Source organism: Pelodiscus sinensis, chromosome 8 (assembly GCF_052426305.1).
Source record: "Pelodiscus sinensis isolate ZL-2025 chromosome 8, ASM5242630v1, whole genome shotgun sequence".
NCBI classification, from domain to species: Eukaryota; Metazoa; Chordata; order Testudines; family Trionychidae; genus Pelodiscus; species Pelodiscus sinensis.
In genome coordinates, this window is record NC_143059.1 from 3,723,235 (window position 1) to 3,777,204 (window position 53,970).

The 53,970-nt window shown below is 47.4% G+C and overlaps 3 protein-coding genes across 7 annotated transcripts; all 3 read right to left on the bottom strand.

The window, feature by feature from the left end:
- Window positions 1–4,346: 4,346 nt before the first annotated feature.
- LOC102462034 (cytochrome P450 2H2-like) lies at window positions 4,347–16,958 on the bottom strand. The gene is made up of 9 exons (XM_006128741.5): window positions 16,735–16,958; window positions 15,840–16,002; window positions 15,449–15,598; window positions 13,792–13,952; window positions 12,762–12,938; window positions 12,242–12,383; window positions 10,372–10,559; window positions 8,401–8,542; window positions 4,347–5,126 (listed from the first exon to the last, which is right to left on the bottom strand). Exons 1-9 carry the CDS (start codon window positions 16,912–16,914, stop codon window positions 4,945–4,947), a joined length of 1,485 nt encoding a protein of 494 aa, XP_006128803.3. The 5' UTR covers window positions 16,915–16,958; the 3' UTR covers window positions 4,347–4,944.
- A 4,366-nt stretch (window positions 16,959–21,324) lies between these two features.
- LOC102462446 (cytochrome P450 2H2-like) lies at window positions 21,325–34,536 on the bottom strand. Of its 3 annotated transcripts, none has more exons than XM_006128743.4 (9): window positions 34,197–34,536; window positions 33,105–33,267; window positions 32,721–32,870; window positions 31,255–31,415; window positions 30,203–30,379; window positions 29,680–29,821; window positions 27,985–28,172; window positions 25,603–25,744; window positions 21,325–23,994 (listed from the first exon to the last, which is right to left on the bottom strand). In XM_006128743.4, exons 1-9 carry the CDS (start codon window positions 34,374–34,376, stop codon window positions 23,813–23,815), a joined length of 1,485 nt encoding a protein of 494 aa, XP_006128805.3. In that variant the 5' UTR covers window positions 34,377–34,536; the 3' UTR covers window positions 21,325–23,812. The 3 variants fall into 3 exon arrangements, 2 of the variants coding, with proteins under 2 accessions (XP_006128805.3, XP_089636153.1); XR_012905751.2 differs by having other exon boundaries at window positions 23,857–23,994; window positions 25,154–25,744; XM_089780027.1 differs by having other exon boundaries at window positions 23,854–25,744.
- Window positions 34,537–34,662: 126 nt separating this feature from the next.
- Window positions 34,663–52,605, bottom strand: LOC149523964 (cytochrome P450 2H2-like). 3 transcript variants are annotated; one of them, XM_089780029.1, is made up of 10 exons: window positions 52,449–52,605; window positions 50,246–50,358; window positions 49,039–49,201; window positions 47,499–47,648; window positions 47,007–47,167; window positions 46,072–46,248; window positions 44,296–44,437; window positions 43,247–43,434; window positions 42,268–42,409; window positions 34,663–34,791 (listed from the first exon to the last, which is right to left on the bottom strand). In XM_089780029.1, exons 1-10 carry the CDS (start codon window positions 52,588–52,590, stop codon window positions 34,787–34,789), a joined length of 1,383 nt encoding a protein of 460 aa, XP_089636155.1. In that variant the 5' UTR covers window positions 52,591–52,605; the 3' UTR covers window positions 34,663–34,786. The 3 variants fall into 3 exon arrangements, with proteins under 3 accessions (XP_089636155.1, XP_089636154.1, XP_006128808.3); XM_089780028.1 differs by lacking the exon at window positions 34,663–34,791 and adding an exon at window positions 40,499–41,409; XM_006128746.5 differs by lacking the exons at window positions 34,663–34,791; window positions 52,449–52,605 and adding an exon at window positions 40,528–41,409 and having other exon boundaries at window positions 50,246–50,480.
- Window positions 52,606–53,970: the final 1,365 nt, after the last annotated feature.

The following is a 53,970-nucleotide window of genomic DNA, read 5'->3' on the forward strand; positions in this document are numbered from 1 at the left end:
GTGATCTCTGCTGCCCGGCAGGCATGTGCCCCTCCCCTTTAAAAGCTCCAGGAAGAATCTTACCACTGAGTGAGCTGCTCCCTTTGGGAAACAAACAAAGAGAAAATCATTAGCCTGCTCCTGTTCTGCTCTGCTAGGAACCCAGTGGCAGGCAGGCTGCAGGTGCAGGGGGAGTGCTGGAGATGGCTGTGCTGCTTTGATATTCCTGAAAGCTCACACAGCAACCAGGGAATCCTGAGAAGCGCAGGGATCAGCTCTGCCTTCCCACCACACTGCCCCGTGGATTGCTTCCCCACAATGCTTGGCTCGGTCTGTCCTATCTTTGCAGCAGGACAGACACGAAAGCAGACAAGGGCCCAGAGACAGAGAAACAGGATTAGCGATGGGGGAAATCGTTTCTGTAAAGAATGGATGGTCTGATAGTCTGTTGCTGCTGGCATGACAACAGGGGTAATAGAGAGAGACAGATCCCAGAGCACACGGCCTGATATGAGACCTGAGGCCTGAACCAAAGGCTGGGAAGGTGACCAGGCCTGGCCTTGCTGCAATAACCTCACACCAGACATTTCTGTGCAGTGGAACATTTCACAGGACTGTGTTGACTGTGACATCTCTGCCTCGCTCTCCGGATGGTCACCCACCCACCAGCTCCCCGCAACTGGACTGGCAAGCTGCCAGGACTCCTGGGAGCTCGACACCTTAGTAACCTGAGCGCCTGTGTCCCTGGCTCCTCAGCTGCGCACCTGACAAGGGAACAGGGAGCCAATGTTTCCAGCACCATTCAGTCTGCTAGATCCACAGCAGAAGCAAGGCTCCTCACTCTCTGGCTTTTCCGGAGACAGGATCGTGCATCCCTGGGACACAGGAGCACATGGCGGAGCAGATGGGCCCACAGGCGGGTTCTGGGTTCCCCCATCATGGGATGCTCTTCTGGGAACACGCTCTGCTGGGAGGAGATTGTGTCCTGACCCAGAAGGGGGGTAGGAATCTCTGCCACCGACTCGCTAACCCAGTGAGAGGGGCTCTGAACTAGGCACAAAGGGGGCAGGTGACAACGCCCACAGGGAGGTATGAAAATGGCGACCCTGCCAGGGAGCTGCATGCTGGGGGAGACTTACAACAGGGTAGTAGAGTAACAAGAGGGAACGTAGTGGGAGAGGGAGCTCCACATCTCAGGTGTCTGCGCCCAAGTGGCAGGAGAAGTGGGAGGGAAGGGCAGAACTGGGGGAGTTGGTACAAAATGGAGTAACGCCTTCGCTGGCGTCCCAGAGACGTGGTGGGTACATCTCGTGGGTGGAGCACTGGCGTAGCGAGTCGCGAGTTGTGCTGGAAGGACGGGCAGGGAACAAAGGGGGAAGCGGTTGCATTCTACATCCAGAGTATTCACATTCGTTGTGGGGTCCAGCAGGAGGTGAGAGGCAGCAGAAAATGCCCATGCAAGGAGAAACATTTCACCAAAATCTGTTGATTTCCTGGTGAGCTGCCAGAAAACAGGCTTTTTGGAGTTCAAGTCAATGAACCTACATCTGTGACCTCAGCCCCGCATGTCACAGAAAATGCAGCACTTCACAGGAAGGCGCTGATTCCAGCGCAACTGTCTGGTGATGGGCTGAGCAGCGGGTGTTCCTAGGCTCCCAGATCCCTGAGACGTTGTTGGCGCCCGTGTCTCGTGTCAGAGAGCAGCACTGATGCAGCTCCACTGCTGTAGCACTTGTGACGAAGACCCACTAGGCCATGAGGGGAGAGATCTCACATCAGCCTCACACGTGGGCAGTGGGGGAAGCTGCCACCTGTGGAGCCTGGCTAAAGCCGCTGCAGGTGTTTTCTGCATATGGCCGCACCCAGGCTCCACGCTTGCTCTGCCCAGGCCATCTCCTTCCCTACTGTCTCTCTCCTCTCTTCCCCTGTCCTGCCTTCCCACCCTGCTGCAGACAAATCTCTGACCCAGAGCAAATCACATTTGATAAACACCCCCGCCACTTGTGCAATTCCCTTGTAAAGGAAATGGAGCAGGTTTTCCATTGGTGCCAGATGGATTTGAGAACACTGGACATGCACCAGTTAAGAGCGCTATAGGGGTTTGCTTTCTTGGGGTTCTCTCCGGTCTCCTCTTCTTTTCCTCCTGACCCACCGGAACATTTGGGCCCCGGCTTCCTGCCTCCCAGATGAAATCCCTACACTGCTCCATACTGTTCCTTAGTCACAGTTGGGTAGGGATGCTTACTACCACTTGTGTTAGGGCCCCCGATATAAGGGGTCCCTTTTTAATTGCTATTTTCTTAGTGGTCCTTGGCCCTAGGTGACACCAGTTAAGCACTGGAATTAGCTCTCGCCCTGCGTGGCGCTGCTTTCTGCCAGCGGCTCACGGCCTGTCCCCATCGCTCTGCCCCAGAAGGCTCCCACCTCGAGACTGGGCCGTGTTCCAGCCCAGCTCTCTGTGACTAGCAAGCTCCAGTTTTTGTTTCCTTGCGCTCGTTCCTAACCCATTGCTCCTTCTGTGGCTTCAGCACCAGAGCTTCCTTTAGGTCCTCTAGCTGCCTCAACCCCTATGGCCGCTTGCCAGACTCCTAAGCAAGGGCAGAAGTCAGAGATTCCTCTCCCCTGGATTTCCTTCTTGGCCCTGATTTCCAGCCTCTTCATGTTCTCACTGCTCCACCTGCTCTCTCAGGCCCTGAGTCACCTCCACATGCACCATGTAAAATTAATAGGCCCCTCCTGCACTCAGAGCTAGTGTGGGAAGCCACCCCATGACACCAGATGGAACGGGTTGGAAATTCTCCAATAGAAAACACCGATTGCTCAGCAGTGAAACGTTTCACGAAAATGTGTCAATTGTGACATCTCTGCCTCGCTCCCTGCCTCCTCACCCACACACCCAGCTGCTAGCATCTGGACCGGCAAGCGACCAGGACTCCTGGGAGCTCGACTCCTTAGTAACCTGAGCGCCTGTCGCTGGCTCCTCAGCTGCGCACCTGGCAAGGGAACAGGGAGCCAGTGTTTCCAGCACCGTTCAGTCTGCTACGAGAACTGTAGGAGCAGGAACGCTCCTCGCTCTCTGGCTTTTCCGGAGACAGGATCGTGCATCCCTGGGACACAGGAGCACATGGCGGAACAGATGGGCCACAGGCGGGTTCTGGGTTCCCCCATCATGTGATGCTCCTCTTGGAACACGCTCTGCTAGAAAGAGATGGCGTCCTCCTGACCAAGAAGGGGAAGGGAACCTCTGCCACCGACTAGCTAACCCAGTGAGAGGGGCTCTGAACTAGGCACAAAGGGGGCAGGTGACAACGCCCACAGGGAGGTATGAAAATGGCGACCCTGCCAGGGAGCTGCATGCTGGGGGAGACTTACAACAGGGTAGTAGAGTAACAAGAGGGAACGTAGTGCGAGAGCGAGCTCCACATCTTTGGTGTCTACGCACAAGTGGGAGGGAAGGGCAGAACTGGGGGAGTTGGTACAAAATGGAGTAACGCCTTCGCTGGCGTCCCAGAGACGTGGTGGGTACATCTCGTGGGTGGAGCGAGTTGTGAGTTGTGCTGGAAGGACGGGCAGGGAACAAAGGGGGAAGCGGTTGCATTCTACATCCAGAGAATTCACATTCATTGTGGGGTCCAGCAGGAGGTGAGAAAATGCCCATTCAAGGAAAGAGAAACATTTCACCGAAATCTGTTAATTTCCTGGTGAGCTGCCAGAAAACAGGCTTTTTGGAGTTCAAGTCAATGAACCTACATCTGTGACCTCAGCCCCGCATGTCACAGAAAATGCAGCACTTCACAGGAAGGCGCTGATTCCAGCGCAACTGTCTGGGGACCTGCTGAGCAGCCAGGTGTTCCTAGGCTCCCAGATCCCCGAGACGTTGTTGGCGCCCGTGTCTCGTGTCAGAGAGCAGCACTGATGCAGCGCCACTGCTGTAGCACTTGTGACGAAGACCCACTAGGCCACGAGGGGAGAGATCTCACATCAGCCTCATGCAACACAGAAACTGTATTGAACATTCCTTCTACACTCTAGGGTAACATAGACCCACAGCTGCTTAATCGGCACCATCCTCCCTGCATGGAGCCCTCAGCCCCTGACCGGACAGGGCTAATTAATCAGCTGCATGTCTGAGCTGCCCTGCAGTTTCCAGGGAACACTGTTTGCAACCCCACCTAGGTTGGTATCCTCTGCAAACCTTCTAAGTGTACCCTCTATGCCATCATTTAATGATTGATGAAACTATAGCTCAGAACTGGTCCCAAAACAGATCCCTGCAGAACCCCACTCACTATGCCCTTCCAGTATTGATGGCAACTCACGCACAGTGGTTATCCAACCGGTTATGCACCCACCTTAAAGTAGCCCCATTGACATTATATTTCCCCGTTTTATTAATGAGATGATCATGCGAGACCGTATTACATGCTTTACTACAATCTAGACATACCAGGTCTACTGCTTCCCTCTTATCCACAAGGCTTGTTATTCAGACAATTAAGCTACCTAAGAAGCTGGAAGGGGTGCCCAGCAGCCAGGCAGGGATAGAGGATGAGTGAGGGGCCTAGCAGGGAGGGAAGGAAAGAAAATACAAAGCAAGGAGTCCAGCACCTGGGGTCTCCGGAGGGTCTAGCGTGTTCCACCATCTCCTGCTGGAAGTGACAGAACAAACTTGCGCTTTTATGTTGTATGCAGGTTCTGGGGCAGCTTAGGAGGCTATCTGCCACTCTGCCCCCCAGGTTTACTGGTATGGATACAGGAAGTACAAGACACCAGGAAGCTGAATAGCAAATAAGGCCTCCCCAGTCACCCTGGAACATGCATGAACTATAATAAAAACTTCTGCTAGCATGGAAGATAGGGAAGGGAAGAGTCATGGCTACCACAGCCCCAGCATCAGCATCAGCTGTGTGTAGATACCGCATTCCTGTGCCTACCACACGCGCTGCCCATGTACTGAGGTAACCTTTACCGGTAAAGAACACGGAGCTCAAACGGTTTTGGTACATTTCCCACAAAAGTCGTTAGTGGAGTAATATCAATATCTTTGGGTTCAACCACGGGTTTCAAGGTGAAGTTCTGTAAAATCGCTGTGAGTATCAAAAAGAGCTCCATGCGAGCCAGGCCCTCTCCCAAGCAGATCCGTTTCCCTGCAAGGAAAAGGAATTTTGAGTTTGCACGGGAGATATTACTGGGTAACACATTTTAAATACAGTTGTTATGGAAGCAACAACTCAGGATTAAGGTTAGATGCACACACAGATTGAGGATAATGGCTGACCCCTAAGAGATCAGAGAGGCATGAAAGAGGACCAGGGGAACTGTAACCTGGAAAGACATGGGAACTTACTAAATCAAATTCTAAGAACATAGATGATAATAGATTGATGAGGAGTAGCCAAGCCGGTGTGAATTTGTGAAGATCAAATCAAGCTAATTCAGACCAAAAGACTTCTACAACAGGGTTAGTGGCCTAGCAGAGAGAGGACCCTACAAACCAGGGTCATGTGGTCTAGATGAAATTACCATTAGATGGTTGAACTGTCAATTATCAAAAAAACACTTGCTCAAAGTAGCTATCTAAAGTTTAGTTCAAAGTGGAAGGGTGGCTATAGCGGAGTCCTGCAAAGGCGGTTCCGGAGACTGGCACTGGTTAATATTTTCATGAATGACTTGGATAACAGAATTCAGTGTGGCTACGTCTACACTGTAGGCTTCTTGCGCAAGAACTGTTTTACGCAAGAGTTCTTGTGCAAAAGGTCTTCCACAAGAGCACGTTCACACTGCCATGTGCTTTTGTGGAAGAGATGTGCTCTTGCGCAAGAGCGTCCATGGCAGTGTGGACCTCTCTTGCGCAAGAAAGGTCTGATGGCCATTTTAGCCATAGGGCTTTCTTGTGCAAGAAACCCTTGTTGCCTGTCTACACTGCCTTCTTGTGGGAGAGCTCTTGCACAAGAAGGCTTACTCCTCGTGGGGAGAGGAATAACTCTTGCGCAAGAAGCCCTGTTTTCCGACACTTTACTGTAAATTTACTTGCGCAAGAACGCGCGTGTAGTGTAGACACTTTGCAAGTTTATGCGGAAGAACAGGTGTTCTTGTGCAAAAAGCCTGCAGTGTAGACATAGCCTGTGAGTCTCATATTTGCACAACTATTCCATGAGAGACAGCAGTGAAGCAGTGGTCCTGCTGAAAGGGCTGGATCACACGTTAAATAGACAAAGCGTGTGATGTAGTTGCAGAAAAGGCTAACAACATTCTGGGCTGTATTAGCAGGCGTGGGTTATGCAAGGCATGGCAGGCATCTCCTGCTCTGCTCAGCACTAGTGACATCTCCACTGGAGCAGCCTGTCCCATTCTGGGCTCCTCCCTTGGAAACGTGGATAAATTGGAGAGATTTCGGAGTAACGCAACTGTAGTGGGGCGGACTGGCCGCCCACTGACCCGGAGATGGAGGAACCCCTTTGGGAGCCATTTTGGGCACAGCCTATCCCCTTCCTTGTCACCTGTCTGGACATCAGTGGGTGGAGCTAGGCCTATAAGTAGCCAGGCTGAGGACTCAGTCTGGGCCCAGCCTCTGGAGGTGCCAGAGGCCTGCAGAGAGGCCAAGACCTGGCTCAGGCCTCCAACTGCCTCAGACCCCAAGGCTGACACAGAACTCCCTGACGGGGATGCAGAGACCTGGCTGGGCCCTCCAACAGGCCTACCCTCTGACCCAAAGGAACCAGAGGCCTGCCCAGTGCTCCCTGTTGGAGAGACTGGGGCATGGCCCAAGCCTCCAAATGCGGCTAACCCACAGGACCTGCCGGAACCCCGACACCAGCCTGTACCCTGGGACCCTGAGGACCAGCAGGACCCTGAGGAGCCTCTGCCGAGCCAGCCGCAGCTGCTTGGCTGCATTTAAGGCTCTGGGCCGGGGTGCAGAGGAGTGGGCAGGCCTGCGCCCGCCCCCCACCTACCAGGTGGCAGTCTCCCCCTCCCCGCTACTGCAGGAGAACTGCCTGCCTCTCTCCTGAACAAGGAGACCCAAACCTGTGTTGTGTTTGTGGCCATGCCCTGAACCAGGGCCAGGACTCTCCTCATTAAGAGCTTATTGCCCCACCTAGAACAAGGCCTGGGCTTGGAAACCTGTAACTGTGCGTTGTTTGCTTGCTGCCCCACCCTGACCTAGCGCCAGGGCTCAAAACCTTTGGCCCGGACCTGAAGCAAAGACAGGCACCTGAACTGTTTGCCTCTTGCCCCATCCTGAGCAAGGCCGGGTTGTGGGAATACTGACTCAGGGACTATTTTAAGAGTCTGTGCAGTGGGGCAGACTGGCTGCCCACTGACCCGGAGGCGGAGGAACCCCTCCAGGACTGGCCTACAGCAACAAAATGAATCCTGCTCAAAGGTTTAGAAAAGCTGATCCCTGGACCAGTGTAGTCATCAGAAAAGATAACAGACCAGGGACACAATAACGAGACTACAGATTCCCATCCTCTTATAACAGCAATTAGGGTATCAATTGTTCTCCATGTCCCCTAGCGGTAGGACAAGTAGGAATGGGTTTACTCTGCAATCAGGGAGATTAAGATTAGAGAAGAAAATTAATAATAGAAGCTTCCAGGGGTAGCTGAGTTAAACTTAAACAACAAATAGTCTGATAGCACTTTATAGACTAATAAAACATGTCGATGGCATCACGAGCTTTTGTGGGCACCGCCCACTTCCGCAGTCCTCTTTGAAGACAAACTCCAATCATCTGCAGAAGTGGGCTGAGCCCATGAAAGCTCATGATGCCATCGACATGTCTTGTTAGCCTATGAAGTGCTACCAGACCATTTGTTGTTTTTTAAGATTATCCTGTATAGATGAACTCGGCTATTTGTTGTTTTTTAAGTTTATTAAAAATAGAGTTAGTCAAAATCTGCATCAGGCTTGCTACGAAGGCTGTGGAATTCCTGTCACAGGAGGGATTTAAGAAGAGGCGGACAATCACCATTCAGGGATGGTCAATATTTATGTGGTTCCATATCAGCACAGGGAACTGAACTTTATGAACTCTCGATGTCCCTTCCAGTCCTGCATTTCAGTGCTATTTCTGCACATGACTACGCAGATGGCTACTGTAGGTTTGGTATTCCCTTCAACGTTAGCGTTGTCTGTACCTTTGATCACGGACTCATTTACACCAGACAGACACCACACAAAGCAAGACAGGAAGTTTCCAGGGAGGATGTAGAGAATGGAGTGTGTGTCTAGTCCAAACACTCACTTCAGACCAATGAGCAGGAAGTAGCACTCTTGCAAAGACTGACAGATGCCTTCCTAGCGTGAGAGACTCTGCTTCACAGGCCACCTGAAAACACCGCACACAAACCAGTCTGAGAGCGACCAGGCAAAGCTTGGAGACAGGCCAGGATCTGAAACAAAACCAGCATCTTTTACCTGCAGAAAAAGGCATGAAGTAGTCACTCTTCTTAAAGGCTCCATTTTTGTCCAAGAAGTGTCCCGGGTTGAATTGCTCTGGATTTGGAAATTCCTTGTTGTCATACAGATCTGACTTCAGTGCAGGGAATATCGTGGTGTCCTGAATTAGCAAATGCAGAAAAAAAGTTAAAGTGGATACTCAACAAAAGAGAGAAGCCTCCTAAATTCCCTTGACTATGGGACTCATCTTTGTTTCTCAACATTTTCTTGAATTCCCTCAACTTCATGCTTTCCGCAAAACCAATAAATACTAACATTTCACAAGCAGAGTTAATCGCACTGAACTGCACCTTTAGGGCACCTTTCATTTGCCTCACTGACATAGATGGGATACATGAGGTGACTTTGGGCAAGTCATTTTCAGTCTCAGATCCCTTGTTACCGCATCTGTAAATTGGGGATATTACCTCCTCTGTGTAAAGTGCTGTGGGATACAGGAGCTAAATTTTACTATTTACTGAGTGCATCTGACCTAAGAACACAAGAACAGCCAAACTGAGTCATCTAGCCGAGTATCCGTCTTTTGATCATGGGGAATGCCTAGTGCCCCAAAGGGAAGGAACAGAGCAGGGAATGATCAAGTAATCCCTTTCCTGTCACCATTCCCAGACACGGACAGAGGCTAGGTACACCATTTCTACCCATCCAGACTAAAGCCATTGAAGGACCTAACATCCATGAATCAATCTAGTTCTTTCTTGAACTCTGTTAAAGTCCTGGTTCTCTCAACATCCTCTGGCAAGGAGTTCCACAGGCTGACTACGTGCTGTGTGAAGAAATACTTCTTTTTGGTTTTTTCCCACCTGCTACCAATTAATTTCACTTGGTGATCCCTAGTTCTTATGTCATGGGAACAAGTAAATAACGTTTCCTTATTCACTTTTCCCACACCCGCCATGATTTTATAGACCCCTATCATATTGCCCGCTTAGTCTCCTCTTTTCTAAGCTGAAAATCCCAGTCTTTTAAATCTCTCTTCACATGGGACCCATTCCAAACCCTCAACATTTTTATTGTTGTCCTTTTCTTGAACCTTTTCCAAGGCCAATATACTTTTTTGAGATGCGGCAACCACATCTGTACGCAGTATTGAAGATGTGCACGTATCATGGTTTTGTACAGAGGCAATAAGATGTTCCCTGTCTTATCCTCCATCCCTTTTTAAATGATTCCCAATATTCCATTTTCTTTTTGACTGCCACTGCACACTGACTGGATGTTTTCAGAAAACTATCCACAATGACTCCAAGATCTCTCTCTTGAGTAGTTGGTACCATGATTAGTTAAATCAGCAACACACCCCGCATGTGAGAGAGAAGCTGCATTAAAGGAATTAGTCAGAGAAAGGCCTATGAGCTGTGTTACAAAGGAAATCAAAGAAGATTATTACAGTGGACCCTTCTGGCCTTCTATCTCTGCACACTACTACTATGGAGTGTATTACGCAGAAGCTACTGAAGTTAGATATTTTGAAAGCAGCGAGTCCAGAGAAATTGCATCCAAGTGTTTTAAAAGAGTTGACCCAGTGCGCAAGCATGACTCTGTTAAAAATATCAAAACCTTGAAATGTGGGGTTATTGGTTTGCTTTGTATTTATATTGATCAGCTAGCCATCAATTCCTGAACTAAGCAAAGGTTGGGTGGGTTCACAATCTTGGTGCGCACGTTACTAAATTCATTCTCTAGTCCACATTGACATGCAGGAGCTGGGCTACGAGACCCTGCTGGAAGGAAGGCAAAGCCTGAACACTTCCAACTCCTGTTCTGCTTTACACAGAGACTGGGAGGGACTTAACAAAACTTGGAACACGACCGATAAATCAGCAAATACACCCCCCCGCACCAATCATGTTGAAGGAATAATTTGAAATTAAACAGAGAGAAGAGTGAACAAACTTGGCCTTTCACACACACATGTTCAGAACTGACCTTGGGAATCACGTACTGCTTGAGATGAACATCCTTAGTCACAGCATGTGGGATACCTAGAGGCACAATGGCAAGGAATCTCTGGATTTCATGTAACACAGCATCTGTGTAGGGCATCTGGCTTCGATCCGCCATGCTGGGGCTTCGGCTTCGGCCAATCACACGGTCAATCTCTTCGTGAACTTTCTCTGTAACCAGATGAATGAGATTTAACAATAATGGTAAATCTGAGAGTGGAATTCACTCCCAACGGCCTATTCAGCCCTTGGGCCCTTTGCTCAGATGGTCAATACAGGCACAAGACTGACTGTTGCAATGGGGCTCTTTGGATGAGATCTCCTGCCTGCAGGGGCCTGGGGCAGGAAATCCCTCTGACCCATCTTCAATTCACTTCATTGTGATGTGATCTGGTGACTGAAGGGGACACACTGTGTATCCATTTATTGCTTCATGCATTCTTCACGTCTCCCCCGGAAAGCTCAGCAGCTTTCTTTTCAGTGATTCCCTTTGACATTCCAGTTGCTCCCGATGAAAAGCTGAAGTTGTTATTTTACTGCTTCTCAACCCCAAAATAATGTGTTCTTTCATGAATAAATCTAATGACACCTGAGACTTTTCTTTCCCAATTTCCAGGTTTATGTGATTTGACCAGGTTGTTTTTCTTAGAACAGGTCTGTTTACTAGCGTCCTTAATATCTGAAGCTTTGGGAGTAGCTGAGTTAGTCTGTACAGGATAAACTTAAAAAACTCTGGTCATCTGAAGAAGTGGGCCGGGCCCATGAAAGTACATGATACCATCTATACCAGTGGTTCCCAAACTTTTTGATATCATGCCCCATTTTTCATTTTTGAGAAACCCTCATGCCCCCTTCCAAGAATATCAGCAAAACTTATTGAGCAAAAAAATAAAATAAAATAAAATTTGCCCTTTTGAGAGCAGAGCTGGCATTGCCCTTTTAAGTTGGCCAATTTGAAGTCTGTCTCAGTGGCCGAGGAGACAGAAAATCCGGTCTCTTTCTTGGGGGGGGGGAGGGAATTGACGCGGGGGGCTGGGTCACCTCGCATCCTCCTGGAATTGCTTCATGTCCCCCCAAAAGGGGTATGCCCTCCAGCTTTGGAAGCCATGATCTACACATTTTGTTAGTCTATAAAGTGCTACCAGACTATACATTATTTTTAAAGTTTATCTTAATATTTGAGAATGCCCTTGAAAGTGTTTAGAGGGCAATTTTTAACATAACGTTTAAGATTTAATTTGTCGTGTTATACTGTCTCAGTAAAGAATCATCCACTTGGTCCATTGTACAGATGTACTCATGGTTTATAAACAATAGAACAAAACAGTTCCCAGGGGCTCAAACAGGGTTTTAGATCAGTTATTGGTAAAGGCAAATTGTGCTTAATTTTTTCAGTGTTTTGAATCTTGACATCCTTAGTACCTTGAACTGACGTGTGTTTTCATTTGTTCTGGAGAAATATCAAAGGCATTGTATAAAGAGAGTACAATGGTCAAGAATTTATTTCCAATTGCTGAGTACCTTAATAGGAAAAGAAAACACAACTGGCACTGAAAAATGGTGGTAACATTTTTATCTACTGGAAATACACCTTCCAGTGTCTTTGAGCTGGTAGGAAAACCATGATAGCCAATCTATTTCCTTCTAATTATCACTTTAAAAGCTTTTTGCCTTCCATTTTTCAGCTAATGCAAACATGAAGCTCTTTTCTAGTTTGTTGGTTATTCCACCAAAATCTCAGAGTTCTCATGTGCCCAAATATCTCTTGAGATCATGGTTAAAGCTGCTCCCTCCCAAACATACCACAAATGTTCCTTAGGTCTACCACTTTGAGGGTATGTATGTGTTGTTACCTTCTATTTCTGGGAATTTCAGAAGAACCAGAAGTCCAAAGTATAGAGTGATGCTAGATGTCCCTGTTCCACCTACAAATAAATCAACCGTGCTTCCTACCAAACATTCTTCTGTAAATACCGAGTCACCATTCTTCTGCTCCTGAAAAATGATTGGAGGAAGGTGTTTCAGGTTTGACTGCAAAGCTTTAGGAAACATTTTTATCGGCCATAAAAGAGTCATCTTCCACCCAACAGGTGACTCACCTGTTCTCATAATTAAAATCCCACATAAATGGCGCATAGCAACTAAGACTACAACAACATTACTGCAGTGCATGGGCCTTTTCAGTGTAACAGGGTGATTTTTATTTTACTTCATATGAAACAGGAGAACAGAGCATAATAACGTACATTCCTTGGGTACAAACCATTTCTCCCCTTCGGCCTTTCCCACCGCCATGTCCTATGTCATTTTTGAACAAATTAATCCCGATGAGATGCACCACAGTCATTGGGAAGAGCGGCTGCCCTCACTTACCTCTTCGACTTTGATGAGGAAAGCATCGATGAAGTCCCGAGGGCAATTAGGATCCAGAGACGCTTTATGCGTGTTCACTCTCTCCCCAACAAATCTTCTAAACTCCTCATAATTTTTAAATACCCCGTGGTGAGGCCCAGGGACATATTCCATGATCGTTGGGAAAAAACTGTATAGCTATAAAGGTTGAAAGAAAAACACAGGTTGATTTATCTGGACTTAAGAGACAAGGACCATGTTCGCTTCAATGACACAACTACAGGCCTAAAATTCAAATCTTCTAGGGCGCCTTCTAATCAAAATCAAAATTCAAGAGAACGTCGCAAGCTCTAAGTCAGACAGTATAAGAGAGATAAAAACGTCTCATAAAAGACACTCTCCATTCTTTCCAACAAATCGCACATCCCTCTACTGAAGAAAAAAGCCACAGATGCGCCCAGCCTTCGTCCTACCACGGAGTTTCTTAGCTAGCAATCCACCATTATAAACTCTAAAGGGAAAATATGCATTAGACTTCCTGAGGTGGAAGTTACAGGGCTGAATTTTCTGCTATTTTAACGTCACGTCTTTTACCTGAATCACATCAGCAGAACGTTTGGCCCTTCACTGTGCAATTGGGGAGGCTTTCAGAAAACACAATCAAATGGAGGGGATGGGTATGAAATGGAAGTGAAAGGAAGTTTGCTTTGGAGGTGAGGAATGGGATTACATAGCACATTACAGAAGTCCTACGGCGCGTGAATTATCATTGGCGTTGGTATCATTGTATTGATTGGTGAGTTCCCTGATTACTGCCAATTGTGTTGATAGAGAATATACTTGAGCAAACTGAATTCTGAGCGAACAACGTGTTTTGTGATGGAATTTGAAAAGCCATTAGAAAGAAGCTGGGAGGTGATTTTGGTTGAAAAAGGGGACCATTCTAGGGAATTTGATCTAACAATTTTAAAGGAAAATTTTAAAAAGTCAGAAATCTCCATCTCCTACCCCGATTATAGTCAATAAGAACAGAACAAATCTGTCAACATACCGCTGCCCAGGGAGATTGATGGAGTTTGCCATTTTCCAAGATGAGACTAATCAAAGTAACAAAGTTCTCATCTTCGTAGTCAAACCGGTCCCCGAAGACGATGGAGCAGATGACGTTGGAGAAGACGTGGGTGAGGAAGAGCCTGGGGTCAAAGGGCCGCCCTGGAGCAAACCAAAACGAAAAGGAGTAAGTTTTACAGCAGGAACATCTCTGTGCACACTAGTCAGTGGCAGCACGGGGACATTGGGGGTCTCTCCCCACAGGGCCAGGTGGGCCCACTGCAATATGCCGTGGGGAGGGGGAGGTTAGGGCTGCCCATCACTACAGTTACCTCTCACACAATGTGTTTGCTATGTGGCTCTCTGCCTGGCCCATTCTGGCCTCACCAGGGACCATCAGTCCTTGTCTGAGTCCATGTCTGATCTGAGGCCCATTTCAAGAACGGCTCCTGCTACGTCAGGCATGAAGATAGGTGGGGGCAAAGTGGGCAGCAGGGTACAGCGATTTGGAAGAGTCCAGGGCTCACAAACACTGCTACAGTGAGAGTGGCTGATGCTGGAGTCCAGAGCCTTCAAATCAACGTCGGAGAGCGAGGCGATGTGCGCTGGGTGGTTCTGAAGACCTGCCCAGAGACCCAATCGCATGAGGCCCCATGACGTCTGGGTGCCCTGCAACTCCTTCACAACGGGGGCTGCCCAGTGGACTGTGGCTGGACCATCACTGGCGTGGTGGTACCATCATTACCAGATGGCACCAGCTGGAGCGGCTCTCACTCTACCTTGCTGACACCTGCAGAAGTGTGGAGACTCCCCCCCTCGTCTACACCCCAAGTTCTCAAACAGCTGCTGGAGACAGGTGCTCAGTGTCAGATGGATAGAGAAAACGTCACCAGGGAAGCAGCCTAGGGGAAGGGGAAGCAGTCACTGGTGGGTCGGGGACAGAAATGGAGATGGCAGGAATGCGCCTGGACCAAAGACATGGAGTAAGACAAGACAGGTGCATGAGAACAGCCCAGGACAGAGGCGAGGCAGCAGTTCAGCAGTGATGTGAAAAGGCCGGAGAGGAGCAGAATGTCTAGTGATGAGAATGGCAGCGGAAGAAGCTGAGCCGGCAGTAAGAGGCTGACAAAGGAGGAAGGCTCTGGGGAAGTCCCTGTGCTCCGCACGCCATGGAGAGGAATGAGAAACAGGGGAATGAGAGTCCTTTATGAAGCCCAGTGTATTTCCACAGGGGTTTCAAACATTCCCACGGGGCCCTTCACTCTAGAAACTTGGTGCCTAATGTGGGTCAGACATGGAGCAGGGAAGAAAATGAGAATTAGCAAACCATAGGAATAGGTGGCTTGCGAACCCAGCACACTGGAACTAACCCGCTCTAATGCAGCTCACTGTGTCAGTGTCTACACACTCTAGACAAGCATCATGCATTTGCGCTTTGGTCACACATCACAAGGGACAAATGTGACAAAGCAGCAACCACAAGGGGTCATCTCTGGCACATTTCACCCATCCTTTCCCATGACATCACTACAGGCTGCTGTCGGGGCAGCTCATGGCTTCTGTTATAAGATGTTAGACGCAAACAAATAACATCATTAAAAGCAAAGTCAAGACTTGTCTTTCTGCTCAGTGTTCAGTGGACAAGAAACAATCCCCACCGTGTGTGTTTCTGAGTCTTTCCACCATAAAACGGGTTTCCTCCTGGATCCGCTCCTCAATGCTTTTCTTCCCCATCCCAAAATCTCTCAGAGTTGTGATGGCAAATCGCCGGAGCTGTCTCCACTGCTCCCCGTTGGTGAAAGCGATACCTGGAGACGGGAAGAGAACAGGCCTGAAAGGAGGGAAAGCCGAAGCTGTCTCTCTGTTTCACAAACACCCAAACATGGCTGAGCCAAAGGTTCAACTTCAACTTCACTGATTCTGTGTCTGTGCTCTCCCATTTTTATTACTTATTAACAAAACTCTATCTCTTTCCTGTCTCTTTTCCTAGCTGTGTTCTCGCCATACAAAACGTATCAGTTCTATGTGCAGACGTTATTCCACATGTACCTGATCTTTGGGCAGCTCTCTCGAATAATGGCATGCTTCCTCTTCCACTGAACTCGTCCCCGAGACCAACCAGAGCTTCCTTCACAATGTCATATCCATGCAGCACCACAACTCGCTCAGAGCCCAAGTAGATCGTGAAAATCGGGCCGTACGTTCTACTGAGCTGTAACAATTGAACAAAAAGGCCAACATGTGTTAATTTAGAGCCACTTCTCAAAGGGTAAGAATTGGGGGGAGTAGATCAAATTATACAAGCCCTTTCCTGCCACTCAGCTAATACTAGTCAATTCTGACCACTGATCACTGCCCAGACTTGGCCATTTCAGCCAGGATCCTGTAAGCTATTTAGGAGCTTCACTTCACTGATTTCAGTGAGCGTTAGGCACCTACATGTCTTGGAGGTCAGGGACTGCCTGACTTTTCAGTGCATCCTGTGTTAGATTCGTGTATTTTATACTTGTTTCACCATTGGTGTGTGTGTGTGTCTGTGTGTGAGTGACTCTTAATAGAGATACTGAGTGCTATGTAAACATGACCCTTCAAACACCAGATAAATGCTTCCGGCATCTATTCAGTCATGTCAGCTGGTTCTATGCTGAGCTGCAGTCTCTGCCTAACCTACGTATTGTGATGTAGGCAAATGTCCATAGAACAGTTTTAGAGATGGGAAATGAAGGCAGAGAGAGGTTATGTGGCATGCCCAAGGGCACACCTGGAGTCTGTGACAGAGGATTATCCCAAACCATTTACATCTGCAATCCAAGACTGATTGTTTTAAGCAGCAGTAAGTTGGGCATTTGAGCCGACATGGCACTGCCACCAGGCTGGGCTTGAGCTAGGCTGAGCTAAATGCCTGATACCAACCCAGCAACGGATACCAAGAGACCACCCTTACCTCCTCTACATGCAGGGGCAAGCTCTTCTTTCTCAGCTGCAGCATGTTCCCAACGAGGGGGAAAGCAACAGGCCCGGGCGGCAGCTTCCCACTTCCAGGCGTCTTTCTCCATGTGGAGAGGAAGAGAAGGCAAGAGACACAAATGACCAGGAAAACAGTGGTTGCTCCCAGCGGTTCCATTGTCGGGTGTTAGCAACGGCTAATAGGGATTATTTGTATTTCAGGCATCTCCCTTTTTATATTCTATAGAGACAAAGTGGGTGGAAGCAATTTGCCAATAGGAGCTCTCAGTTCTGCTATGGTAACGAGATAAGCACCGGACTAACAAAGTGACCCGTGTTGTGACACTAGGAATGAAGTCCTTTGAACCTTTCATAAAATTTCATCTCCCCTTCCCCTTGTGTACTCACTGATGGAGCATGATATTTAATCCCATACAGATTCACTGTAAAATTGCCCAAATGATCGTGAAATGACTCACTGTCTCCAACCGTGTGGTTAAATATTTCTCAGAGGCATGTGTGCCAGCTGGAACATGATACGTGTAGGTTGAGGATTCCTTTTCATGTTGCTCTCTAAGATTAGCCTATGGATAAATAATCAGCTGACACTTGAGAAAAACTTGAACATTTGTTACAAATTTATACCAAATCATGATTGTTTCCAGAGATTTCACAAAGTCTTGTTAATTTTTAAAAACTGTTGTCATCCACCTTCCTTGATGCCAACTCTGTATGACTCGTGGTGTCAAACAAACATTAAAACGCTAATGGTTGTGGCTACACTATGAGCTAAAGTCTAATCTAATATGGTCGATTTCTTACCACCCGATTTTGCGAAATAGAAAGTCCACGTCGTCACCGGGGGGGATGAATCAAATGTAATGTGAAGTATCACATCCCATGTCGGGAACCTACTATTGACTCAGAGTGATGAACCATGGGTAGCTTTGCATGCTGGGCTATGCTCATAGTGCTCTCAGCAACCAAAACTGTACAGCAGGTGATTATGGGCTTGTGTCGCCAGCATCCCATAATGCACCCATGTCTTCCCTCCCCTCTTGAGTGAGATAAAGGGCAGACAGCATCTCACGCCTTTAGGTGCCGTCCTCGTCTTCTCAGATGTCACAGGAAGACAAGCCAGGAGCCTGGTTTGCAGCAGCCATTGTGATGATGTTGTGTGTCGTGGGTCACCCAATGCTGCAGTGCTTGGAGAGCACACGCCAATCCCTCTTGCAGGAAGAGGACTAGGACAAAGCTGGGCATGGCATGGAGGCCGTGCTCATGCAAGGCCTGGCACTGATGCTACCACCGCCACCAGTCAATCTTCTGGACAATGTGCAATGCCGATCCTGGTGCCACAAGACAAGCTCAGACTGCTGGGAGTGCACTGCGATGCAGATAGGGGACGATTTGTGGCGGCTACAGAAAGTCCGTCTGCACAATGTTTCATTCCTTGATGCTTCCCCAAAATGCTTTGCTCCATCTGTCGTATCTTTGCAGCGGGACAGAGATGAAAGCAGATAGGAGCACAGAGACAGAGGATCAGGATTAGCAAAGAGGGAAAGCGTTTCTGTAAGGAATGGATGGTGTGTTGCTGCTGGGATGACAACAGGGGTAATAGAGAGACAGAGCCCAGAGCACATGGCCTGGTACACGACCTGAGGCCTGAACCAAAGGCTGCCAAGGTGACCAGGCCTGGCCTTGCCACAATAACACCACACGAGATGTTTATGAAAGAAACGTTTCAGGAGGCTGATACAGACACACCACACTCTGGGAGGAGACGGAAGAAAAAAGAGGGACGTTTTGTCCCCAATATCAGGAACAAGGAGATGCCATGCACTACGGGCCCTGGGTTGTGTCCCCCAGTGGTCTGTCTCAGTCTGTAAATGTCAGGGCACCACGCCATGATCCTGCGTGCAGCCTGAAGCACAGGAGAAAGTCCTGCTGCTGACTGAGCCGCCCCTCTTTCCGGGCACACATATGTTCGTGTCCCGGTAACCACGGAGACAGGGCGCTAGGCCTGCTGTGAGGGCAAGAAACCCGGCCCAGGGCCTTTGTCATTGAACCAGGCCTGAGTAGGGTTGCGAGACACTTTCACAAAAAATCCTGAACATGGCAGGAAAAACGATTGGTTGAGAAAAAAAAAAAAAAAAAAAAAGGAAAGAAAAACAACTGGAAGCCAAAATTGTAGACGGGAAAAAAAAAAGGTCTATGCATCTTTAAATATCCCTGTACTCCTCGCTCCCCCTGCCCCACTAGACGCTGCAGTAGAAGGATGTCCCCGCCCGGCCTTCCATCCAAGACAAAGAGAAAATGCTGAACATGTATTTTCTGGGGGGTTTTTACCGGACGGGGCCAGAAATAATAGACCGTCCAGTCGAAAACTGGACACCTGGCAACCCTAGGCCTGAGGCCTCTCTTTGGGGGATGGCTGAACAGGGACTGGATCTGTGCAGCACCCACAGCCCTTCGCAGGCAAACAGAGCACCATGTGGTGCAAAGCCAGACACAAAGGGGTCCCTCCACCCTGAAGGGAGCCTGCTTAGGGGTGTGGGAATTAGCCGCTGGTGACTGCAGGGCTGGCCAGGCTGCTGCAAGCTTGGCAGCTCATGGCCCTGTCACCGGTGGCCTTGCTGTGCCAGGAATGACAGTGAAAAGCCCCTCAGCCTGGCACCTCTCGCGTGCCCAGTTAAGCACCGGAATTAGCTCTCGCCCAGCGGCTCACGGCCTGTGCACCCTGCTCCAGAGCGCTCGAGACTGGGCCGAGCTCCAGCCCAGGCCTCTGTGACTAGCGAGCTCCAGTTTTTGTTTCCCTGTGCTCATTCCTACCCCATTGCTGCTTCTTTGGCTTTAGCACCAGAGCTACTTCATGTCCTGCCTCATCCCCCTAGGCCTCTTGCCAGACACTCCAGCCAGGGCAAAGGTCAGGGATTCCTCCCTCCTGGATTTCCTTCTTGGCCCTGATTTCCAACCTCAACATGTTCTCACTGACTCCACCTGCTCTGTCAGGCCCTGCTAGGGTTGCCAGATACTTAAAACAAAATATTGAACATGGTGGGGAAAAAGATGGTTGAGGAAAAAAAAAGTCACTGCGCCTTTAAATTTACACGCTCCCCACTCCTCTTGCCACCAGATGCGACAGGAGAAGAATGCCTCACCGGCCTTCCATCTAAGAGGCCACAAATACCAGATTCTCCGGGCAAAAACCAGACGTGTAGCAACCCTAGGCCCTGCATCACCTTCACATGCACCATCTACGATTACTAGGCCCCTCTTGCACAATACATCCCCACTCAGAGCTAGTGTGGGAAGCCTCCGCCTGGTACCACATGGAACGGGTTGGAAATTTTCAAATAGAAAACGCCGATTTCTCAACAGCGAAACATTTCACAAAAATGTGTCAATTGTGAAATCTCTGCCTCGCTCCCTGCCTGCTCACCCACACATCCAGCATCGCGCAACCGGACTGGCAAGCTGCCAGGACTCCTGGGTTCTTGACTCCTTAGTAACCTGAGCGCCTGTGTCCCTGGCTCCTCAGCTGCGCACCTGGCAAGGGAACAGGGAGCCAATGTTTCCAGCACCGTTCAGTCTGCTAGATCCACAGCAGAAGCAAGGCTCCTCACTCTCCGGCTTTTCCGGAGACAGGATCGTGCCTCCCTGGGACAGAGGAGCGCATGGCGGAGCAGATGGGCCCACAGGCGGGTTCTGGGTTCCCCCACCATAGGATGCTCTTCTGGGAACATGCTCTGCTGGAAAGAGATTGTGTCCTGACCCAGAAGGGGAAGGGAATCTCTGCCAACAACCCACTAACCCAGCCAGACGGTCTCTGAACTAGGCACAAAGGGGGCAGGTGACAACGCCCACAGGGAGGTATGAAAATGGCGACCCTGCCAGGGAGCTGCATGCTGGGGGAGACTTACAACAGGGTAGTAGAGTAACAAGAGGGAACGTAGTGGGAGAGAGCACTCCACATCTCAGGTGTCTGCGCCCAAGTGGCAGGAGAAGTGGGAGGGAAGCGCAGAACTGGGGGAGTTGGTACAAAATGGAGTAACACCTTCCAAAATGGAGTGTCCTGGAGACGTGGTGGGTACATCTCATGGGTGGAGCACTCGTGTAGTGAGTCACGAGTTGTGCTGGAAGGACGGGCAGGGAACAAAGGGGGAAGGGGTTACATTCTACATCCAGAGTATTCACATTCGTTGTGGGGTCCAGCAGGAGGTGAGAGGCAGCAGAAGATGCCCATTCAAGGAGAAACATTTCACCAAAATCTGTTGATTTCCTGGTGAGCTGCCAGAAAACAGGTTTTCTAGAGTTCAAGTCAATGAACGTAGGATCTGTGACCTCAGCCCCGCATGTCACAAAGCACTTCTCAGGAATGTGCTGATTCCAGCACAACTATCTGGTGACCTGCGGAGCGTTCCCCCAGTTCTTTGGCTCCCAGATGCCCGAGACCCGTTGGCTCCAAGGTCACATGTGAGAGCACCACTGAAGCAGAGCCACTGCTGTAGCACTTGTGAGGAAGACCCACTAAGCTGGTGAGGGGGGAGATCTCACATCAGCTTCACACGACACAAAAACGGCACGTGGCTTTGAGAGTCAATTGTACGGTTATTTTTTCATCTTATAATTTATTTTTTAAATGACAGTTACATAAAAATCCAGCAATTTATCTATTTCAAAACAAGGAGCTCATTTCCACAGCCCGCCTCTTCTGCATATGGCCCCATCCATACACTACCCTTGGTCTGCCCTAGGCCCTCCCTCTCCCCACTGTCTCCTTCCTCTCTTCCCTTGTACTGCCTGCCCACCCCGTTCCAGACAGATTCCTGACCCAAAGCAAATCAGGTTTGCAAACACTGGGCATGCAGAACGCAGCTAATTAAGAGCATTGTAGCTGGGCATAGTAAAAGACCAGTGACGGGATGTTTGGGTGCAGTGCGTTGTCCCATTGGCTGGCAATCAGACTATCTACAGAGAGAGTGATGAGTCTGCCCTACAGCCTTAGCTGGGAGCCCGCTGGCCTTTCGCTCATGCAGTAGAGAGGAGCAGGTTCCTGATTGATTTTGACTTCCCGGCATTACACAGGCAGCCTGCACAATGGCCCTTCATTGATCCTGGGGGCGCATAAAGGCAAGCAGCACGTACAGCTAACTGGGAATCTCTGTCCTTTCTCCACCCAGTAAAATAAGGTGCCAGGCCTCCCCCTCTCAGGATACAAATGCCAAAGAAGGAAGAAAATGTCTGGAATCAGACCCCAGTTGAGGCCAAATCAGCATAGAGTCAAGCGGAAGAATCACCTCTCGTCTCTTGCTCATAACATACCTGTTAATACATCTAAGAATGAAGTTTGCTTTTTTTTGCAACAGTGTCACACTGTTGGCTAATATTTAGCTTATGGTCCACTAACCCCTAGATCCCTTTCTGCAGCACTCCTGCCTAGACAGTCGCTTCCCATTCTGTGAGTGTGAAACTTCCTGAGTTGAGCACTTTGCATTTGTCCTTATTGAAGTTCATCCTGTTTACCTCCGACTGTTTCTTGTGCTTGTCCAGATCATTTTGATTTTGACCCTGTCCTCCAAAGCGCTTGCAGCCCCTCTCGGGCTGGTATCATACGCAAATTTTATAAGCATACTCTCTCTTCCATCATCTAAATTGCTGCTGAAGCTACTGATCAGAACCCTATCCTCCAAAGCATTTGCAACCAGTGTTCCCTCTAAGCTGCATGGTAGCATAGACTCAGAACTGCTTAATCAGCACCACCCTCCTTACATGGTGCGCCGGGCCCTTGACTGGGTGGGGCTGATTAATTATCTGGAGGTCTGAGCTGCCCTGAAGGTTAGAGGGAACACTGCTTGCAACCCCTCCTGGGTTGGTATCCTCTGTAAACCTTCTAAGTGTACTCTCTATGGTTTGAATTCCTTAGTTCGAATTACCATTTCACTGCCGTGTGTAGCCGCGGGCAGTTACTCCAGACTAGTGGAATTTAAAAATGGCGACCGGATGGGAACATGCAAATAAAGCCCGAGATATTTAAATCCCGGGCTTCATTTGCAACTTCGAGTGCCTACATTAGCCTCCCTAGTTTGAACTAGGGGGCTAGCGTAGACATACCCTATGTCATCGTCTAAACCAGTGGTCCCCAGCGCAGTGCCCGTGGGCACCATGGCACCCGCTGGGGCATTTATGTGTGCCCTCCAAGTGATCAGGACCAGCCCTACCCAGGGCACATGGCGCATGGGTGGCCCTGCCCCCGGATGCACAGTGCATACGTGACCCCACCCTCCAAGGCACTTGGCAGCCCCAAAAGGTTAGGGACCACTGGTCTAAATGATTGATGAAACTATAGATCAGAACTGGTCCCAAAACTGATCCTTGAGGAACTCCATTCATTACGCCCTTCCAGCATGACTGTGAATCATTGATAACCACTCACTCAGAGTAGCTCCATCAACATTATATTTCTCCATTTCATGAATAAGATCATGCAAGACTGTATTAATCGCTTTACTACAATCAAGACATACCACAACTACTGCTTCCCCCTTATCCACAAGGCTTGTTATTCAGACAGTGTAGTTATCTAAGAAGCGGGAAGGGGTGCCCAGCAGCCAGGCAGCAAGAGAGGATGAGTGAGGGGGCCCAGCAGGGAGGGAGCCCTATCGGGAGGAGAAAGAAAATACAAAGTAAGGAGCCCAGCACCTGGGTCTCCAGAGGGAGGGGTTCAGCTTGTTTCACCATCTCCTGCTGGAAGTGACAGAATGAACTTGCACTTTTGTGATCTATACTGGTTCTGAGGCGGCTTAGGACGATATCTGCCATGCCACTCCCCAGTTTCGCTGGTATGGATACAGGAAGTTCAAGGCACCCAGGAAGCCAAATAGCAGATAAGACCTCCCCAATCACCGTGGAACATGCATAAACCACTATAAAAACTTCTGCTAGCGTGGAATATAGGGAAGGGAAGAGATGTGGCCATCACAATCCCAGCATTCAGTGGTGCATCTGCATCAACTGTGTGTAGATACCACATTCCTGTGCCTACCACACGCACCACTGATGTACTGAGGTAACCTTTACCGGTAAAGAACACAGAGCTCATATGGTTTTGGTGCATTTCCCACAGATGACGTTACTGGAGTAATATCAACATCTTTGGGTTCAACAACGGGTTTCAGGGTGAAGTTCTGTAAAATCGCCGTGAGTATCAAAAAGAGCTCCATGCGAGCCAGGCCCTCTCCCAAGCAGATCCGTTTCCCTGCGTGGAAAAAAAATTTGAGTTCACACGGGAGATCTTTCTTTGCAGCACATTTTAAATACAGTTGTTATGGAAGCAACAGCTCCGGATAAAGGTTAGATGCACACAGAGATTGAATAATGGTCATCCCCTCATAGATCACAAAGGGATGAAAGGGGACCCGAGGAATTGTAACCAGTGAGCCTGGAAAGACACTAGAACTAACTAAATCAAATTCTAAGAACATAGATGATAAAAGATTGATGAGGAATAGCCAAGCAAGTGTGCATATGTCAAGAACAAATCAAGCCCATTCAGACCAAAAGATTTCTACAACAGGGTTAGTGGCCTAGTGGAGAGAGGCCCCTACAAACTAGGGGAATGTGGTCTAGATGAAATTGCTATTAGATAGTTAAACTGTCAATTGTCAAAAAATAAAAAACTTGCTGAAAGTAGCTGTGAACAGTTTGCTTTGAAGTGGAGAGGCACATATAGTGGAGTCCTGCAAGGGTGTTTCCTGAGACTGGCACAGGTCAATATTTTCATGAGTGACTTGGATAATAGAATTCAGTGTGAGTCTCATATTTGCACAACTATTGCATGAGCCGTAGTGGCAAAGCAGTGGTACTGCTGAAAGGGATTAAGGGGTGGATCACACATTAAATAGACAAAGCGTGTGATTTAGTTGCAGAAAAGGCTAATAACATTCTGGGATATATTAGTGGGCGTGAGTTATGTAAGGCACGGCAGGGCATTCTCCTGCTCTGCTCAGCACTGGTGAGGGCTCCACTGGAGTACCCTATTCCATACTGGGCTCGTTACTACAGGAATCGTGGACAATTGGAGAGATTTCGGAGTAAGACAACAAAATGAAAGAGGCTCGAAGATTTACAAAAGCTGATCCCTGGACCAGTTGAGTCATCAGAAATGATGACAGAGCAGGGACACAATATAGAGACTTTGGATACTCTAAGTGCTGTTATAAGAGGATGAGAATCAATTGTTCGCCTTGTCCTGACGGTAGCACAAGTAATGGGCTTACTCTGCAATCAGGGAGATTTAGATTAGAGAAGAAAATTAAAAATAGGGTTAGTCAGATTCTAGAACAGGCTTGCCACAGAGGCTGTGGAATTCCCACCACTGAAGGGTTTTAAGAAGATGGTTTTAAGATGGTACACACCTGTCAGGGACGGTTGATATTTACGTGGTTCCACATCAGCTGAGGGGGCTGGACTTCAGGAACTCTTGATGTCCTTTCCAGCCCTGTATTTCTGTGCTCTCTCTGCACATTATTACGCAGCTGGCTACTGTAGGTTTGGTATTCCCTTCAACATTACTGTGATATGCACCTTTGATCACGGATTCATTTACACCAGACAGACACCACACAAAGCAAGACAGGGAGTTTCCAGGCAGGGTGTAGAGAATGGAGTGTGTGTCTAGTCCAAACACTCACTTCAGACAAATAAGCGGGAAGTGGCACTCTTGCAAAGACTGACAGATGCTTTCCTAGCATGAGAGACTCTGCTTCACAGGCCACCTGAAAACACTGCGCACAAACCAGTCTGAGAGCGACCAGGCAAAGCTCAGAGATCAGTCTGGATCTGAAACAAAACCAGCTTCTTTTACCTGCAGAAAAGGGCATGAAGTAATCACTCTTCTTAAAGGCACCATTTTTGTCCAAGAAGTGTCCCGGGTTGAATTGCTCTGGGTTTGGAAATTCCCTGTTGTCATGTAGAACTGACTTCAGTGAAAGGAATATCGTGGTGCCCTGAATTATCAAATGCAGAGAAAAAGTTTAGTTGGATACTCAACAAAAGAGAGAAGCTTCCAAAATTCCCTTGACTGTGGGACTGATCTTTGTTTTTCAACATTTTATTGAATTCCCTCAACTTCATGCTTTCCGCGAAACAATAAATACTAACATCTCATGAGCAGAGTGAATCACACTGAACTGCAGTCCACCTTTCATTCTCCTCACAGACGGAGATGGGATACACGGGGTGATTTTGGGCAAGTCATTTTCAGTCTCACATCCCTTGTTGCTGCATCTGTAAATTTGGGATAGCGATACTACCTCCTCTGTTTAAGGTGCCATGAGATACAGGAGCTACATTTTACTATTACTGAGTGTCTCTGACCTAAGAACATAAGAACGGCCACACTGAGTCATCTAGCCGAGTATCCTGTTTTCCTTCCACAGCCAATGCCAGGTGCCCCAAGAGGAATGAACAAAACACAGAGGCTATGTCTAGACTGGCATGATTTTCCGGAAATGCTTTTAATGGAAAAGTTTTCTGTTAAAAGCATTTTTGGAAAAGAGCATCTAGATTGGCACGGATGCTTTTGCGCAAAAGCACTTTTTGTGGAAAAGCGTCCGTGGCCAATCTAGACGCGCTTTTGCACAAAAAAACCCCGATCGCCATTCTCGCGATCGTGGCTTTTTTTGCAAAACAAGTCTGAGCTGTCTACACTGGCCCTTTTGTGCAAAACTTTTGCACAAAAGGGACTTTTGCCCGAATGGGAGCAGCATCGTATTTCCGCAAAAAGCACTGATCTCTTACAGTAGGAAGTCAGTGCTGTTGCGGAAATTCAAGCGGCGAGTGTAGACAGCTGGCAAGTTTTTCCAGAAAAGCGGTTGATTTTCCGGAAAAACTGGCCAGTCTAGACACAGCTGGAATGAACAAGTAATCCCTTTCCTGTCACCATTCCCAGCCTATGACAGAGGCTACGGACACCATTCCAACCCTTCCGGGCAAAAGCCGTTGATGGACCTAACCTCCATGAATTGATCTAGTTCTTTCTTGAACCCTGTTAAAAGTCCTGGTCTTCACGACACCCTCTGGCAAGGAGTTCCACAGTCTGACTATGCTCTGTGTAAAGAAATACTTGATTTTGTTTTTTGTTCAATCTGCTACCAATTAATTTCACTTGGTGACCCTTAGATCTTATGTTATGGGAACAAGTAAATAAAGTTTCCTTACTCACTTTTCCCACACCAGTCATGATTTTAGAGATCCCTATTGTATCACCCTTCAGTCTCCTCTTTTCTAAGCTGAGAAGTCCCAGTCTCTTTAAATCTCTCTTCATATGGGACCTCTAATCATTTTTGTTGTCCTTTTCTTGAACCCTTTCAGAGGCCAATATACTTTTTTGAGATGAGGTGACCACATCTATACACAGTATTGAAGATGTGGGCATATCATGGTCTTAAACAGAGGCAATTGGATGCACCCTGTCTTATTCTCTGTCCCCTTTTAAATGATTCCTAATATTCTGTTTGTTTTTTGACTGCCGCTGCACAGAGTGGATATTTTCAGAAAACTATCCATAATGACTCCAAGATCTCTCTCTTCAGTAGTTGAGAGTTAAATCAGCAACACACCCCACATGCGAGAGAGAAGCTGCAATAAAGGAATTATTCTGAGGAAGGCCTATGAGTTGTGTTACAAAGGAAGTCAGAGTAGATGACCACAGTGGTCCCTTCCGGCATTCTATCTCTGCATACTACTACTTATAGAGCGAGTTAAGCAGAAGCTACTGAAGATGGACATTTTGAAAGCAGCCGGTCCAGAGAAATTGCCTCCAAGAGTTTTAAAAGAGTTGACCAAGAGTGTAAGCTTCACTCTGTTAAAAATAGCATAACCTTGAATTGTAGGGTTTTTTGGTTTGTATTTATATTGATCGGCTAGCCGTCAGTTCCAGAACTAAGCAAAGGTTGGGAGGGTTCACAATCTTGACACGTATCATTACTAAATTCATACTCTAGTTCACGTTGACATGCAGGAGCTGGGCTATGAGACCCTTCTGGAAGGAAGGCAAGGCCTGAACACTTCCAACTCCTGTTCTATTTCATGCAGAGACTGGGAGGGATTCAACAACACCTGGTCCATGACTGATAAATCAGTAAACACATCCACCGCGCCAATCACATTGAAGGAATAGTTTGAAATTAAACAGAGAGAAGAGTGAACAAACTTGGCCTTTCACACGCACACGTTTAGAACTGACCTTGGGAATCACGTACTGCTTGAGATGAACATCTCTAGTCACAGCACGCGGGACACCTATAGGCGCAAGGACAAGGAATCTCTGGATTTCATGTACCACGGCATCTGTGTAGGGCATCTGGCTTCGATCCGCCATGCTGGGGCTTCGTCTTCGGCCAATCACACTGTCAATCTCTTTGTGAACTTTCTCTGTCGCCAAATGAATGAGGTTTAAAATAATGATAAATTCCTACAAATTTGCCCACCGCTGTGTCACCCCCGTCTGCACTGGGCATAGTCCCGAGCACTGGCTGAGCTTTGAGTTCCACAATCCTGACACTGGCAAGCTGATAACTTCGGAACATGCGATGACTTTGCCAGTCCACCCCCCTGCAGTGGGAAGGTGCCTGTTACGGTCAGAGCAGGCACAGCCTGGTCAGTGTCAGCCGAGGCTCCCCCCACTTTTTGGTCTGCCCCCTGCCTGGGAGCATCAACTCTGGTCTGGATCTGAGCGAGGAATTCACTCCCAATGGCCCAGTCAGCCCTTGGGCCCTTTGCTCAGATGGTCAATACAGGCACAAGACTGCCCGTTGCAATGGGGCTCTTCGGATGAGAACTCCTGCCTGCAGGGGCCTGGGGCAGGAAACCCCCCGGACCGATCTTCTACTCACTTCCCTTAACTAGCGAACCACAACCATGTGGTAGCAACATGGGTCACTCACCGCCAGGCCAAGCCAGAGGTGATCTGGTGACTGAAGGGGACACACTGTGTATCCATTTTTTGCTCCGTGCATTCCTCACATCTCCCCCACAAAGCTCAGCAGCTTTCTTTCAGTGATTCCCTTTTACATTCCAGTTGCTCCCGATGGAAAGCTGAGGTCGTTATTTTACTGCTTCTCAACCCCAAAATAATAATTCGTTCTTTCTTGAATATGTCTGTTGACCCCTGGGATTTCCCTGCAACCCTCCAATTTCCAGTTTTCAGTGATTTGGCCAGGTTGTTACTCTTAGAACTGGTCTCTTTACTCACTTCCTTAATATTTGAGAATGCTCTTGAAAATTACTGTATTTAGAGGGCAATTTTTGAAATAATTTGTAAGACTTATAATGTCATATTATATTGTCATGATAAAGAATCATCCAATTGGGCCATTGTACAGATGGACTCGTGGTTTTTAAACTGTAAAACAAAATAGTTCCCGGGGGGGGGGGGGGGGCGGGAAGCTTCTTGTCTGGTCATCTGTAAAGGCAAATTGTGTAGTTAAATTTGTTCAATATGTAAAAACTTTACGTCTTTAGTACATTGAACTGAAGTGTGTTTTCATTTGTTCTGGAGAAATATCAAAGGTATTATATAAAAAGATTATAATGGTCAAGACTTTATTTCCAATTGCTGAGTACCTTAATAGGAAAACTAAACACAACTGGCATTGAAAAATTGTGGTAACATTTTTATCTACTGGAAATACACCTTCAGCATCTTGGAGATGGTAGGAAAACCATGATGGCCAATCTTCTAATTATCACTTTTTTGTCTTCCATGTTTAAGCTAATGCAAATGTGAAGTTCTTTTCTAGTTGGTTGGTTATTCCATGAAAATCTCAGAGTTCTCATGTGCCCAAATAGCTCTTAGAATCATGGTTAAAGCTGCTCCCTTCCAAACATACCACAAACATTCCCTGGGTCCGCCACTTTGAGAGCACGTGTGTGTTGTTACCTTGAATTTCTGGGAATTTGAGGAGAACCAGGAGTCCAAAGTATAGAGTGGTGCTGGATGTCTCTGTTCCAGCAACAAATAAGTTGATTGTGCTTCCTACCAAACTTTCTTCTGTAAATACCGAATCGCTATTCTTTTGCTCCTGAAAAACGATTTGTGGAAGATGTTTCAGATTTGACTGTAAAGCTGTAGGAAACATTCTTATCAGGCCATAAAAGAGTCATCTTCCACCCAACAGTGTTGTCATAATTAAGATCCCCACATAAACGGTCTGGATCACTTCACATGACAGTGGAATTGGTGCTATGCCTTCGGCCTTTTTGGTGTAACGGTGATTTTTTTTTTTAAACTTCATAGGAAGGAGGAGAACAGAGCATTATAACATACATTCCTTGGGCACAAACCATTTCTCCCCTTCGGGTTTTCCCACGGCCATGTCCTATGCCATTATTGAACAAATTAAACCCGATGAGATGCGCAGCTCCCACCACAGTAGTGGGGATGAACTGCTGCCCTCACTTACCTCTTGGATTTTGATGAGGAAAGCATCGATGAAGTCCCGAGGACAATTGGGATCCAGAGACACTTTATGCACGTTCATTCTCTCCCCAACAAATCTTCTTATCTCCTCAAAAATTTTAAATAGCCTTTGGTGAGGCCCAGGGATATAATCCATGAGGGTCGGAAAAAAACTATACAGCTATAAAGATTGAAAGAAAAACACGAGTTCATTTATCTGGACTCAACAGAGAAGAACAGTGTTCACCCCGATGACACACCTACAGCCGTAGAATTAAATTCTTCTTGGGTGCCTTCTAATCAAAATCTATTCAACAGCAAGCTCCAAGTCAGACTATACAACAGAGATTAAAATTCCTCATAAAAGCTACACGAAGGTTTAGTTACATCAGCTAGGACACACTCCATTTTTTTCCAACAAATCAAACGTCCTTCTCCTGAAGAAAAAACCCACAAAAGCACCCAGCCTTCGCTCCTACAACAGTTTCTCTTAGGTAGCAGTCCACCATTGTAAACTCTAAAAGGAAAATATGCAGTAGACTTCCTGAAGTGGAAATTGCAGGGCCAGATTATGTGGTATGGTAACTTCATTTCTTTGGTCTGAATTACATCAGCAGAATGTTTGGCCCTTCACTGTGCATTTGGGGAGGCTTTCAGAGAAGAGGAGAGAATGTAGGGGCTGGGTATGAAATGGAGGTGAAAGGAAGTTTGCTGTGGAGGTGAGGAATGTAATTACATTCATAAAGCCAATTATGATCGGTGTTGGTATCACTGTATTTATTGGCGATTTCCCTGATTTTTGCCATTTGTGTTGATAGACAAAATACTCAACAAACCGAATTCTGAGATGAGAATGTGTTTTGTAAGGGAATTTAAACTACCCTCAGAAAGAAGTTGGTGGAGTGTCAGTTTGGTTGTAGCAGTAGTCCAATGAAAAAATGAGGATGATTCTGGGGAATCTGATATAAAAATGTTTAGGGAAAATTAATAAAGTCAGAAATCTCCACCTCCTCTCTCTGCACAGTCGATATGAACACAACAAATCCCTCAACATACCACTATCCAAGGATCCTGCTGGACTTTGCCATTTTCCAATATGAGATTAATTAAAGTAACAAAGTTCTCCTCTTCATAGTCAAACCGGTCCCCGAAGACGATGGAGCAGATGACATTGGAGACTACCTGGGCGAGGAGGAGGCTGGGGTCAAAGGGCTGCCCTGGAGCAAACCAAAAGTAAAACAAGTCAGTTTTACAGCAATGATGAGGGGCTATCAGTCTCTGTCTGAGTGACACCCTCCTGTCTTATCTAGGGTCCATTTCAGAGAACAGATCCCGATCCATCAGGCACGCAGGCAGGTGGGGCAAAGCAGGAAGGTTCCCCAGGGCACAGCAAAATAGAAGAAGTTGGGGCTCTCAGATGGCAGTACAGCATCTGCTGGAGTCCAGCACCTTCAGATCACTCCCAGAGAGCCAGGTGGAGTGTGCTGGGTGGCGCGCAAGGGCTCCCGGTGGGACGATAGCACAAGCCCCTGTCGCACGAGGCCCCCTGACTTCTGGGGTGCCCTGTGACCCATTCACAACGGAGGCTGCCCAGTGGCTGTGGCTGGGCCCTCACTAGCGTGGTGGTACCACTATTACCAGTTGGCACCAGGTGGAGTCGCTCTCACTCTACTTTGCTGACACCTGGAGATGTGTGGAGACCCCCCTGGAGACAGCTGCCGGAGACAGGTGCTCAGTGTCAGATGGATAGAGAAAACGTCACCAGGGAAGCAGCCTAGGGGAAGGGGAAGCAGAAACTGGTGGGTCGGGGATGGAAATGGAGATGGCAGGAACGCGCCTGGACCAAAGACGTGGAGTAAGACAAGACAGGTGCATGAGAACAGCCCAGGCCAGAGGCGAGGCAGCAGTTCAGCAGTGATGTGAAAAGGCCAGAGAGGAGCAGAATGTCTAGTGATGAGAATGGCAGCGGAAGAAGCTGAGCCGGCAGTAAGAGGCTGGCAAAGGAGGAAGGCTCTGGGGAAGTCCCCGTGCTCCGCATGCCATGGAGCGGAATGAGAAACAAGGGAATGAGAGTCCTTTATGAAGCCCAGTGTATTTCCACGGGGGTTTCAAACATTCCCACGGGGCCCTTCACTCTAGAAAATTGGTGCCTAATGTGCATCAGATGTGGAGCTGGGAAGAAAATGAGAATTAGCAAACCATAGGAATAGGTGGCTGCGAACCCAGCACACTGGAACTAACCCTCTCTAATGCAGCTCACTGTGTCAGTGTCTACACACTCTAGACAAGCATTATGCCTTTGTGCTTTGGTCACATCACAGGGGACAAATGTGACAAAGCAGCAACCACAAGGGTTCATCTCTGGCACCTTTCACCCATCCTTTCCTATGACATTAGGCTGCTGTCGGGGCAGCTCACGGCTTCCATTATAAGATGTTAGAACCAAACAAACAACATCATGAAAAGCAAAGACTAGAGTTGTCTTTCTGCTCAGTGTTCAGTGGACAAGAAACAATCCCCACCGTGCGTGTTTCTGAGTCTTTCCACCAGAAAACGGGTTTCCTCCTGGATCCGCTCCTCAATGCTTTTCTTCCCCATCCCAAAATCTCTCAGAGTCGTGACGGCAAATCGCCGGAGCTGTTTCCACTGCTCCCCATTGGCGAAAGCGATACCTGGAGATGGGTAGAAAACAGGTATGTGGGAAGGAGGCCAGATGTTGAGGCCGGTTTCAAAAAACACCCAAACAAGCCAAAGATTTGACTTCAAATTCATTGTCACTGTGACTGTGCTCTCTGATTTTCATTACTTATTAACAAAACTCTGGCACTTTCCCTTCTCTTTTCTTAGCTGTTTTCTTGCCATATAAACCATATCAATTCTGTGCGCAGACGTTATTTCAAACGTACCTGATCCCTTGGTAGCTGTCTCAAATAGCGGCATTCTTCCTCTTCCACTGAACTCTTCCCCGAGATTGATCAGAGCTTCCTTCACAACCTCATATCCATGCAGCACAACAACCCGCTCGGAGCCCAAGTAGATCGTGAACATCGGGCCATATGTTCTACTGAGCTGTAAGAGTTGAACAAAAAGGCCAATGTGTGTTAATTAAGACCCACTTCTTAAAGGGGAAGAATGGGGGAAGTGGGGGAGTAGATCAAATGACACAAGCCCTTTCCTGCCACTCAGCTAATACTGGCCAATTCTGACCACTGATCACTGCCCAGACATGGCCATTTCAGCCACGATCCTCCAAGGTATTTAGGAGCTTCACTTCACTGATTTCCTTGAGAGTTAGGCACCTACATGCCTTCGAGGTCTGGGACTGCCTGACGTTTCAGCGCATCATGTTGTTAAACTCATGTATTTTAAACATGTTTCCCTATTGATGTGTGTGTCTGTCTGTTTGTTCCCAGCATAATTCTGTTACAATTATAACAAGCACCTGCATTAATATGGGGGGTTTTAATAGAGATTTCGAGCATTACGTAAAAATGCCCCTTCAAACTTCACAGAAATGCTGCCAGCATTTATTCAGTCATGTAAGTTGGTTCTATGCTGAGCTGCAGTCTCTGCCTAACGTTCATTTTGTGACATAGGCAAATGCCAATAGAGCAAATTTACAGATGGGAAATGAAGGCAGAGAGAGGATACATGATACACCCAAGGGCACACCTAGAATCTGTGGCAGAGGTAGACAGAGACCTGAAGGCCCACGAATGCCAGTTCCTTATATAACACACTAGACCTCTGAGCCCAGCCCACGACAGCTTGCGCTCAGGGCAGTGCAGCTGTGGAGGCACGCTGGGTTACCTCTGAATAAAACACTAACCTGTCACACAAGCAAATCATTTACATCTGCAATCCACAACTGATTGTTTTATGCAGCAGTAAGTTGGGCATTTGAGCCGACATGGCACTGCCACCAGGCTGGGTTTGAGCTAAGGTGAGCTAAATGCCTGCTACCAACCCAGCAACGGATACCAAGAGAACACCCTTACCTCTTCTATATGCAGGGGCAAGCTCTTCTCTCTCAGCTGCAGCATGTTCCCAACGAGGGGGAAAGCAACAGGCCCGGGCGGCAGCTTCCCACTTCCAGGCGTCTTTCTCCACGTGGAGAGGAAGAGAAGGCAAGAGACACAAATGACCAGGAACAGAGTGGTTGCTCCCAGCGGGTCCATTGTCGGGTGTAGGAATGGCTCATGGGGTTAACAGGAATTATTTATATTTCAGTTGTCTCCCTTTTTATATTCTACACAGACAACGTGGATGCAAGCAATTAACCAATAGGAGCTAAAAGTTCTACTGTGGTAACGAGATAAGCTCTGGACTGACAAACGTAACTGATCAGTGTGATTCTGGGAATGAAATCATTTGAACCTGTAATAATATCTCAACTCGCCTTCCCCTTGTGTATTGATTGATGGAGCATGATGTTTAATCCTATACAGAATCCTGTAAAGTTGCCCAAACGATTGTGAAATTACCTGCTCTCTCCACCTATGTGGTTAAACATTTGTCAGGGGCATGGTGCCAGCTGGAACACGATATATGTAGAATGAGGATTCCTTTTCATGTTGTTCTCCAAGATTTAGCCTGTGGAGAAATGATCAGCTGACACTTGAGAAAAACTTGAACATTTGATACAACTTGAAACCGAATCTGGATTCTTTCTAGAGGTTTCACAAAGTCTGGCTAATCTTTAAAATCTGTTGTGATCCACCTTCCTTGATGCCAAAGTTGTACAACACTTGGTTTCTAAGTGAAACATTAAGACTCTGAGGGTGCGTCTACACTACAAGTTAAGGTCGAATCTAATATGGTTGATTTCTTACCACCTGATTTTATGAAGTCAAAAGTCCATGTCCTCACACGGAGATAAAACAAATGTAGTCCAAGTTGCGCATCCCATGTCAGGAGCCTACGATCAACTCAGAGCAATGCACCATGGGTAGCTTTGCCTTCTGGGCTTTGCTCATAGTGCCCGCTGTGACCAAAACTGTGTAGCGGGTGGTTATGGGCTCATGTCGTCAGCATCCTGTAATACACTCATCTAGTCTCTTCTTCCTCCTCCCCCCGCCCAAGTGAGATAAAGGGGAGGCAGTATGCTCATGCCTTTAGATGCCCTCCTTGTCTTTACAGACGTCATAGCAATACAAGCCCAGATCCCGGTTTGCAGCAGCCATTGTGATGGTGAAGTGTGCTGTAGGGTGCCCAATGCTGCAGTGCTTGGAGAGCGTACGCCAGTCCCTCTTCCAGGAAGAGGACTGGCACCAAGCTAGGCATGGCATGGAGGCCCTGCTCATGCAAGGCCTGGTGCTGATGCTAGCACCAGAGCCAGTCAATCCTCTGGACACAGTGCAACACCAGCCCGAGTGCCGTGAGACGAGCTCACACTGCTGGGACCGCTATGCGTTGCAGACATGGGACGATAAATGGAGGCTACAGAAATTCTTTGTGGACAAGGCCACGTTCCTGGAACTTTGCAAATGAGCTAGAACTTTATACTGAGCTAGATAGTAAATAAAAGTGACTTGATTGAGTACAAACAGTAGGATGTAAGTGCTTGCAAGTGAAAACAGACAGATCCAAGTAAGCTACAGAATTAAAATGAGAAAAACACACATATCACTAGTTCTAATGCATGATAGCGTACTGCAAACTCACCCATACTTGCTCTTGTTTCAAGTCAAAGCTCATCTTTTTCTCTAACCTGGGTCTCCTGCTCTCCTTGCTTCTCTGAGTTTGTTTACTATGGCACATTTTGCCACCAAAACCTACCTTTTGGTTATAAAACCGTCAGGCTGTGTCTAGACTGCATCCCTTTTTCGTAAAAGGGATGCAAATTAGACCTATCGCAATTGCAAATGAAGCAGGGATTTAAATCTCCCCCGCTTCATTAGCATAAAAATGGCTGCAGCTTTTTTCCGGCTCGGAGCTTTGCCTTTTCCGAAAGATCCCTTATCCCTCTTAAAATGAGGAATGGCTCTTAAAATGAGGGATAAGGGATCTTTCGGAAAAGGCTTTATTTTCCGAAAGATCCGCGTCTAGACTGGCGCTTTTTTCCGGCAAAGCTCCGAGCCAGAAAAAAGCGGCAGCCATTTTTATGCTAATGAAGCGGGGGAGATTTAAATCCCCACTTCATTTGCAATGGCGATAGATCTAATTTGCATCCCTTTTACGAAAAAGGGATGCAGTCTAGACACAGCCTCAGAGTGTTTGCTCTGCAATGTGACTGATTAGGAAAATCACCCAGATTTGACAACAAAAAATTCCAGCCTGGTGAGAGACTTTTGTCTTTATCCCTTCCTTTATTGCACCCCTTCTACAATCAATAGGCAGCAATCACCACAGGCCGGTGGGTCCTGGAAATTGTCAGCCGTGGTTATTCTATCCCTTTCACAGCAATTCCTCCAACCTCCCCACCCTCTTCCGGGACCCCTCTCATGAGACTCTGCTCCACCAGGAGGTTTTACACCTTCTCAAAATAGGAGCCATAGAGCAGGTCTCCGAAAAATACAAATGGAGGGCGTTTTCTTCTCACTACTTTCTCACCAAAAAGAGAATAGGAGGTTGGAGAACTATCTTGGACCTAAGCCACTTAAATAAAAAATATCTTTGCAGGCAATGCTTGGTCAGGCTCACCACAATAATTCCAGCATTGGGGAGGGGGGACTGGTTCGCACCCCTCGACCTTCAAGATGCATATTTTCACATCACAATACACCCCCCCCCACACAAGCGCTTCCTTCAATTCACGGCAGCCTCAGACCAGAGTCCTTACATTCGGACTCTCCTCTGCCCCCAGAGTCTTTTCCAAGACCCTTGCAGTGGCCACAGTATAACTAAGACGCAATGGGATCACAATATTCCCTTATCTAGACGATTGTCTTATCTGAGGTTCCTCACAATGGCCCATTAAAGACATGATCACATTCACATAGACCACGCTTCTGCTTCAGTTGCTGAGCTTCATTATCAAGAAGCAGAAATCCATATTACGCCCCACACAATCTTTGGAGCTCATAGGGGCTCGTATAGACTCCACAATAGTTAGAGCCTATCTCCCCAATCACCGTTTTGACACCATAAGAAACCTACTGTTGCAAGCACAGTAATTTGGCTAGGTGGTAAACAGCCACAAATGTCATAAACTCAGGGAAAATCCCTGTAATCCTTAGTTAAAAAAGAGAAAAACAATTAGCCAGCTCAGACATGATCTCCAAACCTCCTCACCAGGAAAACAATAAACCCTGATGGACTTGCTAAACTTTTCCCTACTTACATATTTCAAGTCCGTTCTTGGAGAAAGAACGCATCTCCCATCACCCTCAATACCCGGGAGAAACTGGTCTGATCTCAAAAAAGAGAGAGAGAAAATTCCCTCTCACCCAGTTTGAAATTCTGATCTGCATTTTTATTGGCTGTTTGCCCTAACCCCCATATCCCCACCGACCAAAACACCTTTGCTAGGTACCTGAGTTAACCCCTTAGTCACTGGGTGCTGGTTAGCACTCCTGTTCTTGCCACCTCTGTCATATCCCCCATTAGTCTCCCACCAGGCTGGGTTTGAGCTAGGCTGAGCTAAATGCCTGCTACCAACCCAACAAGGGATACCAAGAGAACACCGTTACCTCCTCTACATGCTGGGGCAAGCTCTTCTCGCTCAGCTGCAGCATGTTCCCAATGAGGGGAATGTTGGAGGCAGAGGAGGAGCAAGGGGAGAGCTAAAATGGATGTTGTTCTCTTTCTGTTGTTGATGTTATTTGCCTCCCTAACCTGTTGAAGTGTTATCTGTTAACCCTCCTCCCTTCCCTGAGTGAGCAGAAGAATGACTGAGGTGGACACCAGAGGCGGGAAAACTCTGAGGTAAACAACAGGAGTAAACAACAGTGCACACGGCCCCCCCGCAGGGCGTGCACACGGCCCCCCCGCAGGGCGTGCACACTGCCCCAAGAAGCCAGAGACTCAGAAGCTGCATGTGGCTGATCCTTAAAGGAGACATGGGGGGTTGACCATCAAGCGGAGCCTCCCAGAACGCCCCCTGCTCGGATCGCCTGGCCAGCAGATCAGCTTAGGAGTCAACTAACAACATGAACTGCCTTCTGCTCGTCTTGTCATCCTGCCTGGGACTGTGAGTGTCTTTGAGTGTATGAGTGAGATTCTCCTCCCTCCTTCCCCAGTTTTAACTGAATAAACAAACCCTTTACACTCCCATGTGGTGATCCCCGCTCCTTAGTGTTTAAAGCTGTTTCAATCCACATCCCCTTGCAACAGGGAAAAGCAACAGGATCAGGCGGCAGCTTCCCACTTCCAGGCGTCTTTCTCCACACGGAGAGGAAGAGGAAGCAAGAGACACAAATGACCAGGAAAACAGTGGTTGCTCCAAGCGGTTCCTTTGTCAGGTGTAGCAATGGCTCTGGGGGCTAACATGGATTACTTTGTATTTCAGACGTCTCCCTTTTAATACTTTATAGCGCAAAAGCGGGTGCAAGCAATTCACCAATAGGAGCTCTCAGTTCTGCTGTGTTAAGGAGATAAACAGTGTTAGAACACTGCAAATGAAGTCCTTTGAACTCTTACTAATTTCACATCTCCACTTCTCATTGTGTTCTCATTGTTAGAGCATGGCAACTAATCCTATACAGAATCACTGTAAAATTGCCCAAACTATGGTGAAATGACTCGCTCTCTCTCTGCCCATGCGGTTGAATATGTCCCAGAGGTGTGGCGCCAGCTAGAACATGATACGTGTGCGTAATGATGATTCCTTTTCATGTTCCTCTCCGGGATTTAAGCCATGGATAGATGATCAATGTTGCAAGCGTACAACTAACCTTGGCCTAACAAGGATTGGGACCACGAGGTAACGACGGTAATGTCTTTAGTTGCTTTAACCTGCTCTGGAAGGTGGGGGAGGAGGAAACTCACTCTCACCACCCTCAATCACACTTAGGGATCGTCTAGACTACACTGAAGTTTCGAAAGAGGATATGCAAATTCCATGGGAATTTCCGATCTCACTTTCAAAAGTAGTCGGGACACGGTTTTTTTGGGAACTCCCCCTTTTTCGAAAAGCCACGTAAACCTCATTTTTTGGTTATTCAAGAGTCCCACATCCCGCCCTGACCTTTCATCTATGGCTTATGTCAGTGAAGCCAGCGCATTCTCAGAAAGGAGTGGGGGAGAAGCCCCCAGTGTCCCTCATCATCAAAGGCCATCTTGTTCTCCCAGAGGTCCTGTCCCTGGCCAAGTGGGAAGCCAAAGCAGGGCTGGGGAGCCCAACCCTCCCTCACTGCTGTCATCAGCTCTGTTCCTCCCAGTTTCTGTGAGCAGGGCCTGCCTCTTGCTTACAACTTAGATTGCATAAGAACATAAGAATGGCCACACTGGGTCAGAACAAAGGTCCATCTAGCCCAGTATCCTGTCTATGCCAGGTACCCCAGAGGGAGTGAACACAACAGGTAATCATCACCTGATTCCCTCTCCTGTCATCCATTTCCAGCCTCTGACAAACAGAGGCTAGGGACACCATTCCTACCCATTCTAGCTAATAGCCATGAATTTATCTAGTCCTAACCTGCTTTAATTTATCTAGTCCTTTTTTGAACTCTATTCAAGTCCTGGTATTCACAACATCCTCTGGCAAGGAGTTCCACAGGTTGACTGAGCGCTGCGTGAAGAAAAACTTCCTTTTGTTTGTAAACCTCTACCATATCCCCCCTTAGTCTCCTCTTTTCCAAGATGAAATGTCCCAGTCTCTTTTAATCTCTCTTCATATCGGGCCCCTACCAAATCCCTCATCATTATTGTTACTTTTTTTAACCTTTTCCAATGCCAATCTATCTTTTTTTAGATGAGGCATCCACAGCTGTATGCAGTATTGAAGATGTGGGTGTACCATGGATTTATGTTCTCTGTCTTGTTCTCTAGCCCTTTTCTGATGATTCCTAGCATTCTATTCACTTTTTTTGACTGCTGCTGAACACTGCACAGTTTAGTATCATCTCCAAAGTTTGACACCTCACTGTTTAATCCTTTCTCCAGAACATTTAAACCACGATTGAATTGTGGGGCACTACTAGTTACTTCTCTCCATTCTGAAAACTTATAATTGATTCCTACCCTTTGTTTCCTCTATTTTAACCAGTTATCAGTCCAAGAGAGGACCTTCCCTCTTATCCCATGACAACTTGCTTTACTTAAAAGACTTTTGTGAGGGACCTTGGCAAAGGATTTCTGGAAATCTAGGTACACTATATCCAATGGATCTCCCTTGTCCACATGTTTATTAACTTCCTCAAAGAATACTAAGGCAGACTGGATACTCTCTTTTGAAAAAGCACAGTTTGCATTACATAGCGCCTTTTTTCAAAAGAGCACTTTCAAAAAAAGGCATTCTTCCTTCCTCGTAAAATGAGGTTGTCAGCGGTCGAAAAAGGGCTTGAAGGGCTGCAGCAGAGTTCCCAGGGCCACTTTTTATTAAGTGAAAGTTTAATAGGTCATTGTTAATAGTTTAATAGACCATCGTTGAAATTACATGAACAACAAGGGAAAGAGAATGCTAGGTCAGCCCACTGCTTCAGAAACGCCTCATCGCAGCAGAACATCCAATCACAGGCATTACATCACCACGGTTAGCTCTAATTGGCTGATCAGAGCTCAAGGGCTGGACACCATTACCAGCCTCCTTGTAAAAGAAAGCAGCTTCCGTGACTGTCAAAAGAAGTCTCCGTCATTGCCAACTGAATCACAATTGAACAGAAAACATATCCAGCTTAAGTCAAGAGCAGAGTCTGAGCCCGTCTGAGAACACTGCTGGGTTATTGTACATGCCTTCGGAGTCAAGCAGGTAGTTATTTTTGGGTATTGCACTTAATTTTGTTAAATCACAGTTGCTTAAAAAACAAGTTATTTATCTCACTGGTTTAAGACAAGGAGTTCATTTGCGTCACTGTACTAATGAGACCAAAATCATAGACAATCAAATTCATGCACTGGTCTAGGACACTAAGGTGGCTTTTCATGGTCTCTATCGAGGCAAAACACAGAGCCGGTATGGTTTTGGTACAAGTAACAAAAAACTTGGTATTGAAGTTATATCAATGTCTTTGGGGTCAATGAGAGGTTTCAAGGTAAAATTCTGCAAAATCACTGTCAGGACCAAAAAGAGCTCCATCCGAGCCAGTCCCTCTCCCGCGCATATTCGTTTCCCTGCAAGGAAAAAGGAATTTTGAAGAGATGCAGAAGATCTTTCTTTGCAACCTACTTTAAATACTGTTACAAAGGATGTGTGATGCACAGAGTGACTCACGGTGGGTTTTGCCCACAAAAGCTCATGATAGTATGTCTATATTTGTTAGTCTCCAAGGTGCTACAGGACCACTCGTTTTCCATGGTAACTACATGAAAGATAATGGCCATCTCTTAGAGTTCAGGAAGCTGTGAAAATATTTGGGGTCTTCAGAAGTCACTAATAGACCATTTTAAAGGCTGAGTTCCTTGTAAGTAGCCCTTTGAATACCAGTATGTGGAGAAAGGTGGGAAGATATGGGGTTTGAGGAATGCAGGTTGTAAGCCAGCAAATACATTTATGGAAATGGTAAGAATCATAGAACCATAGATCTCGAAGAAAGCTCAGAAGACCATCAAGTGCAGCCCTCTGCCCAAGCCCCTCCATGTAGGTTCTTAAGTGGAAGGCAGAAGTAACAAGAAGGGATGAACAGGCATGCTGAATAATAGGAGAAAGGCAGCCATCATACCAAGCTTTTTAACAGCATGAGAGAGATGCTAAGCAGCCCCTAATAATTTCTACCAGCTTCTGCCCTGTTGCATGGTAATCCCTTCATTTTTACTCTTGCGTGCGCATTCCATCACAATTTGTCCACAGCAAGCTGACACCGACAAAGGATAACATGACGAGGCCAGGCAGAGGAGAGAGTAACGCTGTGGGAAGAGGCTATGCCTAAGGGATAGCCCGAAAATGTTCTGCAAACTACAATTTGAGGACTCTTTGTATACTCAAGACAAAGCTAAGAAAGAATGGTCTGGAAACTGAAATAAATATTTTACCTGCAGAAAAAGGCATGAAGAAGTCACTCTTCTTAAAAGCACCATTTTCATCCAAAAAATGTCCTGGGTTAAATTGCTCTGGATTTGGGAATTCCTTGCCGTCATGTAGGACTGATTCCAGAGATGGGAATACCGTAGTGCCCTGGTTTAGTAAGCACAGATAAAGAAAGTGTAAGTGGCCGGAGTCCACAGTGAAAAGTCTCCAGAATTCACTGAGCTGGCCAGGAAGACACATTTTTCTTTCCTTCATGCCCTTTTGCATCCCCTGGAAGTTCATGCCTTCAGCCAGAAGTAGAAACACTCCGATCCCATGAGAAAAGGTAACCCCACCAAATCGCAGCCCACCTGGAACAATGAGACCCTGGAATCTCATTGGAAAGTCAGAAATATTTGATCTGATGAAGTGGACCTGGCCCATGAAAGCTCATCATCTAATAAACCATCTTGTTAGTCTTTAAAGTGCTACATAGTCCTGTATTTTGTTTCGGAAATATTTGATACATCTTTCCTCCCACTGTCGGAAACATTTGCGTTTCCCTTGTCTTTATAATTTACTCATCAAACCAATCATTTCCTCATAACTAACAGCAACATAATAATGCTGAAAATGCCCTATACTGCTCAAACTGAAACTCAATTGGCAAGCTAGGCCCTGAGTTGTGGGGCATATTAACACCTCAGTATGTCTAAAGCTTGGTGAGGATGGAACCATTCCAGAAACTGACCTCCTAGAAGAGGACTACCTGACACTCTACCTGACGTCAATTCCATATCTAAAAAGGTCAACATGGTTCTAAACCTTTCTTCTGGAAGGGCAGTTGAGCCTGCAGAACACAGGGTTCTTCATGCCAGTCAAAACTGGAAAATTGTTGGTAATTGTGAAAAAAACACCTGCCACATTCCAAACATTTCTACTGTGAATACTTTAAAAGGGAAAGGATAGAAAATCTGGATTTTTCAGAGAAACGTTAGTACAAACCTTGGGGATGACATATTCTCTGAAGCGAACGTCTTTGGTCACTGCGTGTGGGATACTGAAGGGGACCAGGTTAACAAATCTCTGGATCTCATGGATCACGGCATCTGTGTAGGGCATCTGGCTTCGGTCCACCGTGCATGGACTTCGGTTTCGGCCAATCACACGGTCAATCTCTTCGTGAACTTTCTCTGTATCCAAATTAACGATGTTCACTATAAAGCTAAAGACTAGGATTTTCATACTTTCTGACACATTGCCAGAAATACACAGGTCTAATATTGGGACTATAGCAAAACTGTTTTGGATTACCCAGAAACTACTGTACATGGTATCTAGGAGAAAGGACCAACAATGTACCTATGGCACGGTGATACTGCCCATGCCTCGTTATGCGCAGAGCACAGTGTCATGGTATCGCTAGTCCACATAAACTGCTAAGCAAAGGATTGAGGCCTAAGATTTCACCCGAGCAAAAACAATCATCCACATGAGCTCGGAGGCAGCCCGTGAGGTAAGAATTAGCACTGGGGCTAGCTGGGTTTTAATACATCTCTAGCACGGATTACATCTGAACATGAAACATCTTTGCCTTTGTGAGAGAGGATGGTGTTCACCGGAGAGCCCGGGGATACCTGTTACCCACAAACCAGGCACCATCTGGCCAGCGGCAGTGCAGACACACACATATACAACTTTCCCTGGCCTGTGAGCCTCAACAGGGACTGGGAGGTAACAAGGAATCCAGTCACGGTGGCCCGCTTCAGTCTGAAGACCCGGTGCTGAGACCGCCTATAGGAGGTGGAACAATGGCAGGTGTGATGGTCCTTCTCCCATGCAGACACCTGCCCACGCCCACTGAACTAAAACACCCATCCCCACACACCTTTCCCGTCATCCAGTAACCAACTTACACCGTAGTGAGATGCACCACCTCCAGCCGAAGCTAGATTTGATCTGGTGACTAGAGGGCCAGGGGTCTGACATCCCTGCAGGCCTGCAATCCCCTCATTTCCCCAAAACTAAAAATGGTGCGTCTCTCTGGGTGGTACCTTCTACGTCTGGGTATTTCAGAAGCAGCAGCAATCCGTGTCTCAGGGTGGTGCTGGTGGTCCCTGTTCCAGCCATGAATAAATCTATTGTGCTTCTTACCAAGTTATCAGTGTTAAAAACCGACTGGCCGTTCTGTCGTTCCTACAGAGAGTTTTGTTAGAGTTGTTTGATCACCGGGGGAAGACTGTCACACAGGCCCAACCCCTCATCTTCTCCCTGCTCTGTGACCCATCTGGTGTCTTTATGAAAATCCTTCACCAAAACCAGGCCCCAGCCCTGACGATTCCAGTAGCACTGTGAACACAGATTTTGAGGCCACATTGCAAGGGAAATCTGTGGTCTTTGTAAGAGAGGAGAACTGGTTCATCCTAAGAACTGAGCTGTGCCCACGAAAGCTCGTGATACCATTCACATGTTTTGTTAGTCTCTAAGGTGCTCCTTGTTTTTTACCCTTTCCCCATTACAGACTAACACAGCCACCCCTCTGAGACTTCTGGAGCATTTCAAGTTAGTTTCCATCTGTATTTCTAACTGTTCACATTACACTTCTGGCTGCTTTCCTTTGCTTTCCTATTTTGTTCACCTTAGAAGCACGAATGGCTGGAAAACCTTGAACTAGAGAGGAAATGAAATATTTCTAAGTCATTTTTATCCTGAGAGCCCAATAGAGTGTGTTTGATAGAGTCATAGAATACTAGGACTGGAAGGGACCTCGAGAGGTCCCATGCTCTCATGGCAGGACCAAATGCACCAAAGGAAGCAAAATCCCCACTGAAAATGCAAATGCCTGGCTACCTGCTGACCCAGGGATGCCCTGATGGAACGCCCAAGAGGCTGCTGTTGCAAAGTACTGCAGGGGATTCGCAGAACGTGTTTCTAAATAAGTTGGTAGTAGGTTAGGTTTGTAGGTGCGGCCAAAGGCTGCCATTTGAAACTGCTTTCTTGTGCTAATCCCACGGATGCTAACACAGCAGTAAAAGCGCCTCTGTCCACTCACTTACTAAAAATCCTTTCAATGGCTATATTCCATACAGAGCCAATCTACACATGGCCAAGTGCTTTGGATATCCTAGGGGGATGGTGGAATCTCCATTCCATGGCCAATCTGCATGCAGCTCTTTCCCCCCTCAAAGTGTGGCTCATGAAGCCACCCCTGCATCCCTGAAAATGGCCCCCAGTTACCTGTGCTCATCAGGACACGGGAGCCATCTCGTGTGGCCATTCAAAATGGATTTTTCAAGATGGTGATGGCCAGCAGGAGCCTGATGTGGCCAAAAAAAGTCTGTAACTGCATTTCTTAAAGGGTCAGCCCCCTTTTTCCCAACAACCAAATGCATCGGGGCTCGGGGCAGTCCCCAACTTTTTTTTTTTTTGGTTCTACAACTTTCCTCCCCCCCCACCCGACCGGCTCTTCGCACTATATGCACAAATATTTTGGCTCTTTGCCTGTAACAGGTTGGCCACAGCGATCTAGATACTGCTTGGTCCTGCCGTGGGGCAAGGAGGCAGGAGACTGGACTCGATGACCTCCCAAGGTCCCTTCCAGTTCTAGGGTTCATACCCAACAGCTGCGAGGGCTTTGTGACATCACAAAGAAGGAGCGTCTGATCGATGAGACAGGGAAGAATTGGTGTCAGTTATGGATCAAGGTATTGGCCTGTCTTACCCACTGGCTATTAGAACATACATCCCAGATTCACAAAGCAGTTCTTCTTTCAGAGAGAGAAATATCCAGGATAGGCAGAGTCCATCCCACAATTGCTGCCCTCACATACCTCTTCCATTTTGATGAGGAATGCATCGATGAAGTCCCGAGGGCAGCTGGGATCCAGAGACTCCTTGTGCATCTTAATTCTCTCTCGAACAAAACTAATGAGCTCCTGAGAACTGTTAATCATCTTCTTGTGAGGGCCCGGAATGTAAGACATGAAAGTTGGGAAAAAATTGTACATCTATAATGACGAAAGGAAAAACACCTCTTGACTGATCTGGACACAACAAATAATCACTGTGTTAACCCAACCGACTCAAATGACAGAACCACAATAAAATAGTTCTGTGCTACCTTCCTGGCCAAAAGTAGCCTGAAGAACTTTGCAATCATCACTGACTCATTCTATTCCATACACATGTATCTCCTCCAATAAACTGCCGCCTTGTTTAGATTTAGCCATTCAACTAAACTCTGTTACTTCCAACACAAAGACATCCCATGCTTGGGTAGGGGGCTGGACTTGATGACCAGTGATTTTTACTGAGTTGTGCCAGCAGATCATTTACATATGGTCGTGCTTTTGTGAGGTTTTCTGCAATATATGTGCTGGGTAGTTGTGTCTTGGAAACGAAAGGGAGTTTGATTTTCAGGTGGGTAATATGAGCATAAAAAGATAGCCCACTGTAAATCTAAATGAACTGTAATAGTCTGGATGCTCTTGTTTTAATTGACAAGTTCCTAGATTTTTACCAATTGTGTTACAATGGGGCGTCTTTGAACAAACGTAATTCAGAGCCAATGAATTGTTTTTGTAGGAATTTAAATAATCCCAAGAAACAAGTTTGAGGCTGGGTTTGGTAGGCAGCCGATCCAGAACAGGAACATTATGGGAAATGGAGATAACAATCATTTAAGGGAAATGAACAGTAAAAGAAAAAAAATTTTCTCCTTTCCCTGGTTACAAAGGAGAAGAGTGGAAGAAACTCCTGAACACACCTGTACCAGAACAGAGCCCACGAGGTCATTATTTTCCTCTAGGAGATTAATTAAAGTCAGAAATTTCTGATCTTCATAGTCAAACCGATCCCCAAAGACAATGGAGGAGATGACGTTGGAGACGGCGTGCGTGAAGCAGATGGTAGGGTCAAAGGGCTGCCCTGGAGCAAAAGAAAACCAGAGTCCAGTTGTTAATTCAGTATATTCACCTTCAGCCTCACAGCTACTGGGAAGTTCTGGATCTTGTGGCCCCAGGACAAGAGGGTGGTCTCTAATATTCATGGGGTGGGGGAGAGAATAAAAGCCCCCTGGCAGCTGGGGAGTTTTGGGCGGAGAGAAAAGGCCCCTGATGGACGGAGGGTCTGAGAGGACAGGAAAAGCCCGTGGTGACATATGTACCACTAATGGCTGGAGTTACAAGATGGCTGAACCAAAGTTAATATTCCCAACAGAGAAAAACAAAAGTCTTTAGCTGACTCAGCACATCCCCACCATGCGTGTTTCTGAGCCTTTCCACCAGAAAACGGGCTTCCTCTTGGATTCGCATCTCAATGCTCTTCTTCCCCATCCCAAAATTTCTCAGGGTTGTGAGGACAAATCTGCGAAGCTGCTTCCACTGCTCCCCATTGGCGAAAATAATGCCTGGAAACAGGAGAAGACAGAAATGAGGTGTGGGGAGGAGAGGGACAGACTCAGTTGCCCCAATTTTCTAACCTAAGGATGTAGCCAGACAGACACCTCCCCCCCCCCCCCCATATCACATCCATCTTATTTGCCTCTCTCAGGTTCCTGAAGCTTACAGGACAGAGCAATAAAATCAGCATAGTCTATGCTGGGTCATCTGATCCTGAGAAGCTGGAAAAACAGATATGTGGAGAGAGAGCGATTAAGTCAATAAGCTGGCCTCGAGGCTGTGAGAACTGCCCCCGGCTGGCACCCATGTTGATTTGAACACACACAGTCCCTGGGAGAGGAATTTCCCACTGAGAAAAGAATCCCCAGTACTTCCAATTTAATCATCTCAATTCTCTCTTACAAGTGTAAATTAAGTTCACAACTCCCTTGTAAGAACTGGTCTCACAAAAGACAGACCAGCCCCATTTGGCATGACAGATAAGAAAGAGAAATACGTGACCCCATGAGTATAAAAGATGGGTCCAGCACACACTCACTTTGAGTGTCATTCTACCCTCTACCTGCTGGTCGGGTTCGGTGTTTGACCTCCCGAGATTCTATGGGGACGCCCACCTCGTATTTTCGTCTTTCCTAGGAATTGAGGGACCGGCCCTGGCCTGACATGCTGGAGTCGAGAGGCACAGAAGGGGGTAAAAATTGTACCTGGATGTGGTCCTCTGTCTTAAGTGTACACATAGAAAGAGTAAGCTGTTACTTGGTACCATTATTTCTATTTTTCTATCTTTATCTTCTTTGTAACCATTTTTAAGATCTATATTTTGCTAGTAGTTAAGAAATAGAGCAATAGCCATTGTAACCATATGATTTATAAGCTTCCTCAATAAACCTGTAACTGTTTAAGCTTTAACCTGACTCCTTCAGTTGCTGTAACAGAACCAAGCACAATTTAAAAGAACTTCAGCCGGTCTTAAGGGACAGATATAGGGAGCCCTGACCGTTGGCTGACAAAGGAAAGATTGGTCATTGAAAGACTCAGCATGAACTCAGACATGGTTGCATTGATGTTCTGCTAGAGATCCTAACCAACGCCGATATGTATTTGCAACAAAACCCCGCACCTCGATCTCTTTGCTGTTAATAGCAATTATGAACTGGCAAACAATCCCATTAGTGGTCATGCTCAATGGCCACATTTTGTTCTCTGGCACAGCGTAAACGGTCACAGTAACTAGAGCGGGACCATGTAAAAAATCAGAAATACACTGAGACGTACAGAGGGGTCTAAAGTTAGACTCCTTCAAAGACCAGGACTAAATGAAAGAGCAGCTGTCTTCTCGGTCGTGATATCTATACCAGAGAGCATCCGAGCAACATGCCGCAGCACCTAGACACGTACCTGTTCCTTTGATCACCACGTCTGCTAGTGGCAGTTTTCCTCTTCCACTGAAATCCTCCCCTTGATCTATTAGAGCTTCCTTCACAGCCTCATGCCCACACAGTATCACAATCCGCTCCGAGCCAAAGCTTAGTGTGAAAACAGGGCCGTACTTCGCACTGATCTGTAAACAAGTAACACAAAGAACCAATCCGTTTTTACTATAGCCATGTAGGTAAGAACGTGAGCAGATCTCATTACTCCTAAAAAGGGAAGTAAGCGACTAAGTCCAAAATATAGATCTGCGATCCCCCACACTTACCTCTCTAGGCCAGTGGTTATCAGACACACACCATGCCCCCTTTCTTTGTGTCTGGGGTTTTTATGGCCACCCCCACAAATGCATAGACCCCATCCAACTCTGAAGCCACAGCAGAGCAGTAGCCGCTGCTGGCTTGTGCCCAGCTCTGAAAGCAGCACCGCACCAGCCGAGAAGAAAGGGCGGCACTGTGACAGGGATATTCATCGATATAATCTGTAAGCGTTTGACCCACGTTGGTACCCTTACCGGCAGCTGCTGCCAACACCTGGGGCTGACAGCCAGACCCAGACCCCCACATCCCAGTGCGGTATTGGCAGGGGGCAGGAAAGAGAGCCCGAGGCCTGGTGACGGGGCTCTAGCTGTCCCCTTTATTGCTGCCTTTGGGGTGTGCATGGCCTTTCTGCAGGAGCCCCAGCTAGGACTGACAGCCAGAGTTTTAACTCCCCCAAACAACCCCCCCCCCCGACATTGCTTAGTGGGGATGGCATTCACCTGGGGTGTGGGACAGCCGGTTTTAACCCCCCCCTTTCCCGGCCCCTGGTTTAACTCTTACTCTGCCCAACCAATCTTTCTGTGGATCGAACATTTAGGCTACGTCTACATAAACAGCGGAATGTCTCTTGCGCAAGAGTGGGTTTTTGCACAAGGAGCAGTGTAGACTGCTCCTTCTTGCGCAAAAGCCTGCTGAGAAAAAATGGCGGCTCATTAGGTATGCAAATGAAGTGTGGCGATATTCATCACAGTGCCTCATTTGCATATCTTCTTGTGCAAGAATTTGCAATGTAGACGTAACCTCGGTCTTCAATACGAGTTGCGCAATCCCCAGAAATGTCAGCGCTTTCTTTCCCCAGGCTTCCTTAGCGCCCATCTTAGCCAGAGCCGTGGATATGGAGAAGACACCCTTACCTTATGTATAGAGTCAGGCAAGTTCCTCAAATTCAGCTGCAGGGCATTTCCTATGAGGGGAAAAGCCACAGGGCCGGGCGGCAGCTTCCCACTTCCAGACGTCTTCCTCCGTACTGAAAAGAAGAGAAGGCAAGAGACACAAATGACCAGGAACACCGTGGTTGCTCCCAGCGGTTCCATTGTCGCGAGTAGCAACAGCTCTAGGGTCTGACCGGGGAATATTTTATACGTCAGAGCCCACACTTTATATATTGTGCCTGCAAAATGGACAGTGGCAAACAATTAGCCAATAGTGGCTCTCAATTCTTCTGAGTCAACAAGTTTATCTAGGGCCAAGTTTTACTAGATACTGACAAACTAGGAATGAACTCCATTGAACTGTGTTTGCACCTTGTATTCTCCCTAATGCAGCACAAAAATTAATCATCATGGGAAACGTTCAGTGCCCACCAAGTCATCGCCCTCTGTCAGCACACATCCTGGGACACCTGGTGCCAACCGAAGCATAGATTAAGGCTGGAGAACGGTACACAGCTGGGATGAACTGGACTGGTGTGCACCCGCCCCCCATGTACTTGTCAGCCCTGCTCTGAACTTGGTTAGCCCCTGGTCCCCGTCCCAGACCCACTGACCCACCTGAGGTACCAGTGTGAGAAGGCTAAAGCATCACTGCTTAGACAGGTGCTAAGTGCATCTGGTACTGCCAGAGGGAGGGGCAGAAGCTACCACTGCTAGGGTCTTTATCCTGTTGGAGGGCTAAAAGAACCCCTTAAACTTCCACCCCCAAAAAAAATCACATTTCCCACAATAGAGACTTCCTAAGACTTTGGCAGCTAAATGCTGCAAAGATTCGTCATCATGAGGCCTGCACCTGTGCCTGGCTGGTCCTGGTTACTGCATGTGAGATGACGAGCTCTTGCTGCTCTCACTTACTCATTACCTCCGAGAGCTGCACATGTTCACAGGGCATCTTTATTCTAGTGTTTCCCAGCCTGGCCGTGCTTGCTTTGGCCATCTGAATAGCGTCCCTTGCAAGTGTATTTTCTTCTGGGTAATCACGTCACTGTGCTGGAGGCTGTTTTTGCCCAGTCACCTGGATTCTCATATAACTACAGCTCACTTCATGTATAGGTCAACTAAAAGACTTCCCAAAACGGGCATCTTGGCAGTTCCGTATTTACTTCTCTCTCACTAGTAAAAAGCCTTAACCATTGAGAGCCCCTGTGACGATATGACGGGGTTCCTCCGATACGGCAGCCCCGTAGCAGCAAGAACAGACTCCGCCAGACAGTAGAACAGAAAGGGTTTATTGCTTCTCCAGGATACAACACAGCATAGATGTGATGTGGCTACAGGAGTCTGGGCCAGGATGCCTTGGCCCCCGTAAGATGGGGTGCCTGAGCCCTTAGATTACAGCCCCCTGCTTAGTCTGTCTCCTTCATGGTTCCAGCCCAAGACTTCTCCTTCCCCCATAACTCACTTCCTTTGTTCCGTCCCTTCTCTTAACTGGTAGGACCGGTTCGGTCACTGTCATGGGGGCCCTCAAGGAGCCTGCCCCCCCCCCCCCCCCGGCCGCTGAGCAGTGCTTACAGATAGAAGCCAGTAAGGGCATAGCCCAAGCATAGCAACCAGCAAGTTACTGACACTACATCACAGCCCCAAATACAACAATAATGAAAACCATCCACCCCTGCTCATGGGCTATGCCTATGTGGTGAGGACAGGGGAGGAAGAGCAGAGGAATTCACGGTTTGTTCTGACTTTCTCTGTCTCCCCAGCTCTGCTCTCCTGACTATAATCCATACATTGGCCCTGCCTCTCAGAAACCTACAGTGAGATGCTAGTGAAACCACCTGCAGGCAGATTTGGACCTGGGACCTGTGGAGTGTAGACGTTATGCAGCCAGCTGGGCTTCGACATAGGCTGTAGAATTCACTCCTTCTCTTTCACTGTAAATCTTCTCTCTGACTAAGTACCACTACATGGGACAGTGAACTACACCCACTAGGTGTGTGGGTTACACCAGGACCCATTCATGCCCGAGATCAAGTGGTGCGATGCGGAATGAGCTCTTTCCAGGTGTATTTATCCAATTTTTACTTCTTATTAATGAAACTCTGGCTCTTGCCGCTTTGTTTTCTTAACTGTGTTCTCATCATACAAAGAATATCAGTCCTATATGCTGAAGTTACTTTACATGTACCTCTTTCATTGGTAGCTTTTCCAAATAGTGGCATTCTTCCTCTTCCACTGAACTCATCCCCGAAACTGACCAGAGCTTCCCTCACAATCTCATATCCATACAGCACCACAACCCGCTCGGAGCCCAAGTATAATGTGGACATCGGGCCGTAAGTTCTACTGAGCTGTAACAAAACAAAAAGGTCAACGTGTGTTTGAACTTAGATCCACTTCTTACAGGGTAAGAATGGGGGGGGAGAAGATCAAATGACACAAGCACTTTCCTGCCACTCAGCTAATACTACCCAATTCTGACCACTGATCACTGCCCAGACTTGGCCATTTCAGCCACAATTCTCTAGGGTATTTAGGAGCTTCACTTCACTGATTTAAGTGAGAGTTTGGCACCTACATGCCTCGGAGGTCTGGGACGGCCTGACGTTTCAGTGCATCATGTTGTTAAACTCATGTATTTTAAACTTGTTTCCCTATCGATGTGCGTGTCTGTCTCTGTTCTGTGTATTCCCAGCATAATTCGGTCTGTTACAATTATAACAGGCACCTGCATTAATATGGGCGGTTTTAATAGAAATTTTGAGCACTATGTAAAAATGACCCTTCAAACACCAAAGAAATGCTGACAGAATGTATTTAGTCATGTCAGCTGGTTCTATGCTGGGCTGCAGTCTCTGCCTAATCTACGTATTGTGATGAAGGCAAATGTCACTGGAGCAAATTTATGAATGGGAAATGAAGGCAGAGAGAGGTTACATGATATGCCCAAGGGCACACCTGGAGTCTGTGGCAGAGGTAGACACAGACCTGAAGGCCCACAAATGCCAGTTCCTTATATAACACACTAGACTTCTGAGGCAAGCCCACGACAGCTTGTGCCCAGGGCAGTGCCGCTGTGGAGGTACTCTGGGTTACCTCTGACCAAGACACTCACCCCTCACACAAGCAGTGGATTATCCCAAACCATTTACATCTGCAATCCAAGACTGATTGTTTTGTGAAGCTGCAAGATGGGCATTTGAGCCGACATGGCACTGCCAGCAGGCTGGGTTTGAGCTAGGCTGAGCTAAATGCCTGATACCAACCCAGCAACGGATACCAAGAGAACACCCTCACCTCCTCTACATGCTGGGGCAAGCTCTTCTCGCTCAGCTGCAGCATGTTCCCAATGAGGGGAATGTTGGAGGCAAAGGAGGAGTAAGGGGAGAGCTAAAATGGATGTTGTTCTCTTTCTGTTAATGATGTTATTCGGCTCCCTAACCTGTTGAAGTGTTATCTGTTAACCCCCCTCCCTTCCCTGAGTGAGCAGAAGAATGACTGAGGTGGACACCAGAGGCGGGAAAACTCTGAGGTAAACAGCAGGAGTAAACAACAGTGCACACGGCCCCCAGCAGGTTGTGCACACAGCCCCCCCGCAGGTTGTGCACACGGCCCCAAGAAGCCAGAGACTCTCAAGCTGCATGTGGCTGATCCTTAAAGGAGAGAGGGACAGAGACATGGGGGGTTGACCATCAAGCGGAGCCTCCCAG

What these genes read in the sequence shown, in the direction of transcription:
- LOC102462034 (XM_006128741.5), bottom strand. Translation starts at nt 16,914, where the DNA reads ATGGAACCGCTGGGAGCAACCACTGTTTTCCTGGTCATTTGTGTCTCT. An exon ending in ATCAATCTCCCTGGGCAGCG is followed by an intron (nt 12,939 to 13,791) that starts GTATGTTGACAG and finishes CAACCTTTATAG; the next exon opens with CTATACAGTTTTTTCCCAAC. An exon ending in CTTCATGCCTTTTTCTGCAG is followed by an intron (nt 5,127 to 8,400) that starts GTAAAAGATGCT and finishes TTTTCCTTGCAG; the next exon opens with GGAAACGGATCTGCTTGGGA.
- LOC102462446 (XM_089780027.1), bottom strand. Translation starts at nt 34,376, where the DNA reads ATGGACCCGCTGGGAGCAACCACTCTGTTCCTGGTCATTTGTGTCTCT. An exon ending in TCCTCATCAAAATCCAAGAG is followed by an intron (nt 29,822 to 30,202) that starts GTAAGTGAGGGC and finishes ATCGTTTTTCAG; the next exon opens with GAGCAAAAGAATAGCGATTC. An exon ending in CAAATTCCCAGAAATTCAAG is followed by an intron (nt 28,173 to 29,679) that starts GTAACAACACAC and finishes ATTTGGCGACAG; the next exon opens with AGAAAGTTCACAAAGAGATT.
- LOC149523964 (XM_089780028.1), bottom strand. Translation starts at nt 52,590, where the DNA reads ATGTCCACATTATACTTGGGCTCCGAGCGGGTTGTGGTGCTGTATGGA. An exon ending in TCCTCATCAAAATGGAAGAG is followed by an intron (nt 44,438 to 46,071) that starts GTATGTGAGGGC and finishes AACTCTCTGTAG; the next exon opens with GAACGACAGAACGGCCAGTC. An exon ending in GAAATACCCAGACGTAGAAG is followed by an intron (nt 43,435 to 44,295) that starts GTACCACCCAGA and finishes ATTTGGATACAG; the next exon opens with AGAAAGTTCACGAAGAGATT.